Source organism: Hemitrygon akajei, chromosome 5 (assembly GCF_048418815.1).
Source record: "Hemitrygon akajei chromosome 5, sHemAka1.3, whole genome shotgun sequence".
NCBI lineage: Eukaryota > Metazoa > Chordata > Chondrichthyes > Myliobatiformes > Dasyatidae > Hemitrygon > Hemitrygon akajei.
In genome coordinates this window covers 135388026-135460114 of record NC_133128.1, presented here as the reverse complement: position 1 = coordinate 135460114, position 72089 = coordinate 135388026, and the positions used below count along the sequence as shown (strand labels likewise).

Below are 72089 nucleotides of genomic sequence, written 5' to 3'. Positions count from 1 at the left end.
GGATTCAAGTTCAACATTTAAGGCAAATTTGTGTAGGTGTATGCTGTTAAGCGTACACAGGTGGGCACTTCCCAGTTTCCACCCAGCTAACAGGATTCACCTGCCACTCATTTCCAACTCATCACCTGCAGCCTATTTAAACCCAACACTCATCCACAATCCTTGTTCCCACATCAAACCAGCCAGTCTCAACCAGTTGCTCCTAGCCTTCAGTTACCTGATACCTTATTGTGTTAAGTACCATTCTCTCTTGTTTTGTGGGCCCTCGTGGCTTGTTATTTTGCCATTTATTATTAAAGTTATCACTCACCACTAAATCATCTCTGCTGCTCTGAGTTTGGGTCGAGCATCTTCTACATTTCCTGACAGGATGAGTGAACCACCAATTAACCCAGCAAAGTTTGCTTGCCTGACGCAAATTGTCCACCGACACGAGTACACTGTCTCATTACAGTAACCCTGTGCCAGTTAACCTCCTCCCCTGGAGCCCCAGATTCCAGTGCCCAAACACTTCAATGGATCTCCAATTCAATGCCACAACTTCCTGTCCTGGGTGCGCCCGGGAAGCGGAAGGGAGAGACTGGATCATGCTCGGTACTGGATTACACTGTAGAATTCAGGACCCTCGCAGTGGAGTGCAGCTGGAATGCAGAAGCGCTGCTGGCCCATTACCATTATGGCTTCTTGGAGTGCTTGAAAGGTGAGCTTCTACCCAAGAGATCCCCACCAACCTCAACAGCCATATTTCTCTCGCCCTCTGTTGTTGACAAGCATCTTATGAAATGACCCTTCAAATCACCAGCCAGAACCCAGGTTTTGTTCCAAGAACCACTTCAGGCTGTAGGACCTGATGCACCATCAATAACTCTCGGAGATGGGAGGTGAATGATAGGCTTTTATTAGCAGCAAAACGGAACACAGCATCTCGGAGACTGAGGGGGGGAGCAGTGCCTCCAATCACCTTTATACAGGTGTCTGTGGGAGGAGCCACAGGAGCAGTCAGCAGAGGGGCGTGTCCAGACAGGTATACCTAGTTTACCACAGGACCCTTTTCAGCAATGCCTCCAGAACCCATGCAGTTAGGGGAGCTCTCTTAATCCACCCCCTCAAGCATGAGCATTGGTGGAGAAACCACTTGTGTGCTTACTGTGGAGATGCTGAACACCCATGCATCATATGCCCACTGCACCTGGGACAATGGCACCACCAGGTAGAAATAAAGTTCTGGTAAGCTCCCCCCGGCCCCTCGTCCCAGCGCCATAGCCCAACTCACTCTTTGTCTTCCTCCAGACCCTAATGGCTCTACGTGCATAAGAGACTCTGCTGGATTCCGGCGCTGCAGATAACGTTCTGCACCAGACTCTGTGTGTGCAGCTTGGACTACCTATGTCTCATTCCTTCCACATCACAGCCATTGATGAACATCCTTGGAGTCTGGGTTAGTCCAAGCGCATACATGACCTGTACAGAATGGTATCAGAAAGCACTGTAAGTCCATCCAATTCCTGTTTACTGACTCACCCAATACTCCTCTCAAATTGGGTTAGTCGTGGTTCTTCACTCACAACCCTCACTTTGCCTGGTCATCTGGTTCACTGCTGAGTTGCGGAGCCTCCAGCTGGATCCCCTGCCTGCAACCTTAGCTGACTTCACCCCATAAATCCATGGAGACTGAGGAAACCCTCAGCCTCACCAAACACCCACAGGAGTACCATGACTTAGCCAGCCCCTTCTGTAAAATGGAAGCCAGCACCCGGCCGCCTCACGTACCAAACGACTGCACGATCGACGTCCTCCCAGGTACCAACACTCCCTGAGATTGTCTGTTCTCCATCTCCCCTCTGAGACCCAAGACATGAATGACATCGCTGAAGCGCTACAACATAGTTTCATTTGAGCAGCCCGTGCAGGATTCTTCTTTGTCAAGAAGGAAGATGGGTCTCCGTTCCTGCACCAACTAATGTGAACTCCAGAAAATCACCATTCAGAACCGCTACCCTCTCTCTTTGATGGATAGTGTATTTGAAACACTCCTTGGAGCCCAAACTTTCCCCAAACTGGATCTATGGAGCTCATACAACTTGATCTCCATCCTAGCACCTGACACTCACTAGCCACTACGAATACTCGATGATGCCTTTCGGACTTTCTAATAATCCAGCCATTTTCCAAGCCTTCACTCATGTGATCCTCTGAGGCATGCTACACAGGTATGTGTTCATCTACCTCAACAACATCCTCATCCTCTTCAAGGATACCCAAGACCATGTCTGTATGTCCATTCAGTCTCTCCTCAAAAACCAACTGTACTGCAAGTTAGAAGAATGCCAGTTGCACATCCCAGTCATTTCCTGCCTGGCTTACATCCATTCACCCCATGGCATAACCAGAGAGACTGTGTGCCATTGTTCAATGGTCCTGAAAGAGCTCCCTCAAACAGGCTACAGTGTTTCTCCAACTTCTACCACTACAACTACAGCAACTACAGCTAAGTCGCTGCTCCTCTCACCTCCCTCACCGAACCACCTGCCTCACAGATAACCTGGTCTGCTACTGCAGACCATTCTTGTCACCGAATTATAGGAAAGATATCAACAAAATAGAGAGAGTACAGAGAAGATTTACTAGAATGTTACCTGGGTTTCAGCAGCTAAGTTACAGGGAAACATTGAACAAGTTAGGTCTTTATTCTTTGGAGCGTAGAATGTTGAGGGGGGACTTGATAGAGGTATTTAAAATAATGAGAGGGATAGATCGAGTTGACATAGATGGGCTTTTTCCATTGAGAGAAGGGAAGATTCAAACAAGAGGATATGATTTGAGAGTTAGGGGGCAAAAGTTTAAGGGTAACACGAGGGGGAATTTCTTTACTCAGAGAGCGGTAGCTGTGTGGAATGAGCTTCCAGTAGAAGTGGTAGAGGCAGGTTCTGTATTGTCATTTAAAGTAAAATTGGATAGGTATATGGACAGGAAAGGAATGGAGGGTATGGGCTGATTGCAGACCAGTGGGACTAGGTGAATGTAAGCGTCGGCACGGACAAAGAGCCGAGGCAGGTCTAGATAGGCCAAAGGGCCTGTTACTGTGCTATAGAGTTTTATGACTCTACTGGGGTTGAGAGTGAAAATAAATCAGCCATGATCAAATGGCAGACAAGACTCAATGGCCTAATTCTGCTCCTAGATCTTATGATCTTGTGGTCTAATTCCTTAGATAAGATTGTTCTATCAGGAGAGGGTAAACAGATTGAGGTTTTATTCTCTGGAGTATAGAAGAGTTAAAGTAAACTTATTGAAACCTTTTAGGTCCTAAGGGGCATGATAGAGCAGATGTTGAGATTTTTTCACTACTGGGAGAGTCACGAATGAGAGGACACAGCTAAAACTCCAGGTAAGCAGACATTACTTTTAGCTGAGGGCAGTGAATCTCTAGAATTCTCAAAAGCATTTAATATAGAGGTAAATCTCTCAAATATTGGGAAACTTAGTGCTGTGGGGATATGGAGGAGTTGAGGACTGGGGTAGATCAGGCCTGACCTACTAAATGGAGGGGGCAGTTATGGGGAGGCAAGTGACCTAATCCTGCTTGCGTTTTCTGGCATTTTGATCTTGCATATTGCAAGTAATTATGGGACTAACAAACAAACAGCTGGAGGAACTAATGGGTCAAGCAGCATTTCCGGGGGAAAGGAGCTATCAATGTTTTGGGTAAGGGCTCAGCATCAGGTCTAAAACATGAACAATTTCTTTCCCCTGTAGATACATCTCAACCTGTTGAGTTTCTTTAGCAGTTTGTTTTCTGTTCCAAATCTCAGCATCTGTACTTTCCTGTGTCTCCATCACTGCATCAGTTCCTAATAGAGGAAGGATCTGAGTATTTGTGACTGTAGATTTCAGAGGAAGAAAACATTCAGTTGGGAACAATTTATTTTAAAAAGCAAGAAGCATTTATTAATAAGAAAGTTTGCAGCTGCAAAATGACTAAAACAAGTTACTAAAGCATTGTGAGTGGTGCAGCTATCTTGCTCCTCGGGGGGCTTTGTTCCACTTCCCATTTTCTGTCTTTTCTTGCATCTACTCTGCCTCATTTCAACCTCCAGCTGTTTCCATGAAGTGGGTATGAGTCAAAACACGTGTATTCATTGTTATTTTTCCTGCCCAGGACAGCTGAGCCAATAATCCCCCAGATAACATTGGGTATGGTGTGAAGAAAATTCCTTACCTCAGTCCTCTGGTCTTTCAGGTCTGGTGTTCTAGATTTTCAACACGTTCTGCTCAATTTCGGAAGTAATTGGACATTATAGACTAGAAAGCAGAACATCCGCAGTTGCATTGAATACCTGTCTCAATATGTTTCATATCAGGTCCCAGTGGTTTCACTCAATCTGAAATAGTTACTTGTAGATCCATTAGACCCATTCCTACGGATTTCAGAATTTTTTGCAGTGACATTACTCAAGGTGCGTTGTGAATCTATGGGTACTGGTATGAAACATAATGAGATGGATAGCAAGTGTAACTAGCTGCTGTTCTGTTCAGCAGCCTATAATATCTAGTTATTTCAAAGCTGCATGGGTGAGAGAGCCACTGTGTCACAGCACCAGCAACTTGACTTCAATCCAGACTTGGATTTCGTTTGTGTGGACTTTGCACATTCTCCTTGTGACTGCGTGAGTTTCATCCAACTAATTAAGTTTGCTCCACATCCCAAAAACATGTAGATTGGTAAGTTAATTTGCTGGGTAAATTGCCATTAACTTGTAGTTGAGTATTAGAGTATGGGTTCCTTAAGGTTGTTATAGCCAAAGGTGGTAATGGGGAAAGCTCCCACTACCTATTAAATACTCCCAATGCGTGCACCTCAAATAGCCTCCAACAACCAAGTCCAGCTTCTGGCCTTCATGTGTGGCTTTGCTACTAAGCCTAGCGGAACCATTTCTACTGACAGGAGAAAGGGCAAAGGCAGGTTAAAACCAATCACTTTGGGCAGATGGGACTTGTCTGCCATGGTTGGCAGTTCATCTAGGAGAAGGAAAACTCTGATCTCAAACCTCCTCTGCCTTGCGGCTATACCCACCCATGGGGAAAGCTTCAGGAGTAAACCCCAAAGGAAAAATCCAGAGTCCCTAAAGCAGTCCTACATTGAGTTCAATGTTGACTGGCAATTCTGCAACGCTGCTTGTACCAAACTGTATCAGTCTCTGCTGTTCCTTTGGGTTGATCAGATGTTTGGAGAGGGGAAGCTTGCTACATGGGCAACAGCTTGTTCTCCAAATCATACTGCTCAGGCTTGTGTATTTAAACAGCTAGGATGCAATATCCATGGTCAATTCTGAATAACGGAATCCCTCACTCAGTAGAATATTGGGGGAAATTGCTGAAGTTGTAGGGAAGAGTAAAATAGGATTGATGTAGTGGTTGATGTTTGGTGTGGACTTGGTGGGCCCAAAGGACTGTCTCTCTAATAGAACATAGAAATCTACAGCACATTGCAGGCCCTTCAGCCCACAATGTTGTGCTGACCATGTAACCTACTCTAGAAGCTGTCATGAATTTCCCTACTACATAGTCCTCTATTTTTCTAAGCTTGATGTACCTATCTAAGAGTCTCTTAAAAGACCCTTTCGTATATGCCTCTACCACTGTTGTTGGCAGTACATTCCACACACCCACCACTCTCTGTGTGAAAAACTTATATTTGACATCCCCTTGTAGCTACTTCTAAGCACCTTAAAACTATACCCCTTCATGTTAGCCATTTCAGCCCTGGGAAAAAGCCTCTCGCTATCAACACAATGCCTCTCATCATCTTATACACCCAAGATATTTCTGTAACTCTTGTTATAAAGGTGAATGGTAAAAACTGGAACCCAGATCAGGGAGACATTTAAAATAAAGAAAGCTTTGTTCAGGTGATGAATCATTTCTTTTTTATGTAAAGACACCACAGGAGAGTCAGGGCCTCTTGAAATAATGATGGTGATTTGCTGCAGTGCAACTTTCAATGATAAACATTGCAGCCCAATTGCCCAGTGGTGCATGGGTTGGATAACAAGTTTAAATTCATCAAGTCATAGAACACTACAGCACAGAAACAAGCCCTTCAGCCTTTCTAGTCAATGCCAAACTATTAATCTGCCTGGTCTCATTGACCTGCACCTGGACCAGAGCCCTCCATACCACTTCCATCCACATTTCTTGTAAGTGTTGAAATGGAATCCATAACCCCCATTTACACTGGCAGCTCAGTCCACACTCTCACCACCCTCTGAGTGAAGAAGTTCCCCTCTTAGTCCCTTTAAATATTTCACCTTTCACCCTTAACTTCTAGTTCTAATCTCACCCAACTTCAGTGGAAAAAGCCTGCTTGCATTTACCCTAGCTACACCCCTCATAATTTTGTATACTGTACCGCTATCAAATCTTCCCTCTTTCATCTAAGTTCTAGGGAATAAAGTCCTAACCTATTCAATCTTTCCCCGTAACTGAGGTCCTCAAGTCCTTGCAATATCCTTGTGAAATTTCACTGCACTCTTTCAGTCTTATCTGTAGCTAGATGACCAAAACTGCACACAATACTCCAAATTAGGCCTCACCAACATCTTATACAACTTCTGTGGTTAAGAAGCCATATGGTGCATTGGCCTTCATCAATCATGGGATTGAGTTTAAGAGCTGAGAGGTAATGTTAGAGCTATATAGGACCTTGTTCAGACCCCCCTTGGAGCACTGTGCTCAGTTCTGGTCTGTGTTGCAGTCTGCCCAATGGCAGAAATGTGTGAAAAGCACGCTGCTGAGGAAGGAGTGCTCAACAAGGATCAAGTCCAGCTGCTGCCAGCATCTGGAGTAACGCGTGTCCAGGAACCTTGTGTTGAAACTTGGTCTGGAAGTACTGCATGAGTTGGTAATACATAGATTATGATTTGAATCTATTTGACTTTTCAAAGTTTTGCTCTTGCACTCAATTGCTGTCTTTATAGTTCTGGGGGATACTTGGGAGATTCAGCAGAATTCCTAGCAATAGGTACTAGTTACCAGAATTAGTGAATTATCAGAAATGTTATTCTCCTCTGCACTGATCCAGAAATTATAAGTACAGTGGATGTGTTGCACCGCGACGACCTCTATAGGATGCATACATTCCAGATCTAAACAGTTCTCATTTATTATTGATAAATCTCTTTTTATGTCATGCCCATGTAAATTTCTGTCTAAATTGCTAGTTTAAAAAATTGCCAGCTGTTTCTTTTGAGTTAATCTAGTTGATCTCAATGTTACAGCTGCTGTTTGACTAGTCTCATTGCCTAATATTTAGTGAGAGTGGTTTTTAATCATCAGTGTTTCACCCAGTCCGGTAATCAGTCAGTGAAAACAATTCAGTTCAAATTATCATGCCATTCATCCATTGCAATTTATACTTGCTTGTCCAAGTCACAGAAGCGAAAGTAATCCTAATGAAATTTCAATTGATTTTTCTTGGACATAAAATCTCATCAAAATGTAGTTTGAGGGTAATGAACAGCATATAAATTGGAAGGTAGCTGTTCATCATTTTCTTCCTATTGATTATAAGACCATGACATAGGAGCAGAATTAGGTCATTCAGCCCATCAAGTCTACTCTGCCATTTCATTATGGCTGATCCCGGATCCCATTCAACCCCATACACCTACCCTCTGATCATTTCTCTTGATGTCCTGACCAATTAGGAATCTATCAACTCCACATTGAATGTACCCACAGACTTGGCCTCCACTGCAATCTGTGACAGAACATTCCACAGATTCACCACTCTTTAGCTAAAAAATTCCTTCTTACCTCCATTCTAAAAGGTTGCCCCCTTAATTCTGAGTCTGTGCCCTTTAGTTCCGGATGCTTCCATCAGAGGAAACATCCTCTCCACATCCACCTTATCTAATCCTTTCAACATTCAGTAGCTTTCAATGAGATACCCCTCATTCTTCTAAATTCCAGTGAGTATAGGTCCAAAGCTGCCAAACATTCCTCATCTGTTAACCCCTTCAGTCCCAGAATCATCCTTGTGGACCTCCTCTGGACTCTCTTCAATTATAACACATCCTTTCTGAGATATGGGGCCCAAAATTGTTGACAATACTCCAAGTGCAGCCAGACTATTGTCTTATAAAGCTTCATCTTATCTCCTTGTTTTTATATTCTATTCCCTTTGAAATAAATGCCAATACAGTATTGCATTTGCCTTCTTTACCACAGCCTCCACCTGTGAATTAACATTTTGGGAGTCTGGCATGAGGACACCCCAAGTCCCTTTGCACCTCTGATGTTTGAATTTTCACCCCATTTAGATAATAGTCTGCACTATTGTTCATTTTACCATAATGCTTTGTTATACATTTCCCAATATTGTATACCATCTGCCACTTTTTTGCCCATTTTTCCAATTTGTCTAGGTCCTGCTACAATCACATTGCTTCCTCAGTACCACTTACCCTCCATCTATCTTTGTATCATAAACAAACTTTGCCACAAAGCCATCAATTCCACTATCTAAATCATTGACAAATAATGTGAAAAGTAGTGGTCCAAATACTGACCCCTGAGGTCAATGGCAGCTAACTAGAAAAAGCCCCCTTTAATCCCACTCGCTGCCTCCTGTCTGTCAGCCATTCCACTATCCATGCCAGTATACTTCTATAGCATCATAGGATTTTATCTTGTTAAACAGCTTCATGTGAGGCACCTTATCAAATGCCTTCTGAAAATCTAAGTAAATGACAGCCACTGCCTCTCCTTTGCCCACCCTGCTTGTTAATTCCTCAAAAAATACTAACAGATTTGTCAGGCAAGATTTCCCTTTACAGAAACCATGCTGACTTTGACTTTATTCTTAGGCTCCAAGTACCCCGAAACTTTGTCCTTAATAATGGACTCCACAACTTTCCCAGCCACTGAAAGTAGGCTAACTGGCTCATAATTTCCTCGGTTTTGTCTTCCTCCCTTCTTAAAGAGTGGAATGACACTTGCAATTTTCCAGTCCTCCGGGACCATGCCAGAATCAAGTGATTCTTAAAAGATCATGACCAATGCATCCGTTATCTTTTCCGCAAACTCTTTCAAGACTCTGGGATGTTGTCCATCGGGTCCAGGTGACTTACCTACCTTAAGATCTTTCAGTTTGCCTAGCTCTTTTTCTTTGTAATAGCAATGGTACTCACTCCTGCTCTCTGACACTCACAGACATCTGACAGCTAGTGTCTCCACAGTAGACTGAAGTCAAGTACTTATTCAGTTCATCTGACCATTTTCTTGTTCTCCATTACTACCTCACCAGCATTAGTTTCCAGTGATCAAATATCAACCCTCATCCCCCTTTTATTCTTTACATAACTGAAAAAACTTTTAGTATCCTGCTTTATATTAACAGCTAGTTTGCCCTCATATTTCATCTTTTCCCTCCTTATAGCTTTTTAGTTGCCTTTTGTTGGATTTTGAAAGCTTCCCAATCATCCAACTTCCCATTCACTTTTGCTACCTTATATGCCCTTTCCTTGGCTTTTATACAGTCCTTAACTTCCCTTGTCAGTCATGGTTGCCCAGTCCTGCCATTTGAGAACAACTTCTTCTGTGGGACATATTTATTCTGCACCTTGTGAACTATTCGCAGAAACTTCAGCCACCTCTGTTCTGCCATTATTCCCACCAGTATCCCCCTCCAATCCACCTGGGCAAGCTCCTCTCTCATACTTCTGTAATTCCTTTTATTCCATTACGATACTGATACATGTGACTTCTCCCTCCCAAACTGCAGTATGAATTCAATCATATTATGATCACTGCCTCCTACTTATTCTACTACTTACAAAATTTGAAGAAGTACATTAATTGCAGGCAACTGAAAGGTGGATTAACAGGATACATATAGTTATTGAATTTCTACCAACACTGCAAAAACAGTCAGAGAATTTCATTTATCTCTTATCTGTCTTTCATGCTTTCTCACTTCTTTCTCATTTCCTTTTTGCCCTCTTCTCTATCCTTTATTTCTTTGAAGATAACAAAGACTGTAGCTTGCATTCAGGGTTGAGAGATGGATAAACCGGTATTGAACCAAAGTTTGTTGTCACGGTGTGCATTGCCAAATGACTGAACCCAGGTTAAACAGAAAGCTCAAGGGATTAAAGACTCGAGATAAGACAACAATTAACAAATGCAGGTGCAAGGCTGGTGGGGCTCATGACGCTTGTAGTTTGCATTTGGGATTTGGAGATGGAAAAAAACGGTATTGATATGAAATGTTAACTGAGTCTTTTGCCACAGATGGCACTTGATCTGCTGAAGTCCTTTATACTTAATCCAAAAAATCCATAAATCTGAGCTTTGAAAATCAACATGGCAGCTATCTGCTCAATCTGTTCTAAACTTCCATGACCTTTTGCGTTTTATTCAGTTTTTGAGGATATGGGTGCTGCTAGCAAGGCCGCCATTTACCACCCATCCCTAATTGCTCTTGACAGGTTAGTGGTAAGCCGCCTTCTTGAAACATGGTGAAGATGTTGCCATACTGCTGCTGGGGAGAGAGTTCTGGCATTTAGGCCCAACTACTACAAAGGAATAATGATAAATGTCAGGCTAGATGGTGCAGAACTTGAAGGGGAAATCTGCAGCTGGTGGGTGATCCCATGGACCTACTGCCCTTGCCATTCTTGGTGCTGGGCAGCAGGTTCATGGCATCACCACCACCTGCAGTTGAGGAAACACCTCCTTGTAAAGGTCCCTGGAATGGCATAATTCTGCTCCTACGTCCTATGGTCTAATATCCTCTAAATGCATAACTGTAAATTTATGGCACTATGATCTAAGTTCCTCTTTTACATGCCCTTTATTTGTCCGAAACACCACAATTAGATCATATCTTCCATGTCATCTTTTGAATAGAAATCCTGGAATATTCCAGCTTTAACAATTTTGAGAACATCCAGGGATATACAGTGTATCGGAAAGATGGGTTAGTAGGCAGAGGGGGTGGTGTGGCCCTGTGTATAAGAAATAATATTAAATCATTAGAAAGGGATGACATAGGATCAGAAGGCGTAGAGTCTCTATGGGTTGAGTTAAGAAATGGCAAGGGTAAAAGGACCCGAATGGCAGTTGTACACAGGCCTCCAAGCAGCAGCCTGGATGTGGATTACAAATTACAGCAGGAGATAGAAAAGGCGTGTCAAAAAGGCAATGTCATGATAATCATTGGGGAATTTAAAATGAAAGTGGATTGGGAAAACCAAGCCAATACTGGACCTCGAGAGAGAATTTGTAGAATGTCTAAGGGATGGCTTTTTAGAACAGCTTGTTGTTGAGCCCACTAGAGGATCTGCTGTGCTGTATTGGGTGTTGTACAAAGATCTGGAGGTGAGAAGAGAGCTTAAGGTTAAGGGACCCTTAGGGAACAGTGACCACAATATGATCAAGTTCACTTTGAAATTTGAGAAGGAGAAAATAAATTCCAATGTGTCAGTATTTCAGTAGAATAAAGGAAATTACAATGGCATGAGAGGGGAACTGGCCAAGGTTGACTCAAAAGAAACACTAGCAGGAAGGACAGCAGAGCAGCAATGGCTGGAGTTTCTGAGAAAAATTAGGGAAGTGCAAGGCAGATATATTCCAAATAAGAAGAAATTTTTGAATTGAAGGAGGACACTACCGTGACTGACAAGTGAAGCCAGAGCCAAAGTAAAAGCAAAAGAGAGGCATACAAGGAAGCCAAAGCTAGTGGGAAGACAGAGATTGGGAAGATTGGGAAAAACTTGCAGAAGGAAACTAAGAAGGAAAAGATAAATTATGAAAGGAAGCTGGCAACTAATATCAGAGAAGATATTAAAAGCTTTTTTTTACAGGAGACAGGAGAATGGGGCTGAGAGGCACAATAGATCTGTCATAATGGAATGGCAGAGCAGACTCGATGGGCTGAATTACCTAGTTCTGCTCCTGAGTTTTTATCATCTTTTCTCTTATGTTGCCACATGCAGGGAGCTATAGGTGTGGACTTCAAACTGCAACAACTCACACGTCCAGACTAAACTCCATCTTCCATTTTCGGATTGCACTTAAAACTGGTCTGTATGCTGCTGAATCTTTTGATGAGCTTCCTCACTATCCACAACTCTGCTAGTTTTTGTGTCATCTGTAAACTACTAATCAGCCCACTTACATTTAGAGTTTAAACTAGAAGTGGTTCTGGTGATCTCAGCTGCAGAGAAAACTATTTACGCACTATTGTCAAGTATAATGCAGACATATAATTCATTATGCTCACTGGACAGGAGGTCACTGAGGAAAGTCTAAAGCTCCTGCATTAATGAGCTAACCTGGTTTATGCCTCTATTGTTCACTAATGCATTAGTGTCATGATCCCACTCCACATCCTGCAGTTAGCATTCTAAAGAGATTGATGCAAACATACCTGTTGAATGGGCCAAGTACCTTCCATACTTCAGTTGCAATGTTTCATTATTTTTCTTCTTCTTTATCTTCCTGGTGAGAGATAAGCATAAAAACAAACTCATTTTAAGTTTAAAAAAAAACATTTCTATTGATAGAACAATAATCTATGACAAGAAGAAAACAATTTTTTTGCAAAACTGTGTGACTGGGGCCTGCTATCAGTAGATTTAGTGTTTGCATGGGTGTGCATTTCTATGATAGAAACATTCCCTGGGTGACCTAATACTTTTGGCTCTGCCAGGGCAACGTATCTCATGACCTCATGCGTGCAGTCACTGCATTACAGGAAGGGTGTGGTGGCTTTGGAGAAGGTGTCAAAGAGGTTCACCAGAATGTAGCCCGAATTAGAGGATATGAAGAGATTGGACAAACTTGGATTGTTTCCTCTGGGGAGTCAGAGGCAGAGGGGAGTTCTGATAGAAGCTTGTACGATGATTAGAGGCACAGATAGCACAGGTAGTCAGACTCTTTTTTTCCAGGGTAGATATGTCAAAACCAGAAAGCATAGCTTTGAGGTGAGTGGGGGGAAAGGTTAAGGGAGATGAGCTGGGCATGCTTTTTACACAGAGAGTGGGGAGGTGCCTGGAATGTGTTGTTAGAGGAGGTGCTGGAAGAATATATGACAGTGATGAAAATAGCAATTGGATAGGCACACAAACATGTGGGGGCTGGACGGATTTAGATCCTGTGTAGGCAGATGGGATTTGTCTAATTTGACATCATAGATGTCACAGACCATTGTGGGCTGAGGGGCCTGTTCCTATGCTGTACTGTTCTATGTTCATTGCAGTCTTAATAGAGCTGAATTTCAGAGATTATATGAGAGTGACTACCTTTGACATTGAGGTAGCATTTGGCCAAATGTGGCATCAAAGACCCTGGTAAAACTGAAGTCAAAGGACATCACGAGGAATATATTTCATTGGCTGAAGACATACCCGTCACAAAGAAGGATGATTGTGGCTGATGGAATTCAATAGTCTCAGCCCTAATACTTCACTCCAGGAACTCCTTAGGTTGTGTGTGAGGCCCAACCATCCTTAGCTGCATTAGCAGTGATCGTCACCTCCAGTGTAAAATAAAGTCTTTATCTTTCAACCTTTATGTTAAGACTAAGTGAGACTATGAACCAAAAGTTGCACAAGGATCATTCCCTTTGTAACTTTTCAAATACTGAAATAAACTTTTGCCCTCATGCACCAAGACCTAATCCGACATGAACACCACTTTGCTATTCCATTTTTTCACATTATGTATGTTTTGTAATTTATGGACTTTTATGTTTTTGCACTATGCCACTGCTTTAAAACAACTAATTTCACATCATACAAAGTGATAATAAATCTGACTCTGAGCTTTGAAGGCTGATGAACATAGAACATAGGTTATGGTCTATTTGCCTCTTTCAGTTATTGAGAATTTAGCACCAGGTTCACCACCTCAGAGTGAAGAAGTGACCTTTCATCTCAGTTTTAAATGTCCTGCCTCCTATTCTGAGACAGTGACCCCTGCCATTACCTCCCATACTCTGCAAAAGATTCTTGTTCTTGCTTTCCATTCCATGCCTGTCAACTAGTTCTGAATCAATGCCACTGCCTTACCTCTAATACAATGAGATTTTATTTCACACACCAACCTCATAAATGGAACTTTATCAAAGGTCTTCTCAAAATCCAAATATACCTTATCACTGGTTCTCTCTTATCTATTGGTTCAGGCTAATAACAGGCAAGGAACAGTCACAGTTCACAAAAGCTAGTCAATATCCATCTCCAATGAGTTGGTGTACCAATGCCATATCCAAAGCCATTAACAACCTGACAGAAATGGCCTCACCAGGGAAGTCCACAAAACATGAATTAATAAAAGAACATTGGGTTAGGGGTATAACAATGTTGGGAGGGGTTACAATTTTATACATCCAATTTGTACTATCACAGCATGAAATTCAAGTTCAGCAGTACTATTTGTAATGAAAGGCACCACTTGGCTTTCTGGTGTTAGCTTAAGAATTCTTCCAGTAGCAGAACTCAGCATGTGAAAGCCTTGGGGGACTTTCTACAGAAGGAGTACAAACTAACAAGTGATAGATATGACCACTTTATCAAATACATTTGCTTTTTCCACCACAAGAGGCAGGGTGTCCTGATGGCTATCCATTTCAATTTGACTTTCTATTCCCATTCTGACGTGTCTGTCCATTGTCTCCTCTATTGCCATGTCAAGGCCAAAATCAGGTTGGGTTTTGTTCTGTTGGGTAGCCTCCACCCTGATGGAATGAACTTCCAGTAATTGCTCCCTTCCCCTTCCCACCTCACTTTTTCCATTTCTCATTCTGGCTACCCCTTCTCTTTTCCTCACCTGCCCATTACCTCCCACCAGTTCCCCTCCTCCTTCTCTTTCTTCCATGGTCCACTTTTCTCTTCATCTCTTCTACCCATTACCTCCCAGCTTCATTATCCCCCCCTCGCCCCCCCCCACCCAGCTACTTTCCCATTCACCTGGTCTCACCTATCCACTGCCAGTTTGCACTCCTCCTCCTACACACCCCCTTCTTATTCTGACTTCTGACTCCGTCCAATTGGATACACGATTGGCTTTATGGGAGGTTGCATACTGGATTGCAGGCCCATGGCTAGTCGTGTGCCTCAGAGATCAGTGCTGGGCCCTTTATTTTTTGTCCTGGCAGCATCAAAGCGCATCTCCTTTGCACCCACTCAGCACAATCTCATTTTAAAGTCTCTAATTACATTGGGTTTTTTTTCAGCCTCAAGAATGGGACGTCCATTTGTCAACAGCTGATCTCCCAGTCTGGCAAGGCATTGATTTTAAGAAGCAGTGTGTAGTGACAACATTGAGCCAGCCAATCACTCAGGGACATAGAGAGGACAAATATCTGGGATTTTCGCAGACAGTCTACTGTACAGTAAACAGGATGATGTGCTTAGAAAGCAAAGTCTGCTTTAGGAGAAAATAAGTCGCATCAGAAACCACAGCAATGTCTACCACTTAAACACAGGTGATTTAACCAGTGAAGCAAAATGTATGATGTACAGTCACATAACAAATTATGTGCATACAGAACAATCTCAGTCATTTACAGCAGTGTGGCTGGATTGAGAACAGAATTATCTAGTCAACTGCTGGTGAGGAGAAGGATTGTCACTTTACACATACATTTTAAAACACATCCCTGTTTTTAATTCCTTCCAAAGTTCTGTCTATCTCTATGTCTTTCATCCTGGATTCCTCTGGGAATTGGACCTTCAGTTCTGAGCTTTAATTTCTTCATTTGATAGGGAATTGTGACATCAGCTCCCTTAACCTTTCCACATCTACCTCTCTCTTTTAAGACACCCTTTATCTTGCGCTATTTATATAATTTAATGTATATGTATGTATATTTCTTATTGTAATTTATTGATTTTTATGTATTGCACCGCACTGTTGCCACAAAACAAGTTTCATGACATTTGTCACTGATATTAAACCTGTTTCTGATCCTTGCTCTTGTCCCTTTGGTTACCTGATCGCGAGGCTCCATGATGCAGACCTGAGGAGCTAAATGCTCCAGCAGGTCTTCCGTGGACCAGCATTGAGTGTGCCAAACCTGAAGATGTTTATCCTTTAATAGTGCAAACCGTCCCTGCAGTTACTGAACATATATTTTCCAAAATTTATTGTTGTTGTTCCAGTAACGGAAAGTTACATCTTTGACTAAGATCGCAGTCAAAGCCAAAGAAAATTTATTATCAAAGTACGTATATGTCACCATACACTAACTTGTGACTCATTTTCTTACAGGCATTTACAGGCCAATAAAGAACTACAAGAGAATTTATGAAAAACTATACATAAACAAAGACTGACAAACAACCAATGCGCAAAAAAAGACAATTCATATAAACAATTTTTTAAAAAACTAAGGCTGAGATGGAGAGGAGACAGATGTATTTAGAAAGCAAGTAAAACTTGCTGGCAAGGACCCGCAATGAATGATAGTGTGGAAGTTTAAAGAGACACAGTCTGATGCATTGAAATGGAAATATGGTTTTCATTCACAGAATAACATGGAATAACATGGACTCATGAAATTGTATCAAAAAAGAAAATATTCAACACATTAAATCTATTGTAGAGCAGTCCCATTAGGATGCCATTGAAGTTTGCAAGAGAGGACTCCCAATAAATTGGCTTTGGTGCCTTATACACCTTTTATGTCACATTTTAGTTTCTAAGCCAAACCACAAGCACAGTTTCTGGTTCTGGAATATACATTTTGGGTATCTGCAGATTTTTCTTTAGCCCTTGTAGTGGTTTGCATTATAGAAGCCCGATAGGGGACAGATATAGAGTTCAGATAACGGAGGCTTGATCGGAACTAGGGGTATGGTGTGGACATGAGACGGCCTGTTGAGGGATGTTGGAAGAAGGAGAAAGACAGCCTTGTCTAGAGATTGATGTCTCATTGATAGAGACAGGGTGGAGATTTTGGCCTTCACTGGGGAGCAGTGGGAATCATCAATCCAGGGAAGAAAGTGTTCAAGTAATCAGAACGTTGAGAGGTTCATGAAATCAGAGCCAGAGGCCATAGGTGGTCAGTTCAGGGAACTGTGGTGCAGTGGTTGGGTGATCAGTGAAGGTAAGTAAGAAGGGGTGGTGTAGAGGAGCAGGCCAAAGAGTAGCAGGTAAATAATGTGACATCCTTAATCAGTTCCCAGATCCCGCACCCAGTATATTGCAATGAAAGCATTGCTGTTCCATGAACAATAAACCACAGGGATCCCTGGACTAGATTCCTCAACAGCACTCTAAAATATGTAGCATTAAGACCATAAGACATTGGCGCAGAATTAGGCCATTTGGCCTATTGAGTCTGCCCCGCCATTTCATCATGGCTGATTTATTGTCCCTCTAAACCCCATTCTCCTGCCTTCTCCCCACAACCTTTGACAACTGACTAATCAAGAACCTATCAATCTCTGATTTAAATATCCTTAAAGACTTGGCCTCCATAGCTGTCCATGACAATGAATTCCACAGATACACCACCCTTTACCAAAGGAAATTCCTCCTCATCTCTGTTCTAAATGGGCGTCCTTTTATTCTGAGGCTCTGTCCTCTGGTCAAATTCACCCACTATAGGAAACATCTTCTCCACATCCTTTCCATCTAGGCCTTTCTAATATTCAATAGGTTCCAATGAGATCTCCCCTCATTTTACTAACTCCAGCAGGTACAGGACCCCTGGAGACCTCAAATGCTCCTCATATGATAACCCTTTCATTCCTGGAATAATTCTCATGAACCTCCTCTGGATGCTCTCCAATGCCAGTTCATCTTTACTTAGATAAGGAGCCCAAAACTGCTCACAATACTCAAGTGCACTCCGACCAATGCCTTATAAAGCCTCCGTATTACATCCTTGCTTCTATATTCCAGCCCTCTCAAAATGAATGCTAACATTGCAGTTGCCTTCCTTACCACCAACTCAACCTGTAAGTTAAGCTTTACGGAGTCCTGCACAAACACTCCCAAGTCCCTCTGCACATTTGACTTTTTATTTTTCTCCCTGTCTAGAAAATAGTCTACACCTTTATTCCTTCTACCAAAGTGCATGACTATAAACTTCCCTACATTTTGTACCATCTGCTAAATCTTTTTCCCATTCTCCCAATTTGTCTGTCTTTGTGCAGACTGCTTGCTTTCTCAACACTACTTGCCCCTACACCTAACTTTGAATCGTCTGCAAACTCCGCTACAAAGCCATCAATTCTATCAGTCAAATAGTTGACAAAAAGAAGCGGTCCTAATTCTGACCAGTGCAGGACACCATTTGTCACCAGCAGCTTGCCAGAATAGGCTCTCTCTATTCCCACTCTCTGCCTCCTGCCTGTCAGCCAATCTTCTGTCCATTTTAATATCTTTCCTGTCATACCATGGGCTCTTATCTTGTTAAGCAGCCTAATGTGCAGGCTTCTGAAAATCCAAATAAACAACATCCATTGACTCTCCTTCGTCAATCCTGACTGTTATGTTATTTCTTCAAAGAATTCCAACAGATTTATCAGGCAAAATTTCCCCTTAAGGAAACCATGCTGACTTTGGCCTACTTTACCATGTGTCTCCAAGTACCTCATCCAAAACTTCATCCTAAATAATGAACTCTGTCGTGTAATGAAATGGTAAGGTCAGTTATAGTCTGACACTTGTCAAGTATGGTGATGATTTGATCAGTCTGGGACAGAAGAACACATGATGTGAGGGAGCATGGAAGCAAGAATGAGAAATAAAGACACATTCAGAGGATGAATTGTCGAGTCATGATATATGCACTATCTAATTAAGTATGAAGGCAGGTTGCAAATACACAACAGTGGCGCTAAGGATTTGGACTTTGAAAGTAAGTTTAATGTTTAGTTGATGAGAATGGAGAAATTTGGGCTCCAAAACTTCCAAAGTTTTACAGTGCCAGTTGGAGCTGGACACAGTTGCTCAACTCATTTGAACTTTATGCTGACAGTAAAAGACTGATAGTGGACATTAACACACCAGATAATACAAAACAAAGAAGGAGAGCACTACTTTTACACCTTGCAGGACCAGATATGCAGGATATATTTTCAGCACTACCAAACACGGGACAAGTCACAGACTACGGGGCAGCAATGAATGCTTACTTCATTCCCCAGGTCAACACTATGTTTGCCCGGCAGCATTTTCATTAGCTTGCCCAAAAAACAAGGTGAGGCGGTTCAACGGTTCTCCATTCGCCTTTGGCAGCCAGCAAAAGACTAATTTTCTAATTGACACAGACAACCAAATCAGGGATGCCATAGTGGGAAAATGTAACTCAGTCTATGTGTGGAGAAAACTATTGGAGAATATGCAGGGGCTAATGCTTGCCCACAAACTGGAAGTAACAGCGCAATGTGAAAAAGTATAGGAAAGGAACAGTTATCAGCCATGTTGGTCCAAGGGAGCCAGCCAGAGTCTGTGCACCATGTTCACACCTTGAGGACACAACACATGGCAAAAAGACAGGGGGAAAAGAAAGTCTACTAATACAAATGAAAGGCTACAGATGTGGAAAAGCTGATCACTTGGGTAGAGATCCAAAGTGCCAAGCTAGTGGACAGACATGGAGAAAATGCACTGGAAGGACCACTTTGCAAAAATGTGACGGACAAAAGGATTAAAGATACAAAAAGAGAACAATGTTGAGAATGACAGAAGGAATTTATATTTGTTGTTAATGAGACAGTCAACTGAAAAAAATTACTTTTTATGTAGGAGGTGTAAATCTGTACATATTAGTAGATTCAGGAGCCAGAAGCAATATACTGGGTGAAAATGTGTGGGGAAAAAGCTTAAGTCAGAGAAGATAAAGTGCCATTCATATATTCCTAAGCAGAAGAGAAATTCATCCAGCACATCACCGGAGGTTAAAAAAACCAAGAGAAAATCTGCAGATGCTGGAAATCCAAGCAACACACACAAAATGCTGGAGGAACTCAGTAGGCCAGGCAGCATCTATAATGCACAGTCGGCGTTTCGGGCCAAAACCCTTCAGCAGGACTGAAGGTTAAGGGAGTGTTTGAATGTGAAATAAGTATTGGAAACAGAACAGACCAGGTAGAGTTCATTGTGATAAAGGACAATGGTGATCCACTCCTAGGTAGAGAAAGTTGGGTGTGTTAAAGATTGGAGAAAGAGTGTCAGTAGTGATAGACTGCAGTACCCTAAAGTGTTTGAAGCAGTAGGAAAGCTGAACACTAAGCAGATCAGTCTGTACACTAATCCAAAGGTAAAGCCTGTCCTCAGATACATACCTTTCAACTTAGGGAGGCTGCTAAGAAAAAAGTTGAAAAGCTAATGAAACTGGACATTATTGAGAAAGTTGAAGGCCCAACTCCATGGGTTAGCCTGGCAGTAATTTTACTAAAACCCAACAAGTACATCAGAATAAAAACACAAAATGCTGGCAGAACTCAGCAGGCCAGACAGCATCTATGGGAGGAGGTAGTAACGACATTTCAGGCCGAAACCCTTCATTAGGAGTGAAGTAACATGTCGAGGGGGGATAATCAGAATGTGCCTAGACATGAGAAAGGCAAATGAAGCAATTGAGAGGGAGAGATATCCTATTCCAATGGTAGATGAGATACCACAGGGTATGAACGGAGCTGTGGTGTTTAGCAAGCTAAACATTAAATTGGGCTATCACCAGCTAGAACTAACTCCAAAATCTAGAGAGATAACCACATTTGCTGTGCATAATGGGGTGTATAGGTACAAGAGACTGGAATTCGGTGTGTCATCAGCCAATGAGTTAAATGCCTTAACCGGAACTGAAAGAGTTGAGAGCATCTCAGATGATGTGATTGTACATGCTCCTAATCAACAACTGCATGATGAGAGGCTACAAGCTGTCTTAAAGAGACTCAGAGTGTGGACTGACGCTGAACCTGGAGAAATAGCAGTTCAACGTGGACAGACTAGTTTTCATGGGAATTCTCTTGTCACAGAAAGGCATCGGACCAACTGAGGAGAGAGTGTGAGCAGTAATGGAGGCTCGTGAACTACAAAGTGTCACAAAAATGAGGAGTTGTCTAGGTCTTGTCGGCTACAGCAGCGCATTCATACCAGAGTTCGCAACTTTGTCACAACCACTGAGATGACTGACCAGGAAGGACACGCAATTCAAGTTCAGAGAAGAACAGAAACAAGCATTCAAAGGCCTAAAAGAGCAACTAGCAAGAACAGGTACATTGGATGCACCAACTAAAGTAATAGCAGATGCCAGCCCAGTCGGACAGGGGGGCAGTACTCATACAAAAACAAAATGAAGAAATGGTACCTGTCTGCTATGTGAGCTGTAGTCTCACAGACTGAACTAAAGTACTCACAAACTGAGTGAGAAGCATTAGTGTTAGTATGGGTCTGTGAAGGACTTCATCCTTATTTGTATGGGAGAAAATTTGATGTGATCACAGATCACAAACCTTTGGAGATGATTCACAGCCCAAGATCTGAATCACACAGAGCGGTGGGTCTTGAGATTGCAACCATATGACTACAGAGTCATACACATACCAGGAAAACAGAACATTACTGTCCAGGCTACTGGGAGAAACTGCTCCAAAAGAGAGACACAAGCATGATTCAGAGGAATATATCAGGTTCATAGCTGTGAGTGCTACACCTAAAGCTCTGACAACATGAGAGGTAGAGAGAGCGTCAGCCACAGATCCAGAGCTGCAGCAAGTGCGAAAAGCCATCACGAATGGACACTTTGAGAACTGTAAGGCATACGCACCCATTGCAAATGAGCTGTGTGTAGTGAGTCAACTCATCCTCAGAGGGACACGAGTTGTGTTACCCAAAGCCATGTACACACGGGCGCTCACCCTAGCTCATGAAGGACACTTGGGAATAGCTGGTACGAAACAGCATCTCAGAACCAAGGTTTGATAGCCTGGTATGGATAAAGCAGCTGAGAAATACTGCAAAACTCATTACAACTATCAAACTGTATCTAGACCCTCCAGAACCACTAAAACTGACACCATCACTGGATGGTCCTTGACAGGAGGTAGCTGTTGAGTTGCTTGGACCATTACCAACAAACTATTCCATTCTAGTAGTAGTTGATCACTACAGCCAATTTCATAAATATGATATTTTGACCTCTACAGCTGTAGAGAGAGTTATTGACAGTTTGGAGAACATTTTCAGTAGACATGGAGTGCCTGTTCTTTCAAATCAGATAATGGACTCAGTTCAGATCTGAACAGTTCAAGGAATATTGTGAGAGTAATGGAATCAAACACATGAAAACAATGCCAAAGTGGGCTCAGGGAAATGGTGAAGAGGTGTGCAAAATTGCATTGCTGATTAAAAGGATTAGGATTGGTCAAGCAGAAGGACTTGACTGGAAATGTGAACTGAGAAAGTATGTGACTGTAGAGATGTGAAACATGCCACCACAGGGAAAAGTCCTGCAGGACTTCTCTACAATCATAAAATGAGGGGGAAGTTACCAGCCATCAAGGAGGTACACACAGCAGAGCTGGAAGTACAAGATTAGGACAGTACCAGCTGTATGCAGAGGATCACAGAGGAGCACAAGAGTCTACTGTAAAAGCTGGGGACACTGTGCTTATCCAGCAAGAAAAAGTGAACAAACCCAACACCAACACCACACATGGTGGTGAGGAAAACAGGAAATCAAGTGGTAGCTCTATCTCCAACTGGAGTGCAGTATGCAAGGAACACTACACGTGTTCAACACAAGAAAGTTTTGACAGACAGTAGGAAATTCAAGGATTTGTCAGTGGGGTACTAGCATAGGAGGACAATATGATCGACAGTTATGGACAAGCTCAGGTGCACAGTGAGCTGAAGTCATTGCTAGACATCGAAAGCAAAGAGAAACCAGTAGAGGTACCTCAAAGGGTTAGAAAACAACCCCTGAAGTTGTGGGTTTTAAAACTGTTGTAAGTTGAAAATGAAGTTTTCAGTTCCAGAGTTATCATTAGATTGAAACAAAAAATGTGTTGGTTGTAGTCATGCATATCAGAGAATATTGTTGAATTGAAATGGTTAAATCTGTGAGTTGAATGTGTCCTAAAACATTGAAGTTCATTCTCAGGAAAGGAGGAATGCCATGTATTGAAATGGTAAGGTCCGTTAAGTAACTTGACACTTGTCAAGTACGGTGATGATGTCATTGGTCTGGGACAGAACAACATGTGATGTGAGGGATCTTGGAAGTGAGAATGAGAAATAAAGATATGTTGAAAGCATTAAGCATTGAGTCATGATATATGCACTATCTAATTACGTACTAAGATAGGTTGCAAATATACAACAGACTCCAACATCTTACCAACACTGAAGTCTGGTTAGCTAGCCTATAATTCCATTTCTTCTGCCTCCTTTCCTTAAAGTGTGGAATGATGACATTTACAATTCTCCAGTTGTCCGGAACCACTCCAGAATCTCGTGATTCTTGAAAGATCATTACTAATGCCTCCACAATGTCTTCAGCTAACTCTTTCAGAACCCTGGGGTGCAGTCAATCTGGTCCAGGTGACTTATCTACCTTCAGACCTTTCAGCTTCTCAAGCTCCTTCTTATTGACAGCAATTACACTCACTTCTGCCCCCAACACTCTCAAATTTCTGGCATACTGCTAGTGTCTTCTGCAGTGAAGACTGATACAAAAAAATACTTAAGAAGCAAAGTGATGTGGGTCTGACAGCAAAATTGAGTCCAATTTGCACATGTGATTCATGCTGTGAGATACCTACTCAAATTTCCAGGGGTACATTAAATAATCTGGAAAAGGCCATTTTACTGCGGGTAAAATCTATTTTCAACTGCATATAGTGTTGGAATTAACAGTTCTGCACAGACAAATTTTTATTGCTTCATGTTGTTACCCTGCAGCATCGCTAGATAAAATAAACAAGTCAGCTCACAGCCCCACCTGGTGGACTTCTAGAACATAACCCAGTGAAAAAACTGAACTGAACAGCATCCAAAGAAAGATTCTGCAGATGCTGGAAATCCAGAGCAACACACACAAAATGCTGGAGGAACTCAGCCATTCAGGCAGCATCTATAGAGAGGAATAAACAGACAATGCTTCAGACTGAGGCCCTTCATCAGGACTGGAAATGAAGAAGAAAGAAGCCAGAATAAGATGCTGGGCGGGGGAGGAGTATAAGTGAGATATAGTCAGTATTTAGAAATGAGAAGATGGGTGTGATTGGTGGTACCAGATGTGAGCATGTGGTGGGGGGGGGGAGGTGATGATGAACAGATGGAACCAGGTGAAAGAGAAGGTAAATGGGTAGAACTGGTGGGAGCGGGATAGGAACATGGGAGATGGGGGGGGGATAGAAATAAACACCAGTATCTTATTTAGATTGAGCTTTTTGTGTCCAGAAGTGCCTTGAGATCTTTTCATCCATGAATGAAAATTGAGGGTTTTTTTAAGTGCTAGCATAAAGATGGTACTTCTGTTAGTTTATTACTTGGAGCGTCAGCATAAATTTTGTGGTTTGAACTCAAGTAGGGCTGAAACAAGGCTCCCATCCAGAGATAAAAGTACTACCATTTGAGGTGTATCTGACATCCAGGGACTGCTGAACAAGGAAAACTCTGATTTTCCAGTGTCTATCTCATTCCTATCTAATTGGTGAAGTGCTAATTACAGATATGTTAGTCCATTTAAGTTCATCCATCTATAAAGACCTTAAAGTCTGGCACTGAGAGAAACCACTTCCCTGTTTGCAAGTTCATTCCATACTCATATCACCCATTATATAAAACATTTTCTGTTCCCTTTTAAGGTGTTTACATTTAGTAACATGTCACTTGTATTCCCAAGTTTTATTCCTACAATTTATCCTATAACCTTATGCATATTCCTAACCTCAATGTTGATGAAAGATCACCACTGAAATGTCAACCCCGTGTCCCTCCCCAGAGATGTCCCTTGAGTTATTTCCAGCATTGTGTGTGCTCTGCATTCACATTTTCAGTTTTGCAGTACACTACAACACTCCTAATCCCCTGTCCAACTATTCAGAAATCCCAATAGTTTGGTGCCAGGCTTACCAGGAGATGTTTGTTGCACTTCCTTCTGCCTCACAGGGGTCTCAGCTCCAGTGCACCCTTCCAGTCCCCCAAGGCTTCACTCATTCATGCTCTTTCAATGTTACTCACTTGGTTTTGCTGCCCAAAGCCCCTTAAAGGTTACAGGGTTCACATGAATATTTAGCATTCTATAGTGTAACATCTTTTTTAAAGAAGTGAATTACACGTATGTGTTGGAATATTTACATATATTGGATCCAATAATCTGGAAAGTCTTCTAGTCCCGTTTCCAAAACGTCAGATTAAGGGGTTTTACCATTTTGTTTCATTCCATTGAACTATATCATGTTTTTTTAAATAGACACCTTTCAAGACTGCAAGGGCTGTAAACATTTCATTCGTCCTTCTGATTTGGAAGCTGTCTAGCATTAGGAATCAGCCTTTCTGCACTACTCTTCCTGAAAATATACGTTGTATCTTTCCTTTTAAGAAGCCTCCTTCAATTCTTCCATATCTTAACGTTTTGAAGTGGGGGTTATATTCCGCAAAGACCTGGCGGATGGATCGATTGTAAGCTGGACTATTTATAACTGCAAGTCTCAATAGAAGTTTGCCCGTTAATGAGGCTCGGCAGGCATCTGGCGTTGCTTGGCAACACCGCAAACAACATGGCGAAGTTTGTGATTGCAGGTGAGTTGGATTTGTCCGTGAGTGTTAAATGAAACCAAAGCTCCAAGTAGGTAACTGGGGTTTGTGCCGTAAAGTTCATTCCGTCTGGATGTTTAAGAAGTGTGACTGTAACGTAGCGGTTCACGCCGACGCTCTTACAGCTCAGGGCATCAGAATTGAATTCCGGCATTTCCTGGAAGCAAGTTTGTACGTTCCTCCTTGGGTACTCATGGGTTTCCTCCCAAAGTCCAAAGGCATTCCGGTTAGTAGGTTAATTGCTCCTTGCAAATTATCCGGTGATTAGACTGGGGTTAAATCGGTGGTTGTTGCTGGACTCGAAGAGCGGGAAGGGTCTATTCCAAAGTTCACAGTTCAAAGTAAATTTATTATCGAAGTACATATATATCACTATATACAACCCAGAGATTCATTTTCTTGTGGGCATACTTAGTAAATACATAATAGAATAAATGAAAGACTGCACTAAACTTGGACATTCAACCAGTGTGCACAAAACAACAAACTGTGTAAATACAAAAAGAAAGAAATATTAATAATAAATCAATAGGCAATAAATATCGAGAACAAGAGATGAAGAGTCCTTGAAAGTGATTCCAAGGATTGTGGGAACATTTCAATGATGGTGCAAGTGAAGCTGAGGAAAGCCTTTGGTTCAAGAGCCTGATGGTTAAAGGGTGTTAACTGTTCCTGAACCTGGTGGTGTGAGTCCTGAGGCTCCTGCACCTTCCTAATGGCAGCAGTGAGAAGAGAACACAGCCTGGGTGGTGGAGTCCTTGATAATGGATACTGCTTTCCTGTGACAGTGTTTCATGGTGGGGAGAGCTTTACCTGTGAAGGATTGGACCATATTCAATACTTTTTATAGGATTTTCCATTCAAAGGGATTTTTGTTTTCATACCAGGCTGTAACACAGCCAGTCAATATACTCACTTCCACGCATCTATAGAAGTTTTTCTAAGTTTTAGATGTTATGCTGAATCTTCACAAACTCTTAAGGAAATAAAGGTGCTGTCAATAATCAGCTCCTTGTTCTTGCTGACATTAAGTAAGAGGTCCTTGTCCACTCGTCCCCCTCATCGCTTCCCACCGATCTCCCTCCTGGCACTTATCCTTGCAAGCAGAACAAGTGCTACACCTGTCCTTACAGTTCCGCCCTTACAGTTCCTCCCTCACCACCATTCAGGGCCCCAGACAGTCCTTCCAGGTGAGGCGACACTTCACCTGTGAGTCAGCTGGTGTGGTAATGTGGTGAACTACATATACCTGTCTGGACATGCCCCCCCTGCTGACTGCTCCTGTGGCTCCTCCCATGGACCCCAGTATAAAGGTGATTGGAGGCACAGCCCCAGCCTCCGTCTCCAGGATGCTGTGTGGTGGTCAATTGCTGCTTGTTCTTTCTTCCAGCCAATTAAAGCCTATATCTCGCCTCATGTCTCCGAGAGTTATTGATGGTGCATCAGGTATACTGCGTCCAGTGCTCCCGGTGTGGCCTTTTATATATTGGTAAGACCTGACGCAGACTGGGAGACCATTTCGCTGAACACCTATACTCTGTCCGCCAGAGAAAGCAGGATCTCCCAGTGGCCACACATTTTAATTCCATGTCCCATTCTGATATGTCTATCCATGGCCTCCACTACTGTCAGGATGAAGCCACACTCAGGTTGGAGGAACAACACCTTATTAACCAGCTGGGTAGCCTCCAACCTGATTGCATGAACATTGACTAATCTAACTTCCGTTAATGCCCCTCCTCCCCTTCTTACCCCATCCCTGATACATTTAGTTTTTTTCTCCCCTTTTTTTCTCTCTTTCTGCCCATCACTCTGCCTGTTCTCCATCTCCCTCTGGTGCTCCCCTTCCCCTTTCTTTCTCCCTAGGCCTCCTGTCCCATGATCCTTTCCCTTCTCCAGCTCTGTATCCCTTTTGCCAATCACCTTTCTGGCTCTTAGCTTCACCCCACCCCCTCTGGTCTTCTCCTAATCATTTCGTATTTCCCCCTCCCCCTCCTACTTTCAAATCTCTTACTATCTTTCCTTTCAGTTAGTCCTGACGAAGGGTCTCAGCCTGGAACATCGACAGTGCTTCTTCCTATAGATGCTGCCTGGCCTGCTGTGTTCCACCAGCATTTTGTGTGTGTTGCTTGAATATTTAGCATCTGCAGATTTCCTCGTGTTTGCTTAAGTAAGAGGTCGTTGCCTTGGCACCACTCAGCCAGATTTTCAACTTCCCTCTAGTATGCTGATTCATCACCACGATTCATCCTGGTGATTCATCACCACGATTCATCACCACGTTTCATTCATTTAAGCAAACTTAAATATGGCATTGGAGCTGTGCTTAGCCACACAGTCGTAAGTGCAAAGCGAGTAGAGCAGGGGGCTGAGCACACAGCCTTGTGGTGTACCTGTGCTGATGGAGATTGTGGAGGAGATGTTGTTGCCAATCCAAACTGATTAGGGTCTTCAAGTGAGGAAATAGAGGATCCAATAGCACAAGGAAGTATGGAGGCCAAGTTCTTGAAGGTTACTGATTAGTTTCGAGGGGATAATTGTATTGAATGCTGAGCTGTAGTTGATAAAGAGCATCCTGATATTTGCATCTTTGCTGTCTAGATGCTCCAGTGAAGAGCCAATGAGATGGCATCTGATGTTGACCTGCTGATCTGGTAGGACAATTGGATTGGAGCAGAGTTGATAAGTTTCATCACCAACTTCTCAAAACACATCACCACTTCCGCGCTGTAAATTAAAATAAAATGGGAAGCAGGGGACAGGGGAAATGTACAGGAGAAAGGGACAAGGGGCAGGGGGAAGGACAGGGAAAAACAATAGAATTTAATGCTGAGTCTTATGGTGGGCTTTAGGAAGGTGCAGGGTGACCAGTCCTCATTACATGTAAATGGATTGTCTGTGGAAAGAGTTAGGAGCAACAAGTTTCTGGGAGTGCACATAATGGACATTCTCACCTGATTCCTCAACACCACCTTTCTATTCAAGAAAGCGCAGCAACGGCACCACTCCCTGAAGAGATCGAGGCAAGCAAGGCTCCCCCTCGCATATAATCATATAAGAATCAGAAACAGAATCAGAATTACATTTAATATCACCAGTGTATGTGGTGAAATTTGTTAACTTAGCAGCAGCAGTAGAATGCAATACGTGATAATATAGAAAGAATAAATAAATAAGTCAATTACAGTAAATATAGTTATATTAAAATAGTGCAAAAACAGAAAGATGTTTCAGCATCGTATATGACCTAATGATTACTTCAGTAGGCTGATATTCCAAGGATGTATTTATATCAAGAGATGTGAACCTGGCTGATGTACAAGTGACCCTACACTCACCAATATGGCTCTCTCAGCTGGGGATGGTCAAAAATGGAAACACTACCAATTCACATCTTACGAATTAATGAAGTAAGAAAATTATCTCTTGTTTCAAAGATGAAGCATGAGGAATGAATTAAAAAGCTGTTTTTGGAATGGGATGTACATGTGGATAACTAAAAAGCCCAATAGGTCTGTGTCCATAATGTATATAATTTATAGGCTATTATATTGTAGTATGTAACGAGAAGAGGCACACATTGTGCAGGGATTTAGGGAAGTAAGATACATATCTATAATCATCTTAAAAACTGAGGGGTAATGGATGTGCATGAACATGTTTGCTTCATAATTTCAACTATGCTCTTAGATAGATCATCAAACTTAAATTTCTCTTCACACCCTGGTCGATGATGTTGTAATTTAGGGAAATGTGATGGCAAATAAGCACAAGAAATACTGAAACAACAATGAAATTCCCTAAATGTTCAGGAAAAAAAGGTACTGTCATCTTTAACTACTCTAGCCTAGGTATTATTGCTTAAACTGCCACCTGAGTTCATGAGTAATTGGGAATTGGCAATCAATGCTGCCATTGCCAGTGACATCCACATCCATGAACACTTTAAAGCAAACAAAATAATGAGCTTTAATGCTAATTATTAAGAAGTGACTTTTGGACAGTGCGATGCAATGTTGGATAGAGCAGTTCTGTCGGTAAGCATATTAGTGTGTGTTCAGTGTGGCAGGAATGGAATTTTTGATGTGTGCTAATACCAGGTGTTCAAAGCACTTCATGATGTCTGAAGGTGTAGAGTTCTTTGGTACAGGGATGATGGTGGCTGATTTGAATCATGCAGGAACAACAGACTAGATGACTGAAGAGTTGAAGAAGTCTGTGAAGACGTCAGAGAGCTTGTGGGCATACTCCCTGACTGCTTGGCCTGGGATGTTGTCTGGCCTTGCAGCTTAATGGGGGTTGACACTCTAAAGAGTCCTTCTCACAACTGCTGCTGTCACAGACAGTGGCTGCTCACCTGGAAGGGGGTAGTTTTTGTGGCTGATATAGTGTTGTATGTCTAAAAGTGTGCATAAAAACTGTTTAGAGCTTCAGGGAAGGAGGTATCATTGGTACAGCTAACCAATGCCTCTACTTTCTGAGGAGACTGAAGAGAGCTTGATTATGCACATCAATACTCCCAACCTTCTACAGATGTGCAGTAGAGAGCATCCTAACATCCTGCATCACTACATGGTAAAGAAACTGCATTGTGGTGGACTGAAAGGCTCTACAACAGGTCGTCAAAACTGCCCAATGCATCACCAGAGCCAGTCTAATCACCATCAAGGACAGACAATTTATGCAGAAAGGTCTTGGAAAAAAGCCAGCAATATCACAAAGGATCCCACTCACCCTGCTCATGGACTGCTAACCCACTCCCATCAGGACCACCAGACTCAAACATACATATTTTCCATAAGCAGTAAGGCTGGTCAATACCTCCACCCACTAACTACAATCAATTCATGTATATAAACTATCTTATGCATTTATATTTATTATGTTTTTATTGTTGTGTTCTTTTTTCTTTTTTTTGTGCTGCATTGGATCCGGAGTAACAATTATTTCATTCTCCTTTACACCTGTGTTCTGGAAATGACATTAAAGAATCTTGGGAGAAGTCCCATGCTCATCTTGGAATTGTGCAAGGGAAAACTTGTATGCTTCCAAGAGTTCTTTTATAGCTTTGGATTATTCAGTAACATCTAAAAGTGGTATGCTCGGCACAGCTGGCCCTAAGTATTGCCCAAAAGCAGATCTCATCCACAACTTTCTGGAGCATGGCATGGAGATTTTACCATGGTGAGAGCCCTATATCTCACAAATGGCACATAATTGAACAACTCTGAGGATCTCCTTATCATACTTATGCAATTAGATTGTATAAACTATCCAGGGGAAAAAAAGAAAAGCTGCACCAAATGAATGATATGTAAGAAAAATATTTGCACTTCTCAGCATCTCAGACTGATGAAAACCAGTTATAACCCAGTAATTAATTTTGAAGTATCATCTTCATAGCAACGTAGGAATTGCAGTAATCAGTTTTGCATCCTATGTTGTTAAACAGAACCAGAATAAGGTCCTTGTGTGTTCTACAAATGAATTTTAGGAGCAAATTAATGCATTCTAAAGGAACATTAGCAAGTATTGTGAAAGGAAGCTGAATCTGAGAAAACAGGACTACTGATCCTACAAGTGTTCATGATTTATTTCAATTATTGCAGGCAGAGCAAATTGCCCCTATTTTGCCAAATGTCAACTTGCGGCAGACCATCTTTCACAAAGCTTGCCAGATTTCAAGGTTCATAAGATTATCAAACATCCTGAAGATTGGCGGGTGAGTTACATCTTAATTCTAAAAATAATCGGTCAGCTATGGAATGTCCCTGAAATCAATGGTGAATCTGATATTAGAATGCTTGTGTGCCTCAATAGATCAAGAGGCTGCATTCATTGTATTAGGTACCTCCATGCTGTAGAATTACCAGCCAGCAATCAGCATGATTTGGTCCAGTGAATTACTGTTATCTTTCTTACTGCCTGTTACACCTGCTGGTGTTTGTGGCAGCAATGAAGGTCCTCCACCTTGTACTCTCACTCACAAGATGTAGAAGGATTCTTCATTTACTTGACCAGTCAGGGTGATGCTCTGAACCTGGAGGACCAGTGGACTATTCTTAGTCTGACCTCTACCCTTTGACCTGTTTGACATGGGTGACCCTACCAAGAGCCAAAGTATAGCTCTCCAGGTTACTGAGGCACACAAGCATTCAAACCACAGCAAGGCTCCACTAGGAGGAATTACTGTCAAACTCAGTGATTTTTCAGTCTCTGTTTTATTCCTTTTTAGTTGCTGAAGTGGCAAATAATTACAGATAGGGAAGTCCATTTAAATTCATCCATCTATGAAGATATTAGAGTCTGGCATTGAGAGAACCTGTTTCCAAGTTCATTCTATTAATTATTCCACTGATCATTAATTATGTGAAGAATTTTCTGTTCCCTATTTAAATGTTTACCTCTATTAACATATGACTTGTATTCTAGAGTATTATTCTTATAATTTATCCTATAAACTCTATACATTCTCATAACCAAATTTTAATGAAAGTGACTCCAGTGAATACATTCAAGCTTGATGTCCAGTTTAACTGGGAATCATGTGACAGTCTTCTCTCTGCAGAAAGGTTAAGGGCTCTTTAGGGAACTGTTGTTGGTGAGAATGAAAAACAAAATAGCTGATGAATGTCTTCTGTATTCCTTCAGGAAGCCCTCTAGTTACTGATGTGAAAAATATTGCATTGATTTCTGAGCACCTATGGAACTTTGCAGAGACTTTTCATCATGTAGTGAAGCACATTTAGCAGCTTTAATATCTTTATGTGGATTACTTTATCATTTGGATTTACTGCCTTTTGGAGTGGTAAAAAGCAAAGCTATGTAGAGTTAATTTGTGAGCTCTCCCTACACATTTTGAATTACTACACGGGGCAGTGTACCAAGTAAAGAGTTGTATTTGTTCTTAGCTTTAATTAAGGAAACCTGACTGATAGTAATACCGAGGAAGGAAGATAATTAGTACCTCACTATCCACTTCTGCCCTCCCAAGACATCAGAATTTATTAGATATATTTGAATATATTTATGTAAACATCTACATTTGTTGGTTACATCATAAGATGTTTACATAAATATATTCAAATATATCTAATAAATTCTGATGTCTTGGGAGGGCAGAAGTGGATAGTGAGGCACTAATTATCTTCCCTCCTCGGTAAGTAATCCTTCACTGCAGAGTTCAAAACTTGTGCATTTTCACTGCTGTATTCCACCACAAGAATGCATTTATCTTGAACATCTCCATCCTCTCCACAAAGGATGTGAATAATTTGCAAACCATATTAAATATCACCCTGTTTATGAATACACTCGATCAGAGTTACAGGGAAGTAGTCACCCTAAGTTGCAGGAGGCAAGTAGCTGGGTGACTGTCAGGAGAAATAGAAATGTGAATAGGCAGTTAGCACAGAGCACTACTGTGACCAATCCTTTCAATAATAAGTACACCATTTTGGATACCGTTGTGGGGGATGACCTACCTGGAGAATGCCACGGAGACCAGGTTATTAGCACTGAGCATAGGTCCGTGGTGCAGAAGGGAAAGAGTGAGAAGAGGGGTGTGATAATGATGAAGGATACCTTTGCTGATGGTATTACCCAGGAGGGACAAAATAAAGTGGATGATCTTTTACAGATTGTTGGGTATGATGTTGTGGCCATCACTGAATCATGGCTGACGGGTGGTTGTAGTTGGGAGCTGAATGTCCAAGGTTACTCAGGGGGTGGTGTGGCTCTGCTGGTAGAGAATGGCATCAAATCATTAGAAAGATGTGACATAGGATTGGAAGATGTTGAATCCTTGTGGATTGAGTTATGAAACTGCAAGGGTTAAAGGACCCTGATAGCACTTATATACAAGCGTCCAATGGGATGTGGACAACAGATTACAACAGGAAATAGTAAAGACTTGTCAAAGAGGCAGTGTTATGATAGTCATGGGAGATTTCAACATGCAGGTCAATTGGGAAAATTAGATTGGTAATGGACCTTGAGAATGAGTTTGTTGAATGCCGATGAGATGGCTTTTTAGAGCAGTTGGTCATTAAGCCTACTAGGGGATCAGTGAGACTGGATCTAATGGGCCAAAGGTGATTAGGGAGCTTAAGGTAAAAGAACCCTTAGGAGACAGTGATCACATTATGATTGAATTCAACTTGAAATTTGACAGGGAGTAAGTAAATTTGACAGCAGTATTTCAGTTGAGTAAAAGAGATTACAGTTAGCTGAAGTAAATTGGAAAGAGCTGCTGGCAGGGATGACAGCAGAACAGCAATGGTGTGAGTTTCTGGGAAAAATGAGGAAAGTGCAAGATAGATGTGTTCGAAGAACAAAGAAATAATCAAATGGCAAAATAGTACAACCGTGGCTGATGAGGGAAGTCAAAGCTAATGTAAAAACAAAAGAGAGGGCATACAACAACACAAAAATTAGTGGTAAGTCATAGGATTCGGAAGCTTTTAAAAGCCTACAGAGAACAACTAAAAGAATCATTAGGATGGAAAAGATGAAATATGAAAGCAAGCTAGCAAACAATATCAAAGTGGATAGTAAAAGCTTTTTCAAGTATGGCGAATAAATAAATAAATAATAATAAAAGAGATGAGAGTGGATATAGGACTGCTAAAAATGAGTCTGGAAAAATAATAATGGGGTAGAAGGAGATAGATGGTAGATGAACTAAATGAGTATTTTTGCATCAACCTTCACTGTGGAACACATTAGTAGTGTGCCAGATGTTGAAGGGTGTGAGGGAAGAGATGTGAGTGCAGTTACTATTACAAGGGAGAAGGTGCTCAAAAAGCTGAAAGACCCAAGGGTATATAGGTCTCCTGGACCCACAAGGATTCTGAAAAAGGTAGCAGTAGAGATTGTGGAGGCATTAGTAATGATCTTTCAAAAATCATTGGACTCTGGCATAATGCCAGAGGACTTGAAAATTGCAAATGTCACTCCACTCTTTAAGAAAGGAGGAAGGCAGCAGAAAGGAAATTATAAACCAGTTAGTCTGACCTCAGTGGTTGGGAAGATGTTGGAGTCAATTGTTAAGGATGAGGTTATTGAGTACTTGGTGACACAGGACAAGATAGGACAAAGTCAGCATGGTTTCCTTCAGAGAAAATCCTGCCTGTTGAACATGTTGGAATTCTGTGAGAAGTTTACACGTAGGATAGATAAAGAGGATGCAGTAGATATTGTGTATTTGGACGTTCAGAAAGCTTTTGACAAGGTGCCACACATGAGGCTGCTTACCAAGTTAAGAACCCATGGTATTACAGGAAAGTTACTGGCATGGTTTGAGCATTGGCTGATTGGTAGGCGGTAGTGAGTGGGAATAAAAGGATCCTTTTCTGGTTGGCTGCCAGTGACTGGTGGTGTTCTGCAGGAGTCAGTGTTAAGGCCACTTCTTTTTATGATATATATCAATGATTTAGATGATGGAATAGAGGGCTTTGCCAAATTTGCAGATGATACCAAGATTGGGAGAGGGACAGGTAGTGTTGAGGAAACAGGTAGGCTGCAGAAGGACTTGGACAAGTTAAGAGAATGGGCAAGAAACTGGCAAATGAATTACTATGTTGGAAAATGCATTGGTCATGAACTTCGGTAGAAAAAATAAATGTGCAGAATATTTTCTAACTGGGGAGAAAATCCAAAAATCTGAAATGCAAAGGGACTTTGGAATCCTTGTGCAGAACACCCTAAAGGTTAACTTGTAAGTAGAGTCGGTGGTGAGGAAGCCAAATACATTGTTAGCATTCATTTTAAGAGATCTAGAATACGAGAGCAGGGCACTGGTGAGGCCTTACCTTGAATATTGTGAACGGTTATGGGCTCCTCATCTAAGACAAGATGCGCTGGCATTGGAGAGGGTTCAGAGGAGGTTCACAAGGATAATTTTGTCAATGAAATGGTTGACATATGAGAAACATTTGATGGCTCTGGATCTGTACTTGCTGGAATTTAGAAGGATGATGGGGGAATCTCATTGAAATCTTTAAAATGTTGGTTGTAGATGTGGAAACAAAGTTTCCCATGGTGGGGGGAGTCTAGGACAAGAGGGCACAGCCTCAGGATAGAGGTGTGTCCATTTAAAACAGATGCAGAGAAATTCCTTTAGCTATAGGGTGGTGAATTTGTGGAATTTATTATCACAGGCAGCTGTGGAGGCCAGGTCATTGGGTGTATTTAAGGCAAAGCTTGATAGGTTTTTGATTGGACACAGCATCAAAGATTACAGGAAGTAGGGCTGAGGAGGGGGGGAGAAAAGATCAGCCATGATTGAATGGCATAGAAAACTCGATGGGCCAAATGGTCTAATTTTACTCCTATGTCTTATGGTCTTATGGTATGTTTCACACTTACTAACTCCGAAGTTCCACAGAAATCTACACTACAGCTGTCCCATTTGCAAAGGTTGTTCGGATTAAGAAATACTTCAACCCACAGTACTTTGTATTTACAAAAAGCTATAAATCAGGTATATTAAATTAATGGCTGTAGGGAAAAGACAGGAATTTAAGGTCACACTCCAGACAAAGTCATTGGAAATGTAGATTGAACAGTAACGTGTGGCTCCACTTTATGGAAGGCATCATATAACAAACAGTTGCATCATCTGTCTCGTTTAAGACTTGCAGATCTTAGGACAGGTGTAGAATATAGTGTGCTAAAATGGTCAGAGGCTTGGGTTACCCTTTGTTGTTTTGGACTATACAGAACAATAGGAAAACACTGGTTAACATGTCTGAAAATTAATTATGCAGATGCTGTATATTTACTGCTTAGAGCTTGTTTTCTGTCCACGGATCATCTGATGTTGGTAGTGAAAGTTGAATTTCCGCAATATAATTTGTGGAGGCATAATTCACAGTAAGAGTCTTTGAGAATTGTCATTTGACCTAGAAAGCGGTAAATCCAAAGACTATCCAAACATAGTCTAGACAAGTGTCTAAGCAAAGTTTTACAACCATTTTATAATTGCAAGCTTGAATTACTAACAAATGAAGGATATTTAAATTGGGGACTAAATTAGATAATCATTTCATGTGCTGACAGAGAAAGACTGTAAACAAACTGCAGGTTAAATTGGGAACATTCAATGTGATTGCAAGGAGCTTTGTGTACTTGGGAATTGTTGGATAAGAGTTAAGTAAGTTGTATAATTCTGTAACAGTTTTCCGGCAGTACAGAGAAATACTAACTGGAAACAAAATTACGACACCGGCAGTGGCCAAATCAGCATTTCAAATAATCCATGTGGACATTAGTCAAAAGGGGAGCATTTCATTGATGCACATTCAAAAGGATTAAAGTCAAACATGTAGATATTTGCCACCATAAGGCAGATCTTTACCATCTGTGGAATACTAGCAGTATATTGTCCAGTAATGAATCATAGTTTACTTTCTACGTTTTTGAGATCTTTAGGTGATGAACCAACTTCATCTATCAGTTGAGTTCTCCATATCATCTAGCTTCCAATGAGGCAGTGGAGAATAGTATTAAAAGAAGGCTGAATGAAGCAAATGTGCAGAGGTTTAATTTGTAGCTTCATGATAAAGCTCTGAATAATATACAACTCTAAACTCTACTGCCTGTTTTACTTGGCATCACTATCTTTGCACACAATTGTGGTTAGTGCCATCTAACCTACAGTGATGAATGGAGAAGCGGCAAATAAAGTAAATGGCAATGTTTCAAAGAAAAGTAAAGCAATTTTAATTGAGACTGGCCGATCAGTGGGAGAACACTTAGGAAACAGTGATCACAATTCCATAGTGTTTTAAGTTATCTAGAATAAGGGTAATATGGACCTTGCAAGAGAGTATTAAATTGGGACAGGGTCTAATACTATGAGAGTATTAGGCCAGAACTAGGGAGAGTTAATTGGGAACAGCAGTTTATGAACAAATCCACATCTGTCACATGGAGAGTGTTTAAAGACCAACTGTACAGTGTACAGGACAGGTACTGTATGTTCCAGTAAGCAGGAACAATGTGAATCGTAAGGTAAGGGATCCTTGGATTATGGAAGAGGTGGTGAATTTAGACAGGAAGGAAAAAGGAAATGCATGCAAGGTTTACAAAGTTAAGATCAGACAGGACCCATGAGGATTATAAATAAGATGGTAAAGATCTCAAGAAGGGAATTAGGAGTGCCTGAAGGGTCCATGAAAAGTCCTTGCTAAATAGGATTAAAGAGAATCCTAAGGTATTCTATACATGCTGTACATTAAGAGCAAGAGGATACTTAGGGAAAGGTTATACCGTTCAAGAATAAAGGAGGGAACATTTGCTCAGAGGCAAAGGAAGTGGGCAAGGTCCTAAATCAGTATTTTACATTGATATTCCCAAGGAGAAGGAGGTGGGGGGATAGTGAGGTCAGTGCAGAACATGCTAATAGTATCACAGGTAGGACAATTTTGAAATTAAGGAAGAAGTACTGTTGAATCTGCTGAAGGACATTAAGGTAGATAAGTTCCCAGGAACTGTTGGGATATGCCCCAGGTTATTGAGAGAGGCAATAGATTTGACTGCTGGGACCTTGACCAAAATCTTTAAGTCCTGTTCAGCTATAGGGGATGTCCCAAGGATTGGTGAGTAGGTGATGTTGTTCTGTTGTTTGAGAAGTGTAATAAGGATAATCCTGGTAACTATACATTAATGAAGGAAGCTATTGGCGAGGATTCTTAGGGATGGGATTATTATGATCATTTGGAGAGCCATAGCTTAATTGGGAGAGCATGGTTTTGTGTGGGGCAAGTCATGTCTTAGTTACTTGAGTAACTTTTTCAAAGAGGTGACATAGGTGATCGATGAAGGTAGAGCTGTGGATATTGTCTACATATATATTAGTAAGGCATTTGACAGTGTTCAATATGGTAGGTTCATCCAGAAGATTGAGATGCATGGGATCCATTGTCATTTGACTGTTTGGGTAGAGAATTGGCTTACTTGTAGAAAGCAGAGAGTGAAGGTCAATGGGACATTCTGGCTAAAAGGTCTGTGATTAGTGGTGTTTACAGAGACCTATACTGAGAGCTCTGCTGTTTGTGATACACAGTATATAAATGATGGATGAAAACTTGGATGAGTGGGTTAGTAACTTTGCGGACAATACAAAGATTGGTGTTGTTGTGGGTAGTGTGGAGGATACAGCAGAGTATGGGAAAGTTGCAGATATGAGTGGAGAAATGGCAGATGGGGGTTAATCTGGCCAAATGTGAGGTATTTTGTGAGATCAAATATAAAGGGACAGTACACGGGTACACAGAATTGATGTAGAGAGTATCTTAGGGTCCAAGTCTATTGCTCTCTGAAAGAGGCTGCACAGCTTGTTAGGGCAGTTAAGGAGACATGTGGCATGTTTATCTTTATTAGTTGAGGGTCAGGAAGTTGTATTGCAGCTTTATAACACTCTGGTTAGCCTGCATTTGGAGTATTGCATTCATTTCTTGTTGTCCCATTACAGGAAGGACACAGAGGCTTTGCGGATGGTGTAGAGATAGTTTACCAAGATGATGTTTTGATGTTCCAGCTTCATTTGCCAGGAGCAGAGTGGCATTTGGGAAACTATTTATTGTTTCCACTTCTTTCCCTAGTATATGATGGATTGGGAAGAGTCCCAGAACGGCAGCAGGAGTTTGATTATATTGCGGGAATAGAGAGGCACACAAGCAAAGAGTACTCAGAAGGACACAATTTTAAAATATCTATATTTCTTATAATAACTTAGATTTTCTGTTACACAGTAATAAACATTTCTTTGGTTTTGCTTTTAACATTGTACATCCTTCAACTGTAGGCAATTATGTTTAACTTTGAATTCCAAGAAAGCAAATGCCTTATGCTATTGCATATTATATTTGTCTAGCCATGGCTTCAATCAATATGTGAAAAAAATAACTGGAAGCATGAACATTCCCCAATCATATGGAGAGAACTTGTGGACCGTGGAGGAAAGGGATCATTATTAGGTGGATTCAATGAATTTATGGAGTATGTGCAGGTGGGATATGTAATTTGTGCAAACTGCCATTTGCAAGTTGAAAATACGTTTGAAGATGAATTATTTTTCTTTGCCATAATTTTTTTCTAAACTAAATGTGCCAAATTTTTGAAAAGTTGCAAGATATAATCCTAGTAGTTCCTAGCTGTATTGTAACTTGGTAAACCTACTGTATGTGGTGACTCATAAAGTCACAGACTACTGCAGTCCTTGCCAACCCAATCTTCTGCCTAGCCTCATCTATATGCACCCAAACTTCATCTCTCCCAACTCCTCTCATCTATGTACCTATCTGAACTTCTCTTAAATGTTTCAATTGAACTATATCTACTACTTCTACTGTCAGCTCATTGCACACTCACATCTCTCTGAGTGAAGAAGTTTCCCTTCCAGTTCCCCTTAAATATGTCACTCTTCACCCTATAGTTCTATTCTTGCCCAACCTGAAGGGAAAATGCCTGCCTGTATGTCTTCACCCTATCTATATGCCTCATAATTTTGTACACTTCTAAGATCTCCCCTCATTCTCTCATGCTTCAGGGAATAAAGCCCTAACCTATTTAACCTTCCCCTATAACTGAGGTCCTCAAGTATTGACAACATCCTTGTCAATTTTCCTTGCACTCCTTCAAGCTTATTGATATCTTTCCTGTAGGTGGTCAGATCTACATACGATACTCCAAATTTGGTCATCTTGTACAACTTCAACATAACACCCCAACTCCTGTGAACATGTTGTTTGGTTTGAGAACAGGAGCCACAGTGCCCTCTTATTCTCCTGTACTGTGAAAAGTTCCTTCAAATTTACACTTTTGTTATTGGTTTACTATTATCACATACCAAGATGCAGTGAAAAGCTTTTGTTTGGATGCCACCCAGAATGATCACCCCATACATAAGTATGTTGAGGTAGTAAAAAGAAAAATACAGTGTAGAAAATAGTATTGCAATTGTAGAGAAACTGCAGTTAAGTTAATCAAATAAAGTGCAAGGACCACAGCAAAGTAGATTGGGAGATAAAGAATTCACCTCTAGTGTATGAGAGGTCTGTGTAAGAGTCTGATAACAATGGGATAGAAGCTTGAGTCTGGTGGTTTGTATTCTTAAACTTTTGTATCTTCTGTTCAACTGAAGATTGGAGAAGAGAGAATGACTGGGATGAGAAGGGTCTTTGATTATGTTGGCTGCTTTCTCAAGGCAGTGGGAAGTGGAGAGGCTGTTTTGTAGAATTGACTGCCTCAACAACAAGAACTTGCTGAGAGCTACAAACATTGTTCAGAGGCAGTTGCCATATAAAATTGTGATGCTTTCAATGGTGCATCTGTAAAAATTAGTGAGTCATTGGGGACATGCTGAAGTTTCTCGGCCTTCTGAGAGGTAGAGGCTTTAATATGCTTTCTTGGCCATGATGCTCTCTTGGGAGGACCAGCACAAATCGATGATATTTACACCTAGAAACTCAAATTTCCCAACCATCTCCGTCTCTGTACCATTGGTTGAAAGAGGGATATAATATATTCCTGAGCATTAATATATTGGATGACCTGTCCTTGGGCCCTGCACATAGATGTAATCACAAGAAAGATGCAGCTATATTCTTACTTTCTTAAAATGTTATGGACATGTAGCATGTTACAGAATACTTTAACAAGCTAGTATGTATGAACTGTTAAAGTATCCTGACTCATTTCATCATAATCTGATATGGGAATTTGAAGGCTCAGGAACATAAGAAGGTGCACAGTGTAGTAGGCTCTGCCCAATAAATCATAAAAACATCGCTTCCCACCATTAGTAGTTTCTGAGTCTGATCTACATTGGGCACTGCCTCAGGATGGCAACATCTATCACTGACCAAATCCTCAGCATCCGGGCCATGCCATCTTCTCTCAGTTACCATCAGGCAAGGTGTACAGAAACCTGAGGTTGCATATCACCAGGTTCAAGAAACTTTAACCACTTCCCTGCAAACATTTAATTCTTGAACCACCCAGAACTCTAATCACTACCTCTATGTAGCAACACAGTGACCACTTTGTCCAATTTGTACTATGAAATTTGTTTCTTTTGTTCTAATTGTTCTTGTATAATTTTGTATAGCTTGTATTTAATTAAACATTTTGTGATGCAAGTACGTTTTTTTTTGCTGTACCTATGCATACATACACTTTTGCATATGAGAATAAATTTGATTTTTGAAATGAAATAAGAAAAATGCAGGAAGCACACAACAGGTCATCAACTTAAAGCTTTACTCTGTCTTTCCACATATCTGCATGATTTGCTGAATGTTTCCAGCATTTTCTGTCTATGTGTTAGTTTGGTATTACAATAATGTAAGGGTGAGAAATAGACTATGATCATCAGTTAATTCAATAAAACAATGCTAACTGCAAAACATGTGCCGAAACAGAATTGTGTTTAAAATTTGCAGAATGTGGTAGTCAGGGCTTGATTTTAGACTAAGGTGTAACAATTAAAGCAAATGGATAGTATTGGATAGAACAAGGACATTAAATCTACCAGGCATATGATAACAAATCATAGTACTTGAAACAAGTAAATTAGGGGTAGAATATCGATTAAGTAATAGGATAACAAAGGAGAATGTAAACATCCAAAGAACTATACCACTGAACTAAGCAGTGTTTTGAGACTGAATTCTGTACGATTCTGACCGATTATGCATGGTCTCATTCAAGGAGTAAATAAAAAGAAATGAAGCAGTAATGAATAAAGCATATTTTCAAGGACTGGGGCAAAAATCACTCAGGAAATTGGCAGTCAGAATCTAGAATAAAAAGGAATATAAAGTTTGGGGTTAAATGAGAAAGAGAGAGATGGGGAGAGAGGTTAAGCATGATTGGAACGGAGAGAACTTGTATTCAACATGGGACAACAGGAGAGAAAGATCTGTGAGACATTCATTCGAAGGGTGGAACAGACTATGCCTATCATCTTTATTAAATATGGTTTATATAAAGGATCATCTAATCTTGCATTGAAGCCTAATTAAGAAATTTGCTGTGCCACTTTGACTTTTACCTCCTTAGAGTTACTATGGTTTTATTTCTGATAAGCAAACTGACTTCATGATCAAAATTGCAAAGGAGAACTTCAAGACTTACCTGAAGGAGATGGAAGAAGAGAAAAAGAAAAGAAGCCTAATAAAACCAATGTCAGTCTGGATTAGTGGGTAACTATGGATGTTTTAAAATTTTGTAATCAAACCATTTCTTTATTTCTATCAGACAACTTCAGCACATTTCTTTCTCATAGCTGCCACTGTTTATTGGCTCATGCATCTCTCGTAATTTTAAGTGGTTTCTCATCGATGGTCGTATGTACTGTATCTTTAGAGATAACATTGCCATCCTAACTCATAAGTTAATTAAAATGAAAGAGCTACTTTTTCTTTTAAGGAATTAGTAACCATATGAAACTACTTGTTACTGCTTCTAAATGTTAGCTGAGAGACACACATGTGACTTGAGTTAAAATAGAACTGTATTTATACAGACTGGGAGACCGTTTCGCTGAACACCTACACTCTGTCTGCCGGAGGAAGCAGGATCTCCCAGTGGCCACACATTTTAATTCTACGTCCCATTCCCATTCTGATATGTCAATCCATGGCCTCCTCTACTGTCGAGATGAAGCCACACTCAGGTTGGAGGAACAACACCTTATATTCCGTCTGGGTAGCCTCCAACCTGATGGCATGAGCATTGCTTTCTCTAACTTCTGTTAATGCCCCTCCTCCCCTTCTTAACCCATCCATTATTTTTAATTTTTAATGATTTTTTTTCTCTCTTTCCCTCTCACCATAACTCCTTGCCTGTTCTCCATCTTCCTCTGGTGCTCCCCTACCCCTTTCTTTCTTCCAAGGCCTTCTGTCCTATGAATCTCCCCCTTCTCCAGCTTTGTATCCCTTTTGCCAATCAACTTTCCAGCTCTTAGCTTCAACCTGTCTTCAACCTCCTGTCTTCTCCTATCATTTCAGGTCTCCCCCTCCCACTTTTAAATCTCTTACTATCTCTTTTTCCTGTTAGTCCTGACGAAACGCCGACTTTACTTCTTCCTATAGATGCTGCCTGGCCTGCTGCGTTCCACCAGCATTTTGTGTGTGTTGTCTGTATTTATAATAAGAGTTTAGAGACTCCATTAGACAATAAGGTAAAATAATAACTAAATTTGAAGTATAGTTTTGTGCAAAAGTCTTAAGGACGCTAGATTTCAGATGGTATGGCCTCCACAGAGCCCTAATCTCAACATCATTGAGGCTGTTTGAGATTACCTGGAGAGACAGAAGCAAACGAGACAGCAAGAGTCTGCAGAAGAACTGTGGCAAATTCTCCAGGATGCTTGCAACAACCTATCAGCCGATTTTCTTATAAAACTGTACAACAATGTACCTAAGGGAATTGATGCAGTTTTTAAAGGCAAATGATGATCACACCAAATATTGATTTGATTTAGTTTTTTTAACTGTTTCCTGCTCTTTATAGTATTTTTGATATTCATTTCATTATCTTTGAAAGCATCTTTGCTTTACAGACTTTTTTACGTGTGCCTACAACTTTTGCAAGGTACTGTAGCTATTCTGTAATTCTAGTTGCTTTTGTGCATTAATGAATTTTGAAAATCTTTTTGTGTACTTGTTTGAAAGAAAAAAGAGAGAGATGCCCACCAGTCTGGCTGAGCATCCAATCACCATTGTAAAATATTTTAAGAGTTTACAAAACTTGTTCAAATTCAAGTCCTAAATATCAAATTGGTTCATAATAAAATGGTGCAGGACTGTCAACAAAAATCGACAGAAGTGTAATTGCTTTAAATGTGCACTTTATTGAAAACCCCGCCAACACCCCCACCCCACTCCACGGGGGCAGTGCCACTTCCACTGGAGAGTCCGGGACCCAATGGGTCAGCTTGAGACGATCCACAGAAATGCTGTCTGGGTAACCTCCAAAGTCCAGCGTGTGTGTGTGTGTGTGTAAATAAATAGATAGATAGATAGATAAATAAACAAACAAATAAACAAACAAATTATTAAATAAATAATTTTTAAAAAACCTTATCCCTCGCTTCCACCACACAGAACACGCCGTCATAAGGCGGCCGCAGATGGTCATCGTGATGCACAAACACATAGTTTGTCCCCTGCAGACCTGGTGACAGGTGTGACTGCAGCAGGCCATGCTGCAACATGGGCACTGGAGCGAAAGTTTTGACACTGTCTTTGAAAGCTGACTGCCGATGTGAAGCGGACCACGGGACCATGGACGTTAGGGGGGAAACTCACCCGGCTCCCACAGGGGTTGCCTGAAAATGAGCTCAGCAGAAGAGGACTTTAGGTCCAGCTTAGGAGCCGTCCTCAACCCCAACGTGACTCACAGCAGAGTCTGTCCACCCAGCAACCGTCACTGAGGCATGCACGGAGAGCGGTTTTCTTTGAATGATGGAACTGCTTGCACAGATCATTGTCCTGAGGGTGATAAGCCGGGGTCTGGTGCAGTTTGACCCCCAGATCATGGGCAACCGCACACTAAGGCTTGGACGTAAACTGTGTCCCTCGGTCTGAAGAGACATCAGATGGGACAGCGAACTGAGCGATCCAGAGCCAACGAAAGCTCAGACCACCTCCACGGCTGAAATGGACAACAGTAGCACTGCCTCTGGCCAATGTGTAGTCCTATCAACAATGGTGAGGAGGTGAGCAAACCCACAGGATGGGGACAAAGGGACAACCAAACCCACATTCACGTGGTTGAAACGCCGCTCATGGACCGCGAAAAGGAAACAACCACTAGCCCGGTCCCTGACATCCTCCTTAAGCCCGTGCCACACAAACTTTCCTGTCACCAGTTTCTGCGATGCCCTCTGGCCCCGGGTGAGAAAACCCACGAACTGCATTGAAAACACAACACCGCCAGCTTGCTGGCACAACCGGCCTCGGTCGCCCCGTTGATTGGACATTGAAATGCCGCTGCCACTGAAAGCAACGTCCACCGATTTCAACCCTGAGTCTGCCAAACGCAGCGCCAGCACACTCGGGTTCGAAACCCAAATGGACAGTACCAGTGAAGGACCGGGAAAGACAGTCAGCCACGAGGTCACGCTTCCCCGCGACGTGCTGGATGTCCGTGGTGAACTCTGAAATAAAAGGAAGATGATGCTGCTGCCGAGCAGACCAAGGTTCAGAGATCTTAGCTGTGGCGAATATTAGGGGCTTAAAAGCCATAAAAGCCAAAAGGAGAAAATGAAAATGTGCACTGCCAGGTACTGGCCAGGAAGCTCATGGTTGAACATGCTGTACTTGTGCTCACAGGGGTGAAGCTGATGGCTAAAATAGCGAGAGGCTGCCAAATGCAGTTGACCAACTGCTCATGCACTGCTCCACGGTGAGCGTGATTGGCACCACTGGGAGGGGGGTGTGCCAGCAGCATTGCATTCGACAATGCCTGCTTAGTGTCCAAGAATGCCTTGGACCTTTCTTCTATCCAGTCCACGATGTGCTTGGGCACTTTGCCCTTAAGGGCCTCGTAGAGGGGATGCATGAGCTGAGCCGCTTGGGGGTAAGAACAGTGATAAAAGTTCACCAAGCTCAAAAACTCCTTAATAGTGACTGGCCAAGGGAAGCACTTAATGGCCTCAATTTTAGCTGGCAGGGGAACTGCCCCTGCTGCATTGACATGGTGTCTGAGGAAATCAACCATGGACAGTCCAAACTGGCTCTTTGCCAGGTTAACGATAAGACCATGCTGACTAAGATGTTCGTAAAGGGTTCTCAAGTGTAAGAGATGTTCGTCCCTAGAAGACCTGGCTACTAGAATATCTTCTAGGTAAGCTAACAGGAATAGAAAATCCCTGAGAACTCTGCCCACGAGGTCTGAAAGGTCTGGGCTGCTTTCTTTAGCCCGAACAGCATTTGAAGGAACTCAAACAAACCAAATGGTGTAATAGCAGTGGTTTTAGGAATGTCACTCAAGTGGACAGGGACCTGGTGATAACTGCAAATGAGGTCCACCTTCGAGAAAATAATTTTCCCTGCCAGGCAGGCAGAGAAATCCTGGATGTGTGGGATTTCGCACGAGGAGGAAATGGGAAGCCCATGGACTGCTGATGATGCCCAGGTGGGCCGTGGTGTCAAACTCAGCCCCGGCGATGGCTAGCTTCTCCACATCGAGGTGCCTGGTGCGGGCGGGAAGGGGCGGGCCAGTGGTGAGGATTTGGTGCTCCGCCCCGTGTTTAGCAGTGGGGGAAGAGAAGATGGCCTCGGTCAGGTCCAGGAATTCAGGGAGAAGTCGGTGGAGGTGGAAAGGGTGCTGGACGACTTTGAAGAGCTAGTGGTGCTGAGTGTGCTGGAGAGGGAGTAGAAAGTCTGAGTTGACGAGGCGCCAGTTCTGGACGTCAACAAGAAGGCTGTTGGTGCAGAACAGGGGTGTAGACACTGCTGCCAACACAATTCCAACAGAATTTGTGCCTGCTGAAGCACAACGCCATTTCATGCTTACCAGAAGTCTAGGCGGCACTCCTGTTCACAGCCTCAAGAGACGGTCCATCTTCCCCAGTTTGTACGTCCAATTTAGGAACTCCAACTCGGAAAGTTCAAAAATCTCTAGAAGGGTCACCAATGTAGGAGTGTCAACAAAAATCAACATGAGTGAATTACTTCTAACGTACACTTTATTGAACCCCCTCCACCAACAGATGGTAGTGTGTGTGTGTGTGTGTGTGTGTGTGTGTGTGTGTGTGTGTGTGTGTGTGTGTGTGTGTGTGTGTGTGTGTGTGTGTGTGTGTGTGTGTGTGTGTGTGTGTGTGTGTGTGTGTGTAAAACCCCATCCCAAACCTGTAATAACATGCAACATAGCACATAACATGCATGATGAACTTAACCTTTAACAATCTCCTAAAGAAAATAAGGAGTCCCTACTACAGTGGCGTCTTTATCTGAGGGAAAGCATAAGAGAGTTCTTTAAATTTATGAAATCATTTGATAAGCGTAGACAAAAGATCTTTGTGTTAATGAAGTGTCTAAAACTGGGGTGGGGGCTGGTGGGTAATATATACATTGTTACAAGAAAGTACTATAATTAAGACAAAACATACTTAGGAAGAAATAGCAGAATGTGGAGCTTGCTACCCCAAGAAGAAGTTCAGTCAAATCATAGAGAAATACAGAATATTATTTCATATGATTCTTCTTATGAAGTTAGTTCCACTCGAATGTTGCTGGCATGAAGGTAACATGTAAATCTCCTAGATGCCTTAACAACATCTATTGTATATGGAAATTAACAGATGTTTGTTTCATAATTTAGAGCATTAAATCCTGCTTGCTACCTTCTGATTCCCTCCTTGCTGAGTGGAGAGATATTTGGTGAAGACAAGCTTATCAGCTTAAACCTGTTGGACATTGAAGGCTCCATGTCAAGTTTAAATGACTTACAAATGGAGGTTGTAGACATGGCCTTCCCGCTACTTCATAAAGTATCAGTGCATAATTCCTTAAGAAAAGCTTTCATGGATGCTGAAATTATCATTATTCTCAACGATATTGTACCAGATGAAAATAAATCATTGGAAGACTGCTACAAAGACATGGTCGATCTTTACCAAGATATTGGAGATAGGATTGACACTTTTGCAAAATTTGATGTCCGTGTGATTGTTGCTGGTGAGCACATATTGAATTTGAAAATGCACAGCCTCCTGGAGAGTGCACTTTCTGTCAATCATCATAATATTGTAGCGGTTTCAACTCAATTTGAAGGAGAAGCCAAGGCACAAATAGCTAAGAAATTGAATGTGAATACATTAGGTGGGTATATTTTGGTCGTTTGTTGCTTCTTTTGAATCTCTATTCCCTAACGTAGGCATGCTTACCACAGAGACTCAGTTCCATAATTAAGGTCCCATCTCTTAATTATTCTAGAGTTTAAGTTTCTTAAAATATGAATTTTATTCCATTTATGAAACTCAGTGCAGTTCATCCATTATTCTAGAACATGTAAGTTAGAACATGAGTACAATCATAGGGCATGTCATATTTCCTGAGCATCCTTCACTTACATATCAATTTAGAAATGCTACAATTCCATACTTTATGTCACAGTGTTCAGCCCAATATTCCAGTAAAACACCACAATGTTTCTCATAATATTGTGCTGTGTTAGGCACAGTGTGTATTTAGCTAGTCCAGTTACATAGAAACATAGAAACATAGAAAATAGGTGCAGGAGTAGGCCATTCAGCCCTTTGAGCCTGCACCGCTATTCAGTATGATCATGGCTGATCATCCAACTCAGAACCCTGTACCTGCTTTCTCTCCATACCCCCGATCCCTTCAGCCACAAGGGCCATATCTAACTTCCTCTTAAATATAGCCAATGAACTGGCCTCAACTGTTTCCTGTGGCAGAGAATTCCACAGATTTACCGCTCTTTGTGTGAAGAAGCTTTTCCTCATCTTGGTCCTAAAAGGCTTCCCCTTCATCCTTAAACTGTGACCCCTCGTTCTGGACTTCTCCAACATTGGAAACAATCTTCCTGCATCTAGCCTGTCCAATCCCTTTAGAATTTTATACGTTTCAATAAGATCCCCCCTCAATCTTCTAAATTTCAGTGAGTATAAGCCTAGTCGATCCAGTCTTTCTTCATATGAAAGTCCTGCCATCCCAGGAATCAATCTGGTGAACCTTCTCTGTACTCCCTCTATGGCCAGAATGTCTTTCCTCAGATTAGGGGACCAAAACTGCACACAATATTCTAGGTGCTGTCTCACCAAGGCCTTGTACAACTGCAGTAGAACCTCCCTGCTCCTTTTGCTATGAATGCCAAATCTTTTTGCTATGAATGCCTTTATTACACATTTTATCAACAGAGATCCTCAAGACACTGTGCAGTAATAAAGCAATTGAATGATGAAGTTAACTGGTTAGGCATTTTCTTGTTGAAATTAGTCACTGCCTGGAACTTGTGTGGCATAATTGTTAATTGTCACTTCTTGGTCCATGTTTCCAAAACTTTGCATATACTGGCATGGACTGCTTCATTTTTTTGAGGAGTTTAAAATAAAACTAAATATAAATATGTTTCAAAGTGTCCAATAGTTTAGATACTGGTAAGTTAGACCATTATGGACTTTAAGATTATAAAATTAGACTGAAATTTCTGTAATTTCTAAACAGTATAAACCTATCAAAACCAGTATAATTAGTTAATTACTTCTGACTTTAATCTTTTCATTCAATTCTTAAATATGCAATTTTTTATTACAGAATTATAATTAATGTTTTTGTCCCACATTTTCTACACCACCCGTCCCTGCCTACCCTCCCCCCGCCCCCCCCCCCCCCCCCACAAACATCCTGGCTCAATAGATGTGAAAGATGTAATTGTTTGGGGAAACATTGGTAGAAGTACTTACATTGACTTGCATAGAGCGCGTGTTCATCGATATGAAAGCGCTGTCTGGGGTCCGCCTGAGTTTTCGCACCCTGTATTGGAGGTACTAACTGACAGGTGAGGAAAGATTCTTAATGGTGAATAAGTCTGTACTGAAACTTTTGTGCTGATCTGCTAGATAAACGCAGAAGTAGTTTTTGCTGCAATTCAGGCATTGAAGATGCTATGGTGAAATTGAGACTATTTTAGCTGCCTTAATTCCATTTTACTGACTACTTCTGTAGCTCTAAATTCCTATATGATCCATAAATTATCTTGGATTATACTTAATCACTTAGCATCCAGTTGTCTGAGTAACAAATTCCAAGCATTAATAACCTTACCCGCCTCACCTCAGTTCTAAAGGGATCAGCTTTTATCTTCACTATGCCCTCAGTTCCAATTCCCATACTTCTAAGTAACCAACTTTATTTTAACGACGAGATTCTTCTGTTATTGTAGACTGCTTTTAAATACTTTACTGAGACTATTACCGTTTTTAAAAATATTCCTTATTAGGTTGTATTCATACTTGGTTTTTCGCTCTTTATCAATGTTTTTAGTCATCCTTCAATTTTTGAAATTCTCCCTGCCCTTAAACCTAGTCCTACCTTTTTTTTACATTATAAGAGGCAGGAAGACAGCAGCATTTGTGGTGAGAAAATTGTTGATGTGTCACTTCATTGACTTTCCACCAGAAATTTTGGTGGACGGGGAAAAAACAACCTCCAAATAATTAAAGGGCGATGTTGTGGGAAAACTAGCAAAGGGACTAATGAGCCTGACAAAGAGGTGAATCTATTTTATGTAATGGCATGTATAGGATATATTTTGTATGTGTGTGTGATTCATTGATTTAATGATCTCTATAAACTCTTGGTTTGTCATATTTCACCCATATAAAAACAGTAGGCTTTTAATCATATTAAAGGCAATTTATGACTACCGTACAAATTATTATATGTGAGTTCACCAGTTGGCTGCAATTGTTTGTTAGAATTATCAGGAAATAACAGCTAAGCATGGCATTTTTTACACTAAGCATTATTACATATTATTTTTGCCTCAATCTCTTGTTTGCAGTAAATGGATAGAGACAGAATTCCAGGAAGCAGTAAATTCTCATCGATCAATGGTTCAGAAGATATCAAAGCGTCCTTTAGGATTTTCTTTGGCGGCTGCAATATACAAAGTCTTACATTGCTGGTATTTTGACTCACCAGCGGGGGAGATAATGTCTCTTGGAGTTGTCAGTAAAGGTGAGCTACCCACTTTTCAAAAAAATATAAAAAATATCTTCCTTTAGTTTACTCCTCTTCAAAGTGGCTGATTTTTACAGGGATATGAAGTGTCCTTCATCCAGGTGGCTATTTCTCTTGACAATTTCAACTCAACAAAGTATCAACAAAGGAACAGCAAAATCACCTGTGAGTCTGCTGGAGTTGTCTATTGCATCTGGTGCTCCCGGTGCGGCCTCCTCTACATCGGCGAAACCCGACGCAGATTGGGGGACCACTTCGTCGAGCATCTCCACTCCATCCGTCACAATAGACAGGACCTCCCAGTTGCCACCCACTTCAACTCTGCCTCTCATTCCCATCTAGATATGTCCATACATGGCCTCCTCTACTGCCATGATGAGGCCAAACTCAGGTTGGAGGAGCAACACCTCAGCTACCGTCTGGGTAACCTCCAGCCTGGTGGTATGAACATTGAATTCTCCAATTTCCAGTAATTCCCTCCCCCTCCCCCCATCCTAGGTCCCTCTCTGCCCCTCTCCCCCTTTCAACTTTCTGCTCCTTTATCTCTACAGTTCTTTCATGCTTATCCCCTCCCCCCTTTATCCTTCCTCTGATTGGTTTTCCACCTGGTGCCTCTAGGCCCTACCCCCTCCCCTATCTCTGTTACTGGGCTTCGGCCCTCTCTTCCCCCCCCCCCCCCCAATTCCTAATGAAGGGTCTCGGCCCGAAACGTGGCTACTCTTTTCTCACGGATGCTGCCTGACCTGCTGAGTTCTTCCAGCATTGTGTATGTATTCTTTGATCCACAGCATCTGCAGTTGTATTTTTGTGTTTCCCTTCCAAGTCAGGATGATGAGTGCCATAGTGGGGGGGGGGGGGGGGAGTGGATTCTGGTAATAATGCACCAAATGACTCCTTATCTTGTCCTTCCTATTAGCAAAATTTATGCATTTATGCACTGCTGCAGAAAAAGCCTAGCTAATTTGTTATCATACAGGTAGTACATGGTACGGCTATATTGCTACATTGTTAGTGAAATTGAAAAAATAATTTAAAATGGTTATTATTTTCTCGGGTGACACTGATATTCTGGAATTGTCTTGGTGATGCCAATTGGGCATGTGCTTTGTAGATGTTGGAAATACTTTAGGGAGTCAAGAGGTGAAACATTCACTACAAAAACTCAGAATTGCTCTTGCACCTACTGTTTATTTGGTTGGTCCATTTATATTTCTGATGAATTTTAATGCTACTCTAAGGAAGTGCTTACAAAATCACTTTTTGATAAAGGAACCACTTTTTGCGCAAATACTATATTTCACTTGTATGCAAGAGCATAGAAACTGTGTATATCTTGATGGACAGATTGCTAGACTGACTGAGGAACTGAAGATGAAATGAAAGCATTTACATTTCTGCTTCTGGCCTGATGGAAGATCTCAGAAAAAGAACTGAAGATGGTTAGGCCTAAACCACAGAGTGATAAACTTTGGCATTATTGTATATTCTGGGGTTAACAACCATAAAGCCATAAGATATAGGTGCAGAATTAGGCTATTTGGCCCATCGAGTCTGCTCCACAATTTCATCATAGCTTTCATCTCAGCCCCAATCTTCTGCCTTCTCCCCATATCCCTTCATGCCCTGACCAATCAATAATCTATCAACTTCTTAAATATACATAAAGATTTGGCCTCCACAGCTGCCTGTGGAAAAGAATTCCACAGATTCACGACTCTTTGGTAAAAGAAATTCCTCCCCGTCTCCATTCTTAAAGGATGTTGCTCTATACTGAGGCTGTGTCCTCTGGTCTTAGACTTTCCCACCATAGGAAACATCCTCTCCACTTCCACTATATCAAGCCTTTCACCATTCAATAGGTTTCAATCAGTTCACCCCTCATTCTCTAAATTCTTGGATATAAAGGCACAGAGCCATTGAATGTTCTTCATATGACGAGCCGTTCAATCCTGGAATCATTTTTGTGAACCTCCTTTGAACCCTCTCCAGTTTCAGCACATCCTTTCTAAGACGAGGGGCCCAAACTGCTCACAATACTCTAAGTGAGGCCTCATCAGTGCTTTAAAAAGTTTCAGCATTTCATCCTTGCTTTTATATTCTAGTTCTCTTGAAATGAATACCAAGATTGCATTTGCCTTCCTCGCCACAGACTCAACCTGCAAATTAACCTTTAGGGAATCCTGCACAAGGACTCCCAAGTCAATTTACACTTCAGTTATCTATATTTTCTCTCCATTTAGAAAATGGTCAACCCTTTCATTTCTTCTACCAAACTGCATGACCATACACTTCCCAACACAGCATTCCATCTGCCATTTATTTGCCAATTTTCCTGATCTGTCTAAATCCTTCGTAGCTTCTCTGTTACCTCAAAACTATCTGCTCCTTCACCTATCTTCATATCACTAGCAAACTTTGCAACAAAGCCATCATTTCCATCATCCAAATCATTGCCATTTAATGTAAAAAGAATTGGTCACAACACAAATCCATGTGGAACAACGCTAGTCACCGACAGCCGGTCAGAAAAGGCTCTCTTTATTCCCGAGAGCTTTATTTGTGTCTTGCCAGTTAGCCACTGCCTATCCATGATAGAACCTTTCCTGTAATACCGTGGATCATAGCTTGTTAAGCAGCATCATGTGTGCACCTTGTCTAAGGCCTTCTGAAAATCCAAGTACACAACATCAACTGGTTCTCCTTTGTCTATCCTACTTGTTACCTCAAAGAATTCCATGCTGAGTACACCCTATTTTATCATGTGCCTCCAAGCACCCTATCCTTAATAATCGACTCCAACATCTTCCCAGCCACAGAGGTCAGATTAATTGGCCTATAGTTTCCTTTCTTCTGCCTGTCTACCTTCTTGGAGTGACATTTGCAATTTTCCAGTCTTCTGGATCAATTCCAGAATCTAGTGATTCTTGAAAGATTGTTACTAATGCCTCCACAATCTCTTCAGCCACCTCCTTCAGAACTCTGGGGTGTACCCCTTCTAGTCCAAGTGAATTATCTACCTTCAGACCTTTTCAGTTTCCCAAGAACCTTCTCTTTAGTTATGGTAACTTCACACTTCATGCCCCCTGACACCTGGAACTTCCACCATACTGCTGGTGTCTTCCACAGTGAAGTCTGATTCAAAATACTTATTTAATACGTCTGCTATTTCATTGTTCCCCATTACCACCTCTCCGGCAGTCCAATATCCACTCTTGCCTCTCTTTTACACTTTATGTGAAGAAACTTTTGGTATCCTTTTTAATATTATTGCAAGCTTACTTTCATATTCCGCCTTTAACTTCTTAATCATATTTTTAGTTACCTCTATGGCTTTTAAAAGCTTCCAATCTTCTAACTTCCCACTAAGTTTTGCTCTCTTGTTAGCCATGATTGTGTAGTCTTTCCTTTAGAATACTTCTTCCTCTTTTGGATGTATCTATCCTGTGCCTTCCGAATTGCTTCCAGAAACTCCGGCCATTACTGCTCTGCCATCATCCTTGCCAGTGTTCTTTTCCAACCAGTTCTGACCAACTCCTCTCTCATGGCTCTATAATTCCCTTTACTCCACTGTAATACTGATGCATCTGATTTCAGCTTCTCCTTCTCAAATATCAGGGTGAATTCGATCACATTATGATCACTTTCCCCTAAGGGTTCTTTTACCTTAAGGTCTCTAAACAATTCTGGTTCATTACGCAACACCCTGTCCAGAATAGCTGATCCTCTAGTGGGCTCAACCATGAGCTGCAGTAAAAAGCCTTCTCGTAGGCATTCTAGAAATTCCCCCTCCTGGAATCTAGCACCAACCTGATTATCTCAATTCACCTGCATATTGAAATCCCCCATGACTATTGTAACATTGCTCTTTTGGCATGCATTTTCTATCTCCACATCCTCATTGCTGTTTGGGAGTCTGTATACAACTGCCATCAGGGTCTTTTTATCCTTGTATTTCCTTAGCTCTATCCACAATGATTCAACACCTTTTGGCCCTATGTCATTTCTATCTTAAGATTTGATTTCATTTTTTACCATCAGAACATGCTGCCCCCTCTGCCTTCCTACCTATCCTTTTGATACTATGTGTATCCTTGGACATTAAGCTCTCGGGTATAATCTTTCAGCATGATTTAGTGATGCCTACAACATTATACCTGCTAATCTGAAACTGTGCTGCAAGTTTATTTACCTTATTCTGTATACTGCGCTCATTCAAATACAACACCTTCAGTCCTGTATTCACCCTTTTCAATTTTGTCCACCTTTTATGTTGCAACTCATCCTGCTAACTGCAATTTTTCCCTATCAACAGCCTCTCCTCGCTACACATTGCCTCCGTTTGCAAACCACCTACCTCATCCTCAGCACTATTATTCACCTTTCCTATGATACTTATTGCATTTAAATATAGTCAGCTCAAGACACTAATCGCCCCATGTTCAACATTTGATTCCTATCTTTGTCTGAAGTCTTAGCAATAGCTGCCTCCACAACCTCTCCATTAACTGTTCTGGCACTCTGGTTCCCAACCCCCTACAACCCTAGTTTAAACCCCACTGTGCAGCATTAACTAACCTTCCCGCTAGGATATTAGTCCTCTGCCAGTTCAGGTGCAAACCATCCCTTCTGTACAGGTCCCACCTTCCCTGGAAGAGAGCCCAATGATCCAAAAATCTTATGCCCTCCCTCCTACATCAACTCCTTAGCCATGTACTAAACTGTATAATCTTCCTAGTTCTGGCCTCACTAATGTGGCATGGGTAGCAATCCTCAGAGCACAACCCTGGAGATCCTGCTCCCTAAGCAGAATCTCATCACTCGCCCTACCCATGTCATTGGTACTTACATGGACCACAACTTCTGGCTGTTCACCTTCCTACTTAAGAACACTGAGGACTCAATCGGAGATATCCCAGACCCTAGCACCCAAGAGGCAACATATCATCTGGGCCTCTCGTTCTCACCCACAGAACTTGCTGACCATTCCCTTAACTAATGAAACCCCTATCACTACAGAGTGCCTCTTCTATCCCCCCCCCCCCAAGTTACAGAGGCAGATTCAGTACCAGAGATCCGACCACCGTGGCTTCCCTCTGTTAAGTCAACCCCTACCCCATCTCCCCAACAGTATCCTGTTGTTGAGGGGGATGGCCACAGTGATACTCAGCACTTGTTCCTTAATCCCTTTCCCTTTCCTGACTGTCATCCAGTTTACTGTGTCCTGCACCTTGGGTGTAGCTTCCTCTCGACGTTCTGTCTATCATCCCCTCAACCTCCTGAATGATCCAGAGTTCATCCAGTTCCAGCTCCAGCTCCTTAACACGGTTTGTTAAAAGCTGCAGCTGGATGCACTTCTCAAAGTTGTTGTCATCAGGGACACTGGAGGTCTCCCTGTCTTCCCTACATCCTGCAAGAGGAGCATTCCTCTTTCCTGTATGTCATCCCTACTGTCTTAGCTGAGCAGATAGCTTTCCTTTCCTTTGCTTTCTCTGAGTGAAGCCTCTCTTTGCTGAAGCTTCAGAGCTAAAGCCTTAAGATCGCCTCTCTAACCATGTCCATTCACACGGTGGCCATTGCACTTGACCCTGCCTTCCTTTAATTTGCTCTTACTAGTCAATCCCAAATGCTCATATTGCTGGTCAAAGCTCTATTGCGCTGCTGCGACTCACTCCTGCCTTTTATCGTCAGGCAGTGGACCTGATTAAAGACTTCTAAACTTCTCTCCAAACTTCTAATGTCCAGGTTGGCTGCTGGTCAAACCACAGCTATCCTTATGTAAGATATGACTTCAGCCGGCCCAGAATTTTCTCCCTGATTATTAATGGCTTCAGTTTCAACTGTATTTACTGGGTGGAATCATTTTCAATTATTACACGGAGTGAGTAAAATTGGCTGAAGACTGACGTCTTCAGTGGACCCTAGGGAGGATCACTCAGCACACCTACTGAAGATGTTACAGTTGCTCGGTCTTATATTTTACAGTCATCATTTTTGTTTTATTGAAAAGTGAGCATTTATAACCCACCCCTAATTACTACTAAATTGACTTACTAAGCTAGTTCAAAGGACATTTATGAGTCAGCCATATTTATGTGTGGCTAAAATCACTTGTAGGTCTGACCAGGTGAGGGTGTCAGGCTTCCATCCCTGAACAAAATGTATTTTTACAGTAATCTCTTATTTTCATGATTCTCATTATTGATACTAGTTTTTTATTCCAGATGTATTTAATTTCTTGAATTTAAAATTTCCTTTCTCATAAGTGATTTGAGTAAAGAAAAGTCCAAGGTCTCAGGAAACCTGGACATTAACTTCATGATTTAATCATCATAGCAAGCTGAAGATGCTCATGGAGTTTTCTCTTTCTGTATGCCTCCATTTCTGGCTGGTAGAATTTTCATCTGATCTGCTGGTTGACTGTCTACAATATTATGTTTTTGTTATTTAGCAAATCTGTATCTCTTTGGATTATAATACATTGGACCTCCAGAATCACTTAATATTATCCTTGGATATAAGCTCCCCTTAAATTTAGTTTTAATATAGTTTCCCAGAAGGAAAGATCAGGGCACCAAGGCAGTAAGGATCAAACTGACGCAATAACTTCCATCAAAGGATGAAGTTACAGGACTATAGGGGGAGATCAATATTGCATGCGTTAATGGATCCAAGATGTACATTGAGATCCTTTTGTGTTATAAAATATGCAGTAAGATTAGCAAATTAGTTTTATCACCATCTAACTGGAAATCTATCTCTCCGGTCAGTAAGTTTAATTTCATGGCATTTCATATTTGAATAATAACAATTGCCCTCAATTAACATCACAAAATCAGGTGATTAAATCATTTTCTGCTTAAGAACTTCACTGTGCACAAATTGGGTTATAAATCCCAGACACCAATTGTGGGTGGCGAGGTGGAGATACACTTCTACCAAAGGGGGTGTAGAGCACTCTTTCCCTCCACTAGCCTGCAGGTCACACTAGGGCAAGGTGTAGTACCTGCTTAGCCCTCTGATCAGGGTCACGTGAAACCATGGGAGCAGGTAGTTGATGGTTGTATGAACAGCTGGTACATATCACAAAGTCCTGGTTATGGGACCATTGATGCCAGACTGACAATCTTGAAGAGTCTTGAGAATGACTGGGGTCACCTGTCTTCTAAAGACACTGCCCAGATGAAGGCGATGACAAACCACTTCTTAGAAACATTTGCAAAGAACAATCACGATCATGGAGATCATGATCGCCCATGTCATACAACACAGCATATAATGATGATAATGATTCCATCCATGTTACCACAAGTGAGCAGTCCTCAATGATTACCTCATTGTGTATGGAGTGTCCTTGAAATATCCTTTGGTTGAAAACGGTGCTCTGTGCTGTAAGTAGAACACAGAATAGCACAGCACAGGAACAGGCCTTTCAGCCCACAATGTTATGCCAAGCCATCTTAAATAGTAAATCCAAAAATCCCCCAAAACTAATCCCTCCAACCTACAAAATGTTGATATCCTTCCCTCTTCCCCATATTCATGTGCCTATCTAGAAGTCTCTTAAAAGCCTCTAATGTATTTGCTTCTGTCACCATACCAGGAAGCTCATTCCAGGCATCCACTGCTCTCTGAGTAAACACTTACACCTCATATCCCCTTTGAACCTACCCCCCTCACCTTCAACGCATGCCCTCTGGTGTTAGACATTTCTACCCCAGGAAACAGATACTCCCTGTCTAACTATTCCTCTCATAATCTTGTAAACCTCTATCAGATCTCCCTTCAGCCTCCGATGCTCCAGAGAAAATAACCCCAACACAAGTTTGTTCAGTCTCTCATGATTAGCACATGCCTTCTGAACCAGGCGGCATCCTGATAAACCTCGTCTGCATCCTCTCCAAAGCCTCAACCTCCTTCCAAGAGTGGGGTGACCAGTACTGTTTGGAATATTTCAGGTGTAGCCTAACCAGAGTTCTGTAAAGTTACAACATAGCATCTTCATTTTTGAACTCAGTGCCTCAACTAATAAAAGCAAGTATTCCAGAAGCCTTCTTAACCACCCTACCGACATGTGTAGCTATGAATTTGGACCCAAAGATCTCACTGCTCAACCACACTGTTAAGGGCTTTGCAGTATGATTAGCAAATTAGTTTTATCACCATCTAACTGGTAATCTAAACTCTCCAGTCAGGAAGTTTAATTTCATTACATTTCATATTTGAAGATTAACAATTGCCCTCAATTAACATCACAAAATCAGGTGATTAAATTGTTTTCTGCTTAAGGACTTCACTGTGCACAAAGGGCCTTGCCCTTAACTGTGTACTGTCTCCTTACATTTGCCCTACCAAGGTGCAATACCTCACATTTATCTAGGTTAAACTCCATCTGCCACTTCTCTGTCTGTATGTGTAACTGATCTATATCACGCTGTATCTTTACCAGTCTTCTAGATTATGCACAACTCCACCAATCTTGGTATCATATACGAACTTACTAACCATCCATCTATATTTTCATCCAGGTAATTTATATACATCACAAATGGCAGAGAATCCAACACAGATCCCTGTGGAATACCACTAATTACAAACCTCCAGCTCGAATACATTCCTTTAAACACTACCCTCTGTCTCCTATGTGCATTCCAGTTCTGAATCCAAACAGCCAATTTGCCACAAACCCCAAGCATCCTAATCTTCTGAATTAGCCTCCATGAGAGACTTTATCAAAGGCCTTACTAAGATCCATGTAGACAACATCCACTTCTCTACCTTTTATCAATCATCAATCTCTCTCGTCATCTTATCAAGAAACTCAATCAAGTTGGTAAGACACGACTTGCCCCACACAAAACCATGCTGACTCTCCCTAATTAGGCCATAGCTTTCCAATTGCTTATATATCCTTTCCCTAAGAACTTTCTCCAGAAATTTCTCGACAACTGATGTATGACTCACCTGTCTATAATTTCCAGGATTTTCCCTTATTTTCTTCCTAAATAAAGGGACAGCATTAGTCATTCTCCAATCCTCCAGGGATTGTGCCTAGGGGGGACATGAAAGTACTGGTCAAGGCCCTGCCATCTTGTTTCTTGTGTCCCTCAATAACCTGGTGTAAATCCCATCAGGCCCTGGGGACTTACCCACCTTAATACTCATTAGCAAGACGTAACACTTTCTCTTCCTTGACCTCTAAATGCCCTAACATATTTATGCACTCAGCACTGATCTCCTGCTCCTCCCTGTCATTTTCCTTGGTAAATACTGAAGTGAAATACTTCTTAAGGACCTCAGTCATATTCTCTGCATCCAAGCAAATGTACCCCTCTTTTTCCTTGTGTGGTCCTACCCTCTCCCAAATTATCCTTTTGATCTTGATGTATCTATAGAATGCCTTGGGATTCACCTTAATCCTATTTGCCAAGGACTTTTTATGGCTTCTCCTAGCTTTCCTAATTCCCTTCTTGAGTTCTTTTCTGGCTTCTCTATAATCTTCGTGTGTGCCGTTTGATCCTGACTTCCGAAGCTTTACATACGCTTCCCTTTTCTTCTTGACGAAATTAGTCACCTCTCTGGACATCCAAGGTCCTCTTGTATTTCAATTCCAGCCCTTCCTTCTGTACCTTCCCTGCATTTTGTGCAATTGATCTTTAAACACCCTCCACGTGTCTGGAGTGGACTTACCAGAAAAAAAGGTGGTCCCAATTACACCTTTTTAGTAATTTGTCCTACTCCAAATTAAGACTCTCCTGCAAGAACCATACTTACATTATCCTTATCTATGGCTGTTCTGAAACTTAAGGAGTTGTGGTCACTGTTCCCTAACTGCTCACCAACTGAAAGGTCAGTCATCTGGCCAGGCTCACCACCCAACACCAGATATCGTACAGCCCCTCCTCTTGTTGGATCGTTTACACATTGATTTAAGAAACCTTCTGAGATGCACTTAACAAATTCTGCCCCATCTAAACCTCTTGCACTAAGAAGGTTCTAGCTTATATGAAGGAAGTTAAAATCCCCCATGACAACAAACCTATTATTTTTACACATTTCCTTAATCTGTTTACATATCTATTCCTCAATGTAACTATCTTTCCTCTTACACAATTGTGTTAATCAATGTATTATGAGAGGAACTGAATCCCTCTAAGTTGTCTGAATTTTATAAGGCTGAGATATTTTTTCATTGTTACAAGATGTATGCTAACCTAATTAAAGATCTGGTACCTTTTGATCCTATGTACCAGGTGACTTCAATATTCCAATGGATCTCATCTTCTCTGTGCCAGTTCGATTTTGTGGTGGCAAGTGTGTGATCCAGACAGACATCAAAATCAGTGAGGAGACCAAAAAAATGCTAAAATACATTGTTCAAGAACTGAAAATGGTGAGTTCTCAATAGCACTTGAAACTTCATTTGAACCTGCCAAAAAGGGATGTTCAAACAACACACACAAAATGCTGGTGGAACACAGCAGGCCAGGCAGCATCTATAGGGAGAAGCACTGTCGACATTTCGGGCTGAGACCCTTCGTCAGGACTAAAGGGATATTGCTGTTTTGCAGAGTTGGTTAATTGAGTCTTCAGTACAACTTTAGTATCATAAGCAAGGCAGATGAACTTAGAGCGTGGATCAATACGTGGAACTATGATGTTGTGGCCTTTACAGAGACTTGGATGTCTCAGGAGCAGGAGTGGCTGCTGAGTGTGTCAGGCTTTAGATGTTTCAAAAAGAACAGGGAGGGAGACAAAAGAGGAGGGGTGTGGCATTGCTAATTAGGGATAGTGTCACAGCTGCAGAAAAGGAGGAAGTCATGGAAAGATGAGTCAGTGTGGGTGTAAGTCAGAAACAAGGCAATAACTCTACTAGGTGTTTTTATAGATCCCCCAATAGTAACAGGTATATCGAGGAGCAGGTAGGGAGGCAGATTCTGGAATGGTGCAATAATAATTGTTGTGATGGGAGATTATAACTTTCCTTATATTGATTGGCATCTCTTCAGCGCAAGGGGTTTAGATGGGATGGAGTTTGTTAGGTGTGTTCAGGAAAGTTTCCTGACACAATATGTAGATAAGCCAACTAGAGGAGAGGCTGTACTTGATCTGGTATTGGGAAATGAACCTGGTCAGGTGTCAGATCTCTCGGAGGGAGAGCATTTTGGAGATAGTGACCACAGCTCTGTCTCCTTCACCATAGCACTGGAAAGGGATAGGAGCAGACAATTTGGGAAAACATTTAATTAGGGTAGGGGGAAATATGATGCTATTAGGCAGGAACTTAGGAGCAGATGTTCTCAGGAAATGCATGGCAGAAATGTGGCAAATGTTCAGGGAACATTTGCATGGAGTTCTGCATAGGCGTGTTACATTGAGGCAGGGAAAGGATGGTAGGGTTAAAGAACCATGGTGTACAAAGGATGTAGAAAATCTAATTAAGAAGAAAAGAAAAGCTTACAAAAAGTTTAAGAAACTAGGAACTGCTGGAGCTCTAGAAAATTACAAGGTTGCTAGGAAGGAGCTTAAGAATGGAATTGGTAGAGCCAGCAGGGTCCATGAGAAGACTTTGGTGAGCAAGATTAAAGAAAACCCCAATATATTCTACAAGTATGTGAAGATCAAGAGGATGAGCCATATGAGAATAGGACCAACCAGGTGTGATAGTGGAAACTTGTGCAAGGAGTCAGAGGAGATAGCGGAGGTATTTAATGAATACTTTACTTCAGTATTCACCAGGGAAAAAAGACCTTGGCAATTGTAGAGATGACTTACGGTGAACTCAAATGCTTGAGCATATAGACATTAAGAAAGAGGATATGCTGGAGCTTTTGAAAAGCATTAAGTTGGATAAATCACCAGGACCGGATGAGATATACCCCAGGCTACTGTGGTAAGCAAGGGAGGAGATTGCAGAGCCTCTTGCAACAATCTTTGCATCATCAATAGGGACGGGAGAGGTATTGGAGGATAGCAAATGTTGTTTCCTTGTTCAAGAAAGGAAGTAGAGATAATCCAGGAAATTATAAACCAGTGAGTCTGGCTTCAGTGGTGGGCAAGTTGTTGGAGAAGATCCTGAGAGGCAGGATTTATGAGCATTTGGAGAAGCATAATATGATTAGGTATAATCAGCATGGCTTTGTCAAGGGCAGGTTATGCCTTACGAGCCTGTTTGAATTCTTTGAGGATGTAACAAAACACATTGATGAAGGTAGAGCAGTGGTTACAGTGTGTATGGAATTCAGTAAGGCATTTGATAAGGTTCCCCTTGCAAGGCTCCTTCAGCAAGTAAGGAGGCATGGGATCTAAGGAGAACTTGCATTGTGGAACCAGAACTGGCTTGCCCACAGAAAGCAACGGGTGGTTGTAGGTAGTTTGTATTCTGCATGGAGGTTGGTGACCAGCGGCATTCCACAGGGATCTGTTCTAGGACCTCTCTTCTTTGATTTTCATAAATGACGTGGATGAAGAAGTAGAAGGGTGGGTTAGTAAGTTTGCTGATGACACAAAGTTTGGGGGTGTTGTGGGTAGTCTGGAGGTTTGTCAGGGGTTACAGCGGGACATTGATCAGATGCAGAACTGGGCTGAAAAGTGGCAGATAGGGTTCAACCCAGATAAGTGTGAAATGGTTCATTTTGGTAGGTCAAATTTGAAGACAGAATATAGTATTAATGGTAAGAGTCTTGACAGTGTGGAGGATCAGAGAGAGCTGACAATGTTGTTAAGAATGCATATGGTGTGTTGGCATTCAGTGTCCGTGGGATTGAGTTCAAGAGCCATGAGGTAATGTTACAGCTATACAAGACTTTAGTCAGACTCCCCTTAGAGTATTGTGTTCAGTTCTGGTCACTTCACTACAGGAAGGATATGGATACTATCAAAAGAGTACAGAGGAGATTTAAAAGGATGTTGCCTGGATTGGAGAGTGTGCCTTATGAGAATAGGTTGAGTGAACTTGGCCTTTTCTCCTTGGAGCGATGGAGGATGAGAGGTGACCTGATAGAGGTGTATAAGACGATGAGGGGCATTGATCATGTGGATAGTCAGAGGTGTTTTCCCAGGGCTGAAATGGCTAAGGGGACATAGTTTTAAGGTGCTCAGAAGTAGGTACAAGGGGATGTCAGAGGTTAAGATTTTCACACAGAGAGTGGTGGGTGCGTGGAATACACTGCTGGTGACAACGGTGGAGGTGGACACAATGGGGTCTTTTAAGAGACTCTTAGATAGGTACATGGAGTAAAGAAAAATAGAGGGCTGTACGGTAGGGTAATTGTGGTGAACTAGATATACCTGTCTGACTGCTCCTGTGGCTCCTCCCAAGACCCTGCTGACTACCCCTGTGGCTCCTCCCACAGACCCCTGTATAAAGGCGACTGTGGCCTGCTGCTCTCCCTCATTTTCCCCAGGATGTAGTGTTGTTCTTCAGTCAATAAAAGCCGATATCTCACTACCTAAGTCTCGGCGTGAGTTATTGATGGTGCATCAGTAATTCCAGGCAGTTTCTAGAGTAGGTTACATGGTCGGCACAACATTGTGGGCCAAAAGGCCTGTAATGTGCTGTAGATGTCTATGTTCTATGAGGTGAAGTTTTGTTCTAAGTGCTATAGAGCTTTCCAGAAGGGAGCTTTTGGAAAAGGCATTGTGCAGGGTCGATAGTTTGCGCTGTGAGTTTCAGTGGTTGTATGGATGTGGTGTGTTGATGAACCTAATTTATGAGTGTGATTTAACAGTCCCCACCTCCAGAGCAGGGCCTGTAATGTGCTGTAGATTTCTATGTTTTGTGTTCTAACTCAGCTCTAAACTAATGTTTTCATAGCCAATCTGGTGCCTCCATATAATTGCACAATCAAACTGAAATCATTTTCCTATTTGGTATTGCTATTTCAAATTTAACTTTTTCATTGTAGGCAATGTCTTCTTTCCTGAAGTAACAATCAGTAAAAATGCATATTAATTAATGAGGCATATTGGAACTATATTATAGTTTTGTATTGCAGTCTGAAATTTATCTTCAATAACAAAATGCCTATGGGATGCTAGGCTTCATTAACAGGGGGATTGAGTTCAAGAGTAGAGAGGTCATGTTGCAACTCTACAAATCTCTGGTGAGACCGCACTACTCTGGTGAGTATTGTGTTCAGTTCAGTTCACCTCATTATAGGAAGGATGTGGAAGCTATGGAGAGGGTGCAGAGGAGATTTACCAGGATGTTGTCTGGTTTGGAGAACAAGTCATATGAAGCAAGGTTAGCAGAGCTGGACTTTTCTCTTTGGAGCGTAGAAGAATGAGAGGGGACTTGATAGAGGTCTACAAGATTATGAGAGGCATAGATAGGGTGGAGAGTCAGTACCTGTTTCCCAGGGCACCAATAGCAAACACCAGAGGGCATGTGTAGAAAATTAAGGGAGGGAAGTTTAGGGGAGACATCAGGGGTAAGTTTTTTTACACAGAGTGAGTGCCTGGAATGACTTGCCAGGGATGGTGGTGGAGGCTAAAACATTAGGGGTATTTAAGAGCCTCTTGGACAGGCACATGATGAAAGAAAAATAGAGGGTTATGGGGTAGTGTGGGTTTAGTACTTTTTAAAGGATTATATGGGTCGGCACAACATGGAGGGCTGAAGGGCCTGTACTGTATTGTGCTGTAATGTTCTGTGGTTCTAAAACAATGCTGGGTGGTGGTAAGTCATCTGTTCACATCTCTGCTGAAGTACAATATTAAAGTTATCCAAGAATATGGAGAAAATATGCAAAAATGGCACTGAGATAAAACACCGGCTAGGATCTTACTAACAGGCATGTGTTTTGAATTACTTTACTCTAATTTTCCTGTGTTATCATTTACTGTACTCAATTGCCATCATCTCTAAAACAAGTAAGGCTGAATGTCAATGTTGGTAAAGTTTGTCCTCATGGGTCTAATCAGTCTTTCTCCAGTGTTCAGTGTTCCTCCAAGTTACATGATTTCTTATTAATTATTGATAGGGTTATCAAATTAGTATTCATCCAGATTGCAGGAATAATACATGAGATTCATTAAAGGCAATAAAAAACAATTGTGTACTAATTTTATATCAATTTTCTTTTGAGAATTGTCTTAGCTGGCACCTAGACCATTATCTTCAGCTCTTGTAACAACACATTCACAAATTACAAATTCATACACAATTCACTCTTTTTTTTCCTTGAGTTTATTGTGTCTTTCAACCATAGCTTCAGCAGCTACATTCCTTGTGTTTTATAAGTTGATTAAAGGGTATTTCTGTTTCATTATGATAAAAGTGCACAAAATGCAGATTTTATTTCATTCTCTTATCATTCTTATGCATTTACTTATCTGTTCCATACAATTCTTGCTGCACTCTCTGGCTCCATCAACAGCCCCAGGTAGTCAGATTTGATGGCAAAGAGAACCATTCATTTTGACTAGCTTGCAAAGAGCAGGGCTTCACTTTTCCTGCAGTTGACCCTGACCCTTGAGACCAGCTCATAATGATTGCAGATGCTAATCAAACTGTGGATCTGAGCAGAAAATGGTGACATTGTCCATTTAAAGGAAAATTTTTTCACCCTTTTATGCCAGCTTCCTTTCTGATGGATTCAGCAAAGGTTCTGTGCAACAAGACACGGGAAAATGGGTAACATTGATTTGATAGGGGTACGTTTCCTTTGCTTTCTTAGCAACTACACTTCAGAAATATAGTGGATTCCAGTTAATTGGGACATATCAGGACCAGTACTTTTTGGCCATTTAAGTGGCTCCCCCTGACAGCTGAAGATTCATGGAAATAATTAAAAAAGTATAAAAAAGACAAATTGGGTAACAAATTATGTATTTAAATGAAATGCAGAATGCATTAGAACATTGCCTATACACCTACAACACTATAAAACTGTATAACTTCCTAAAGGTTATTAGCGGTGGAATTTATCCAAAGTACACAATGAACAATATCAGCACAGATACCAAGTGTAGATAATGGACAGCCTTCGTACAATCTATCAACGACTGCATCCTCCAAAGCTTAATTTTCATTGTGACATTCAAGATGATTGTCAATACCTTCAAATTCTTTGTAGTTCCTAACTTATTGAAGTAGTGAAATCATTTAATTTTCACTCCTGGCCCTTTCTGATATCTCCAAGTAAGACAATTCAGAATTGTCTTACTGTTTATTTCTCACCAACTATCAGTAACACGATTCACTGTTTTTTTAATACAAACATCCACAACTGATATTATTTTTAAAAACTGTTCACTTTAAGCATGGTGTACCGTTGAACAGTACAAATCAGAGTCTTGTCACCTGCAGAAGTTCTCTGATGACTCTGCGGTGGTTGGGTGTATCAGAGATGGGCAGGAGTTGGTGGATAAGTTTGTGGAGTGGTGCGGGAGGAATCACCTGCTCCTGGATGTGGCCCAAACCATGGAGATGGTGATTGATTTTAGGAGGGAGAGGACTGTGACGAGTCCTGGGTACACTTTGGGAGAAGAAGTTGCAGTGGCGGAGGAGTACAAATGCTTGGGTGTTCACCTTGATAATCAACTTGACTGGAAAACTAACACCAAGGCTGTTTACAAGAAGAGAATGAGCAGACTCTATTTTCTAAAGGAGCTGAGATCCTTCAATGTGTCCAGCAGGATGTTGGAGATCTTTTACCAGTCTGTTGTAGCGTGTAGTCTTCTTTGCAGCTTTATGTTGGGGGAGCAGCATCAGTGCTGGTGATACAAAAAGACTAAATAAACTCATCAAGAAGACTGGAACCATCCTTGGTTATAACCTGGGCTCGTTTGAGTTAGTGGTGGAGAGCAGGTCACTAAACAAGCCACTATCCATTATGGACAATCTGGCACATGACCTACTGGATAAGCAGCGAGCACCCTTTCAAACAGGCTCATTCAGTGCTGTGTTTACAGGGATCACTACAGAAAATCTTTTCTACCAAATGTAATAAGCGTATACAACAGTTTATCTCTGTGCAATGGGAGAACACACATCATAGTACAATCATCTCTTTTATTATTCTGTACATTATTGTACATAATTGCAAATTATTACACATTGGTAAATTACTATTGTGTATATTATTATTCTGTACTTTATTATTAGTTAAGTCTGCACACTGCTAAATGTGTTGTGAAATGTTGCTGCTGAAATGGAAGAATTTACCACTTGCGATCAATAAAATATTTAATATTATTATTTTTATTATTATTAGTCACACAAGTGGACACAACTGATGCTAGTTATAACCTGTTCAGCAAGTCTCCTGTCCTAATTAAGTGGCATAGTATCCCAAATAAATGAAGGGAATCCTGGCAATTTTCTCAATTTTGTTTATTCTTTAGTTGTCCCAAATATGCAGCTACCCCAATTAACCTATGGCCCAATGAACCAAAATCCACTGTACTTCATCTAGAAATCATGAAAGGCTCTGAATACAGTTTTTCATTCTTTTTGCCTGTCCGACTACTTTTCAGTCTTGCTCAGTTCTCTCTCCTATAGAACAAAGTATATGGAACAGTACAGCACAGGAAAGATCTGTCAAAGACATTGTGCCATTCCTAATTAATCTAATCTTACTTCACCACATATACTGTATCTCTCGCTTTGCACATACATGAGACTACCTAAATTTCTTAATCGCTTCAATTTTATCTGCTTCTACCACCACTCCTGGCCCCACCGCTCTCTGTGTAAATAAAAGAGAAAAGAAAACTTGCCTTGCACATCTGCTTTCCACTTTCTCACTCTCACTTGAATACATACCCTCTAGTATAAGAGATTCCAATCCTAGACAAAAGATACTGGTTGCCTTCTCTATCTATAAACTTCTATTAAATCTCCCCTTAGCCTTCACTGCTTCAGAGAAAATAGCCACAGCTTGTCTAACCCCTCATAGAACCAGCCTGCGAAGGCCACATCCCTTGAAGAATTTTTTAAAAGTCCTTGTTTTTAAACACTGAGTTCTAGATTCACATGAGAAAGCATCCTATCAGAGTTTGGTTCTGTTGTGGAGACATTGTGAATTTGGACTAACACCCTGAAAATTGTGCTTTTAAATTTTCCCTTTGCAAGTTATGAGCTTAATTTTTGGCAAATTGAGATCTAGCCCCAGGATCACAAATGACCACTAAGAAGGGTAGAAAGCAGGGAAAGAGGGAGGATAAAGCCATAGAGGGATTTGAAAATAAGGATGATAAGATTTAATTTTAATCTTCAATACAAGGCAGTAATTACCTACCCTAATAAATAATGTCTTTGTAAGTGAAGTTAGGTGTGTTCATTAAAGTTTACACTTTAATAAAGGAAATCATCTTCATCTTTATCTTATTATCTAAAACAAAATAACAAAGATGTAAAAAAAATTTAGGAAAATCGCCCATCGCTATTTCACAGCTACTTGGCATGGTTACAAAGTATTGACATGAAATGCATTTTGCAAATATAAATTGAAAAGTAAGATTATGATAAACTTTATCTTCAATTTTTTTAAACTTTATTTCATTCAATAGGAACAACAGTTAAATTTCTCTTCCATACGTGAAGGGGAGATGGAGTCCAGTCTCTTATTTTTGGCAGAACTACAACATGTATCAAAATCTGAAGAAGTAAGTCCGGAGGAAAATTCAGATGTTGGAGAATAACCGTGTGCAAGCAGGTATTCTTCAATTTTTTAAGCTACAGTCATGTAATAAGAGTAAGTCAATTTGAAGATCTAAAATTGTTTAAGAGACTTGCCTCAAAGCATCTTATGATACACCGTTGGAGAAGGGAACCATTTTCTCAGGCCCAATCCCGTTCCATTTTTATTAAATTTCATTTATTGGGATTTGAGGAATATGGGTAAGGAGGCATCTACTGCCCATCCTGAATTGCTCATGAACAATGTGGCTTGCTTCAAAAATTAAAGTTCAGAAGTAAATTTATTATTTACAACCCTGAGATTCATTTTCTTATAGGAATACTCAATAAACCTGTAGAATAATAACCATTACAGAATCAATGAAAGTCCGCCCAACTTGGACATTCAACCAGAACGCAGAATACAACAAACTGTGCAAATACAAAAATAAATAAATATATATAATTAATAAATAAGTGATAATTATCAAGAACATGAGAAGAAGAGTCCTTGAAAATGAGACCATTGGTTGAGGAAACATTTCAATGATGGAGCAAGTGAAATTGAGTGAAGTTATCCCCTTTGGTTCAAGAGTCTTAATGTTTGAGGGGTAGAAAATGTTCCTGAACCTGGTCGTGTGAGTCCTGAAGTTCCTGTACCTTCTTCCTAATGGCAGCAGCAAGAAGAGAAAATGTCTAGAATGGTGGGGTTCTTGCTGATCGACAGTGCTTTCCTGCGACAGAGTTTCACGTGGATGTGCTCAGTAGTGGGGAGGGTTTTACCCTTGATGAACTGGGCCATACCACTAGTTTTTGTAGGAGTTTCCATTCGATGGTGAATGGTGTTTCCATATCAGGCTGTAATAGCAGTAGATGTTTAAGAGTCAACTACATTGTTGTTTATTGGGAGGCTTATGATGGATCATACTGGTTATGGTAGATTTCCCTAAAGGCATAATGAAATAGATGGGGTTTTGTGACATTCTGGTAATTTTGTATTCATCAATGTCAAACTTGGCTGTCTTTGTAGGATAGTCTAAATTCATAGGCAATAGGATTGTGCTCTGTCATGGTTAATGTATAATGGTACAAATCAACCAAAAATATGAGGCAATGTAACATTTTTGGACAATGTATTTTTATGGAAGAAAAGTTAATGGACAGTAGGTACCTTTTCTTATTTTGCTTTGTAATATATATATATATTTTTGTTACAGCTAAGTAATGATATTATAAATCATCCCTATGGAGAATTTTGCTTTGATTTTTCTCATGTAAAAAAAACCATCTGATCATATCCCTCTCTCTTCTGTTATAGGCACTGAACAATATTTAATGTTCTGCAACTCCAGAAGTTTAAAACAGTGGATATAGTTTTATTCACCAAGTTGTTAATTATTAAATGCTACTTAATTAACCCATGACTGGATTGTTCTACTAGGTTGACTTTAAAATCCTTTTTTGCTTATTCAGGTTTTCTTGAATGCTTTTAGATGAAATAGTGAACATTAATGATATTAGGATGCCTGGAGAATACAATGCATCAGTGCTCATGAGTACTGTAAATGATTAGTGATTGTATCATTTTAGTGACTTACATTGATTCACCTCAAATGTAGTTATGGGGCAATTTACTATCCAGTATAGCTGAAGATATCACAAAAGCACAAGGCTTTGAGGAAAAAGGTATAAAGACTGCATGGCCAAACATTAATCATTCAATGTATTCCATTCATCACCATCATACATTTTCTGGGAAAGACAAGAAATTTTAAGAAAATATCTCTATGACTAACCTCAGGGAAAACTGCTGGAAGATTTAGATCTTGCATGGTAAGGTATCAACTATCATCCAAGATCAGTAATATAAACTAAGTAGCATTTTTTTCAAAATACACATTTTAAAATGAACAGTACCCTCTCCTCTCAGACAGTATCACTTCTTACCTCTTCTA

The 72089-nt window shown here is 41.2% G+C and overlaps 1 protein-coding gene across 2 annotated transcripts; it reads left to right on the top strand.

The window, feature by feature from the left end:
* Nucleotides 1-25748: 25748 nt before the first annotated feature.
* mdh1b (malate dehydrogenase 1B, NAD (soluble)) lies at nt 25749-71538 on the top strand. Of its 2 annotated transcripts, none has more exons than XM_073044652.1 (10): nt 25749-25773; nt 31398-31510; nt 39668-39802; nt 42883-42998; nt 48127-48626; nt 50187-50328; nt 51334-51509; nt 61763-61902; nt 70026-70171; nt 71453-71538. In XM_073044652.1, the coding sequence occupies exons 1-9, from the start codon at nt 25752-25754 to the stop codon at nt 70155-70157; spliced, it is 1476 nt and encodes a 491-aa protein (XP_072900753.1). In that variant the 5' UTR covers nt 25749-25751; the 3' UTR covers nt 70158-70171; nt 71453-71538. The 2 variants fall into 2 exon arrangements, with proteins under 2 accessions (XP_072900753.1, XP_072900752.1); XM_073044651.1 differs by having other exon boundaries at nt 42856-42998.
* Nucleotides 71539-72089: the final 551 nt, after the last annotated feature.

Coding starts and splice junctions, on each gene's coding strand:
- mdh1b (XM_073044651.1), top strand. CDS start 25,752: ATGGCGAAGTTTGTGATTGCAG. Junction 25,774..31,397: donor GGCGAAGTTTGTGATTGCAG/GTGAGTTGGATT, acceptor CAATTATTGCAG/GCAGAGCAAATTGCCCCTAT. Junction 39,803..42,855: donor AATTTATGGAGTATGTGCAG/GTGGGATATGTA, acceptor TTACCTCCTTAG/AGTTACTATGGTTTTATTTC.